Source organism: Alnus glutinosa, chromosome 6 (assembly GCF_958979055.1).
Source record: "Alnus glutinosa chromosome 6, dhAlnGlut1.1, whole genome shotgun sequence".
NCBI classification, from domain to species: Eukaryota; Viridiplantae; Streptophyta; class Magnoliopsida; order Fagales; family Betulaceae; genus Alnus; species Alnus glutinosa.
Genome location: NC_084891.1, coordinates 18,803,474 through 18,864,421, shown reverse-complemented (window position 1 = coordinate 18,864,421; position 60,948 = coordinate 18,803,474). Strand labels below are relative to the sequence as shown.

The window sequence follows — 60,948 nt, the reverse complement described above, 5'->3', positions numbered from 1 at the left end:
TGCTTTCACAGGGATGCCGTATATTTGAGAGTCTTCAGATATTCAGAGTTTATTTCTCTGATGTGGAAAGAGCCGTATTATGACAAGTTGCAAGTGTCACAAGCTTCATGAAGGTTATTTTAGTGTTCAACGAAGATTCTGTGCAGATTCAAACTCAGAAAAGTTAGATCCCAAGCAACCGTCCGAACGATGTGGTATTCCCATTCGGATGCTCATCAGTTAGCAACATCCGTCCGGATGATGAGAACTTTCCGTCCGGATGTCATCAGTGTCTAGAAACTTTGAACTATCAAGATTGCATCCGTCCGGACATAATGGCAAATCGTTCGGCCGCTATTAAGAGTTCGAGAAGAATCCAGTGTTTAAGTGCATCCGTTCGAACGACGTGGCAATATCGTTCGGACACCATTCAGTGTTCGACAAGTAATAGAGTTTCTGTCTCAGACACAGATATAGGAAGACAGCTGCAAACCGTCCGGACGATGTGGTGTTCCTGTCCGGATGCTATCCTTGGTAAGGCAAGTCGTGCAACAGAAGTGCAATCGTCCGGACGGGCCTTTGAAGGTGTCTGGACGCCCCTTAGTGTCCAGCAGATAACGATGAAGACTTCTGGACGTCAAAGCAACACCGTCCGGACGCCAGGTCAATCAGTTTTCAACAAGGAGTTGGATTTAAGAAGTCGACACTGTTTGGGAAGTCTCTGCAAGCCGTCCAGACGACGTGGCATCACGTCCGGACAATGTCCAGTATTTCAAAATATTCTAGAGTTCCGTTCGAACGCGGAAATGATTTTAGCGAAGACCGTCTGGACGTGAACCCGATAAAGATAAAATTACGCTGTTTTTGAAAGGATATCACAGAAAACCGTCCGAACGTGGCTAACTTCTGTCCGGACGCTCACCAGCCAGAGTCCGAATCTCAACAGTTTTTGAGGTTTCTTTAAACTTATAAATAAGGGGCTCTAGGTTAGTGTTTTGAAAAGCATTCAGTATCGAAGTCCATAGTGCTTTGAGAGGGTGTTTAGGGAGAATCGAAGATCCGCTAGCTCTTAAGTCGGTGCCAGTGTGTGCTCAAGTGTTCGTGTGAAGTCTATCTTAGGGGTCGACCCTAAGGTAAAGGAATCCATCAAAAACCTCTTCAGGTGGAAGATTTGGTTGGGAAGGGTTCGTGTTGGGTTACACGTCAGAGTTAAATGTATGACTATAGCATATGGTTATGTGAGTACAAGTGTCTTGTAACTAGCTTTGTTTTTGGATAGTGGATTTCCTGGGTTTGGCTGCCCCGAAGTGATTTTTTTCTCTTCATAGAGTTTCCACTTCATAACAAATATCTTGTCTTATTTAAATTCCGCATTTAAAATATTTGTTTGCACACAAAACACACACACTTGGTTTAAATTAGAAGTCAATAAATTATTTTCAAAGTGCAACCGTCCAGACGCTAGGGCAACACTCTCCGGACGCGGCCTTATTAAGGGAAGAATATCAGCGAATTTGGAAAGCCAGTTGCACAATTGTTCGTCCGGACGCCGCCTAGAGAAAACTGAATCAGTGTCGATTTAGGTCATCTGTAGCCTATAAATAGAGACCTCTAGGCATGTAATTTGTAAGAATTCGGTAATGAATTCCATAGTGCTTAGAGAGAATATTTTAGGAGTCATTGTGCTAATTCGCTTACTCTCTAGCCGTTGCCAAGTGCCGTTGCTGTGTTAGTGTGAAGTCTATCTTAGGGAGGAGCCCTAAGGTATAAGATTTTATTGAAGACCCCTTTAAGTATGAGACTTGGTTGGGAGGCTTTTGTGTTGGGTTACACATTAGAGTTCAAGGTACGGCCACTGCATAAGGGTATGTAAGTGCTACTGCTTTATAACTAGCTTTGTCTTCTGAATAGTGGAGGTTTGGCTGTCTTGGAGTGGTTTTTCTCTTAATTGAGTTTCCACTTCGTTAACAAATAATTATGTCATTTAAATTTCGCTTTTATAATATTTTGTTACACGATACGTACACGCACATTAAATTAGAAGTCATCTTAATTTTTCAAAACTATCAACGAAGATCACCTTGAAATTGAAGGAAACACATACCTTGTTAAGGGGACACTTGTAAAAGCGCCTCATATGGTTCCTATCCGTTCTAGAAATGAGGAGTTGCATGGGTCCAGCACCACATGTACAATTCAGCTCAAGCTCGATGACTAATTTACCAATGAGTTCACGCCAAATAAAAATGACATGCATTATAAAATAGGAGTCCAACAAAAGCATAATTATACATACAAAATAGCCATGTAATTGATGCATGCACCATGTGATCCATAGTGAACATGCTAGAATTTAAAAAGGACTCAAGCACAAGTAAATGTGCTATAAAGGCGGTGAACCATAGAAAACAACATTGTCTCACAAAAAAAGTGCATAAAATATATAACAAAACCTAACCATAAATCTCATATGGTAACATCAAGTAGAAGATATCAGATTGTCATTTCCATGCCAAACCACTAGTCAGTTTGGCGGGTGGATACTATCCCACATCAATTGTGCAATCTCGTCCCTCATGTTGGTCATGGCTAGAGTAGCTGCATCACAGAAGTCATAGCGGTGTGTGTAATCACCACCGTTGGGAAGCTCCCCATGAGGGGCATTTTCAAAGAACACATTGTTACAATCAGCCAATCGGATGAAGTTGTGCAAGGTGCAACAAGCGCTAACTATAAGGGGCTAGCGACAAACTTTGTACTTGGGCATACCCTGTAAGACATGGAAATGATTTTTCAACACTCCAAAACAATGTTCAATTACCATTCGTAGAGAGGAATGGCAATGAATAAAAGTTCCTTGAACCCTTGAGGGTCCCAAGCACTACGAAAATCTTGTAAATGATATATTTCCCCCCCGATATGGAGGAAGATAACCCTGTGAGCATGGAAAACCAGAATCAACCAAGTAAAAGTAACATGCATATAATCGAACAAATGAAGTGAGTTATTAGTTAGGTTAATTTATGGGTTAGAATATGTGATTTGGTTGTGAGGAAAAGAAAGTGCACCGTTTAGTGCAGTAAGAAATTCATTTTTGGTCTAGTTACAGCATCATAGAAGATCCGGGAGTCATTTGTTGTGCCCTCCCACCCGGTGTACAGAAAAGTGAACATCATGTCGAAATCACAAGCACATGCCACATTTTGAGAGACAACTGCCTTTCTCCTCCTAAAGGTGTCCTGCTTCTTTGCTGGGACCCAAGCTTGAATATGAGTACTATCAATGGCACCAACACATTTCTACCATACAAATTATGTGTAAATGTAAAACAAATAAGGTACCGTCCAAATTATAAAACCTACTAAATAACCATCGAGAAACGACTGAATATATTGAGAATGTTTCGATTGGTGAGGGTTTCATACTTGAAACCAAGGAAAGTTTTTTGGATTATTTTGAATGTATGGGTGCACATCGCCAACATGCCCTGGCCTTATAATAGTCTTGCCCAGATTGCAAAAAGCCCTTATGACCCTCTTGAAGTGACGACAAATAATCCTGGTAGAGTGTTGGAACCAATCAGCCGCTACTCTCATCCCTTGGCGGTGGCCAACTATTAAACAAAATATGGCTAGTGTTTCCTCTACACTCATGTATCGACTATCTTCTAATTAGTTTTCCCTTAGAGTATTGGTTAGGTCGACAAAGGTATCTCTCTACATGCGAAAGAACTCGTAGCAAGTGCTTGGGTGACCGGTTAACACTTCTTTCACAAATGCGGCATCCTATAGTGTAACGACTTACCCCCAATGATACAATATTTTTCGCTTTTGGCTCACCCGAACTAGACTTCCTAAGAGGTCACCCATCCTGGTACTACTCTCGCATGAGTACACTTAACTGCGGAGTTTTGATAGGTTCATGGTCATCACGACTTTAAAAAGCGTTGTGTCAAGAATGGTGTGTTTATACATATAAGCACATTCCTATTCGCAGGCGATATGGGACGTCACAACCACCCCTTCTTGAGACCCAGCGTCCCCGTTGGCGACCCTCATGGGCTTGTTCACGCTCCCCCCATCTTAGGCTGGGCAATGACTCTGATACCATTTGTAATGACCCACCCCAATGACACAATATTGTCAGCTTTTGGCTCACCCGAACCAAACTTCTCAGGAGGTCACTCATCCTGGTACTACTTTCTCAGAAGCACGCTTAACTGTGAAATTCTGATAGGTTCATGACCATCATGGCTTTAAAACATGTTGTGTCAAAAAGAGTGTGTTTATACATATAAGCAAATCTCCATTCCTAGGCGATGTGTGACGTCGCATGTAGTGCAGATGTGCTTTTGGATAATCTGTCAATTTATTTTGCTCCTTCAAACATTGCCTCAATTTGAAGTAGAAACAGGAACATTCTTCAAACCAATCATCGTCGCCCAACACAGCGTGATTGACACCGTAAAAAACAAAGTTGGAGACATCTGATCCATCCATCCATCCTAATTTACATATAATGTCAAGCAAAGGCATAGAAAAGTTAGAGTGCAAAAAGTGAAGAAATCTAAAAGAATTATATTTAAACCGTTTATAGTAACTGCCCTTTGTTATGTTAACTTGATATGGTTTGAAAATTTATAAACTCACATCATTATTCCTTATTATTGGTGACATAAGTTTTAATTTTTTATTACATATATGGAGAAAGTTTTTTCTTTAAATTTAGTTGGACGAATTGTCTCAATTCAACCTATTAATTGACATCTATTCTTAATTTCTTAGAATATGTGATTATCACATAAAAGTTTTTTCTTTAAATTAAGTTGGACAAATTGTCTCAATTCAACCTATTAACTGACATCTATTCTTAGAGTATGTGATTATCACATACATTTTTATTATAATTGACACACAACGTCTTATTTTCACAGGCATTACTAATGTACTCTAAAAACAAGCGTCAATTTAATTTATGGGATTTGAGGCAATTGGAGGAGGACTTCTCTTACATATATTTTTGGTCCCTTTAATTTGTTCATGTTTTCAATTTGATCAATGCTTATCACATGATTCCATTATAATTGTATTAAACATTGTATTTGTAATGAACAGTTAATCACACATTAGGAATTCTTTTATTTTTGCAAATAACTAGGAAATATGATAATTTACTCCAAATAATGGTTTTCTTGCATCTCTCAAACTAAAAAGCACAATTTCACCTTTTTTTTTTTTTTTTTTTTTTTTTTTTTTGAAGGGTATTAATGTTAAAAACGTCATTTGTAATTGCAGTGATTTTATCTTTTAAGATTTATTTATATCTAACCATGCTTACAAGGTTACAAAGACACTCTTTATTTCTTTTTGCTAATAGCGCTTTCCCATCCCCCATAATTGTGTTATACAACAACCATAAAATCATAGATAATTAAATTCAAAAAAGATTTGAAGAGGTCATTCCATGCATTTTAATGCCAATTATCCATATAAAACTAAGAAATGACCAAGTCAATTTGAGAGAATTTTTAGTTTACAAAAAACATTACCATTATATGAAACTTGACCAAATTTTTGTTTGGTAAGAAATTTGAACAATTTTGAATACAATTAGGTAGAAAAAAAAAAAAAGAAGTCCCACCATTAGATAGGAACCAAAACCATCCAAAAACAACCTACTACAATAATTGCAACATTCTTTATGGTATTACAAGGGGTGCATTTAGCCCCATCAATTAACAACAATTTTTTATAAAGCAACAAGAACTGATAAGTGTTACGATTTGGCCATTCAAATTGCCAATTTGTTAAATTTTGCCCCATCTGTCATTGTTGACTGTTAAGTTTGATGAAAAATCAAATTTGATCAAAAAGTTTCGAAAATACCTTTTTTGACCATTGTAAAACCAAAATTACCCTTCGTCTTTATTGATTAGTAGAAAAGACCATTTTTTTTTTTTAAAAAAAAATAATATTTTTAAAAAATCTAGAGATAAATGCAAAATCAGTTTATGTGGTTGGCCTAAATTTCAAATCGCTCATTACGGTGAAAATAAGGATAAATGCAAAATCAGTAATTGTGGTTGGCATAAATTACAGATCGATCTCCTACGATATAAAAAATAATGAAAAAAATACATTTTACCCTCTGAAGTATCTAACCATTTGCATTTTGGCATTCACTTTCAAAAACGATGACATACCCCACAATTTATCTCACGTTGGCAAAAACTATTATCTATCCATAGTGTCCATCACTTTAGACGAAAATCAAGTCACGTGCACGATACATGACTTTTTTTACCAATACTTTAAAAAATGCAAAGATTTTTTTTATTTTATTTTTTAAAAAAATAAATTTAAAAGCTTAAATACAAAATTTTAAATTTTAAAAACTAAAAATAATTAAAACTTTAAATTTTTTTAAAAAACACTTTTTGAAAAAAAGAAATTAGGGGTAGCTGAGAGCAAAATAGGGGTGGCCGAAACCACCCTTAAGAACCTTGGGGGTTGCTTGGCCACCCCTGTTTGGCCAAACAGTTAGTGATTTTTTCCAAGGTCAGTAGGCAGTTAATAACCACTCACTTTTTCAGCTTAAGCCGTCACTAGGTGAATGGCTCGCTGATCCCACATGATGTATCATAAGGAGCCGTGCCTGTTGTTGGCCGAGGCAGCGACCACCTTGTAGACATCTCAGAGATCGAACTTTTATGGTGGCTTTGGAGATGACTTTGGTTTGGTTTTGGCTTAAGAGATGGAGATGAAGAATTTTGTTTTAGAAGACGTGGAGAGATTTGAAAAGGGAGTAATGCTATCGATGGGACTCATGTCATCCTTTTATCCTAAAAATGATGTGACTTTTAAAATTATCATCGAATTTTGGATGGATCACTCTTGAATTTTGATCAAATGTTAATTTTACAAGTTACATCATCTGTATGGATAAAAAGGGAATATAAGTCTTACTTATATCATTACTCTCGAATGCATAGATAGATCACGTCCTTCTGTGGAGATGTCACATCCGACCAATCTAGGCACTAGAAACACACGCTTTTTGCGATAGGAAAGGCATCATTTCGTAAAGTAATTTTTTTTTTAGTTGAAATCTGATGTGGCACTGTCACATTACTGCAACATCAAAGGTGGTTTAGTGGTCTCAAGGAAACTCTAAAGTAGTTGGACACGTACTAGGATGTCAGTTTGAATCTTACAATGAGAATCCCAACACAAGCTTGATTAGTGTTAATCACTTTGAATCTCACTAATGTTTTGGTGAAACTGGATTAGACTAGTGCTCAACCGAGCTTAAAGGAGCATCTATAGTTTTCCACCAACTAGGTCCCTCGAGTCATTGGTTTCGAATGGATGGGCGCTACGACATGGTAGAATAGTACAGTTGGTCGCCCCTCTAATTTTATTTTATTTTTCTTCAAATTCTCATTAAAAAATAAAAAAGAAAAGAGAAAGGAGTGGGGAACGAGTGTTTAGCGTAGGATCTCTCAATTGGAATTTCTCCCAAAAAAGCTCTCAGTTTGTGGGCTTTAACGGTTTGATATTTAAACCATCTGTAGAGTAGTGGAGTAATAGAAGAAAAACGAAGATGGAGAAGAAAGAGGCGGAGAGAGAGGCATCAGAGAACGGAAACGAAAAACGAGAAGAAGAAGTCCAGGTCGTGAATCCATGGGAAGTGTCAGCCAAAGGAGGCAAGATCGACTACGACAAGCTCGTCGAAAAGTTCGGCTGCCAAAGGCTCCACCAATCCGTCGTTGACCGCGTTGAGCGCCTCACCTCTCGCCGCGCCCACGTGTTCCTCCGCCGCGGCGTCTTCTTCGCCCACCGGTACTGCCCAATCCCCACCCTCCTCTCGATCTATGCAAATATCTGTATTTGTTGAGGGTAAAAGTGGAATGTGATTACAGGGACTTCAATGAGATACTGGACGCGTACGAGAGAGGTGAGAAGTTCTATTTGTACACGGGAAGAGGACCCTCGTCTGAAGCGTTGCACTTGGGGCATTTGATTCCCTTTATGTTTACTCAGTATGTCGATTTTCTTTTCTTCTGCTCTGTTTGTTTCCTGAGAAAGTGCACCAATAGAGAAAGACATAATTTTTTTTTTTTTGTACTGGCGTTAATGGAAAACTTATTAAGTGTGTCGGTTTCTTTTCTAGTGCATAGTTTGGTTGCTCAGCGCAAGTAGAGAAAGGAAATGTACAAGTGATGAAAATTTTACTGCATTGGATATATTTCTTTTGCATAATGAGTTTAGCTTCACACTGTATGATCATATTTCTTACCCATTATGTACTCTAAGATTTGGATCTTTTTTCTTGGTATAGCAATTTGTTTTTGAGCACAGGTTGCTGAGGAAGTGCATGGAAACAATAGACGAAGAAAATTTCGTCATATTTTGTTGGTTTGGTTCTTAGTTTGTTGGAAGTGAAGAAGAAAAAAACGTTGTTTACTGCTCAAATTTTAGTTGGTTAGGTTTAGGTGTTTACCATTATGCACAAAGATGAGTTTGTTTCTTATGCTCTGTTTGGTTTGCTTTGAAAAACTAGTGAAATTGAGAAAAGAAATAAAATGAAAAGGAAACAAAAGCACTGTGTTAGTTATGGTTATTTTGGTTCCTGTGCTTGCAATGGCTATTTTGCTGGATTTGATTTTGGTAGAAAAGGATACATGTGGTAAATCTCGATTAATTGAAGAGAATCCGTGGCCAAGCCAATTTAATTGGGATTAAGACTAAGCTGAATTGAGTTTTTTCTTGGTTTTGTTTCTGAGAAAGAGCGTAAAACGAAATGGAAAAGAACACTTTATTTTATTGCATCAAACAAAAAGAACTCTGCCTCTACTACAGTTTGGTTATCAATAATTGAAGTGTGTACAATGTTGCAAAAATATGGGTTTGTTATATCTTTTAGAACCAAACAACCATATTAGAATATTTTTGTTGTTAAGCGTATTAAGAAGTTTATGTCTGTGGGTGTGACTTTGGCTGCAGATATCTGCAAGAAGCCTTTAAGGTTCCTCTTGTTATACAACTTACTGATGATGAGAAGTTCCTCTGGAAAAATTTGTCAGTGGAGGAGAGCAGGAGATTAGCTAGGGAGAACGCTAAGGACATCATTGCTTGTGGCTTTGACATCAGGAGAACCTTCATTTTCTCTGATTTTGATTATGTTGGAGGGTGAGTAATACATAATTGTAAGTTTGACACTGAAATGAAATGACAAACTAGTATGTAATCATTAGACCAGACATGACAGATCTCATAACACAGTGGATACTTCTTGTTGTTGTCCTTTTTACAAAGGTTTTTGCCGTAAGTGCTCGCCAAAGTCAAAAGTGTTCTTTGAAACCTTTGAAATAAATTTGGGAGGTGCCTTAGGGTTTGAGGAACTGGTTCTCTTCTTGATGTTCTTAATATGTCTCCAGGAGGGGATATTTCAAAAGTCAAATATAAATCATAATTTTAATTTATATTAGTTCTGTGTTTGTTATATCTGCTCCTCAAAGCTTAAGCATACGTTTCAAACTTAGTGAGGGAAAGTGTTTTTCATTGAAATTTTACATGCATGGTTAGAATCCTTGTGCTGATTTCTGAGAATTTTCTTTGCAGTGCATTCTACAGGAACATGGTGAAAATTTCAAAATGTGTAACACGTAATCAGGTTGTGGGTATATTTGGTTTCACTGGTGAAGATCATATTGGAAAATATAGCTTTCCACCTGTACAGGTATAGACCTTTGCTGCGTTATTTTCATTATACGTGAGAATGGCATGTGCATGGTTTTATGTATCTTATCAAATGTTTTTGGACTATTATATCTTGCGTCATTACTTTGTTGTGAGTTCCAGAAACAGTTCAGAGTTTGAATCTATGTTAACTGACTGTATTAGTTTTCTCAACTGAACATGTGTGTGTGTACTTTATGACAAAATAACCATGTGCAAGTTATGTTGAGCCCCTGAAATGTATTTGCTATAGGTTATAGTTGAATAGCTGTCCATTTGCCATATAATGCCTTTGCTTGGTTAATGCTATAAATATGTTACATCAACCAAAAAAAGAAAAAGGACTTCTGCTCAGGCTGAATTTGGAAGCATCAACAGTCACTTCTGCTGTCTTTATCTTGTTGCTATTTCCACACAAGCAAATATATGAGGATAATAATGGATGCAGATTTTTTTTCTTTTGCTACAAGTACCTGCGTTTGTTGTTAGATCCCTGTTTGAAACCATGATGCTTGGTCAAGAAACTATTTGAATATCCATGGAGGTATCACAATGTGCTCTATTTTTTGTTATTGCAGGCAGCTCCCTCATTTCCCAGTTCATTTCCACACCTATTTTCTGGCAAAGATAATCTTCGTTGCTTGATTCCTTGTGCAATTGACCAGGTTGACTCTCTCATAGTTTCTTGTTTTTCTTCACCGGTTTAAATTTGCATTTGTTTATATTTTTTTTTGATAATTAAGAATGCAACTTTAATAAAAAAAGTAAGGTGCCCCTACATATACAAACAATATACAATAGAGTTCTTACAAACCCAGAACCCAAAAACAGCAAAGAACCCATACCACCCAAAACCCACGTGAAACCCAAATCCCAAAAAACAGTTGAAGCCACCGTTGAACACCCAATCCTGCCCCGAAAGCACCCCAACCCAAAAAAGCACCCGTTGAATACCCAAACCTGGCCCGAAAGCACCCCAACCCAACAAAGCCCCCAAAACCCACTAGAAACCTTGAACAGCCCTCCCAAAAAAACACCAACAAACCCAAAACCCGAGCCGACGGAATCCGAAATAAAAAGCAAACCCAAAATACAAAGGAAATGCCAGAGATACAGGGGAAAAAAAAACTGCAAAGACGGTGGCGGGACGCGGAACTAGCCGAAGAAACGGAGCAACGCGGAAATTGCCGGACAGGCGCGTGTGCGGTGAAGAGGTCCTAAACACCGTATATCTAACTCCCAAGCTTCAGAAACTCCCTTGGCCACACGTGCCAGAATGGTGTGTGGTGGCCACTTGCAGCTGCGCCGACAGGGGGTAGAGCCGGAACACGAAAAAGAGTTCCCTGGTGAGGCACGTGCATGGAGAGGAGGTCCCAAACACCGTAGATCTACATCCCAAGATGCAAAAGAACCAATTAGCCACGCACAACAGTGCGGCAACCATCCACAGAATCGACGTTGATGCTTATGAAAGATTTTGTGCTTCATATGTGAGATATTTCTTTTGAGAAGTAATAAAATTTATAAAATAAACGTAAAGGCGTCCTTAAGTACACATGTAGTATACAAGGGAGCAACCAAACCAGCCCAAAAAGAAAGAGACCCAACAAACCTGTGGGACCCTAAAAACCCAAAAATCCAAAAGACTTAAGATCCACAAGAGGCACTTAACCCTACATCATGTGAGCCTTGCTTTTCCGACGCCGGGTGGTTGCATAATCATTGCCATAATTAATGGAGCTTTTCAAATTCAATACCTCCCTCCTACCTTTAGTCTTTTGGCGCGCAACCATTGATTCCAGATGAAACTCCTCTTCGCTTATGCTGGCATCCAGGATAACCAAAAGCAGAACCTCATCCTCTTCACCATCCCCCGCCCAATCCAAATGCATATCGGGCAGATAAACACCCAAAGGGAAAGGGGATACTTCATCCTCCCCATCCCAGATCTCATCGCCCTGAGAAAAGCCCTCCGTAAGAAACCCCTCACCGAAGGAATTTGCTTAATAACAACTTTCACAGTAGCTGCCTCGTCAAGAAGGGGTGGCACCCGTGAGCTTTGCACTAGCTTAGACTCCAAAAGGAACAAGGCTACCCTCGGCTTTGACTCAGGAGTGGACCTGAGAGAGGAACAGGTATCCCACCAGCAAAATCTAACCTCATCGCCACAACAGAATCGGAAAATAATTGCTCATCCATTTTCACAGCTCGACCTTCCCTAGCCTTCCTATAATAATTTTGGAACGACTTTGAGATCGACGCCATTGGACGAGAAAGACGTAGCCTCTCTCCCACCTCAGCAGCCCTTGGGGAAGAACCACCGGAGAAGAGGTGAACCGGAGCTGGAGAAGACCCCTCAGGCTTGAGAGAAGCTTTCAAAGACGCTGTAATTGATTCTTGCGCAAGCAGAGATGCCGAAAGAGTAGGACCAGAGCTCATAGGGACAAGCCCATCTCGAGCAGTGGAAACCAAAACCACATTACCCAACTGGTGATCTTTCGAGGACATCTCAGACCCAACCTTCGGCAACCCCAGCACCGAGCCTGCCATCGAGTCAAACCTAAAACCTTCCTTTGTCAAGATCTTCGGCGAAGAGATCTCATCGGAAGCTCTACGAGTTCCTGCCAGAACCGAAGGTCCAAGCCCAGTGTCTTTGGGCTTAAGAGAAGACTTGAAAAAGAGCTTAAAACCTTGACCCGAAGACTTGTAAACCGGTTTGAGGTGGATAATGGCATTCTTGCTAACAGTCTTATGCTTGAAACCATTGGCTTTAAACCCAAACCAACTAACCGACCCAGATATCCTCTGACCCTAACCATCACTAATCGAGAAAACCCTAGAAACATCTTCAAACACTAAATGACGAAACTGCCCTTTGTCTCTTTCGTCTTCTTCGTTGTAATGCTGGATAGAATCGCTGACGACCCAGAGACCCTTAAATCAAACTCGTAGCAGTTCACAGCCGTTCGCACCATTCGCCAACACCGAAGGAAGCAGATCGAGAGGAGTCATGGACACCAACTTCAACCCCACAGTCTTCTCATCATCTCTGTCCATCGAGTGTAGCATTGCCGTGTCGGAGCGACCGGACAAAATACCCCCCTTCTGTTTCCCCTCTGAGTAAGGCACATGAGAAACTAGCTGCCACTCCTTTGCTTCGAGGAAATCTAGCATCTGCCGCAGCTCACCCTCAACCCCGAGGCCAACCCCAACCTTCACGGCCTTCAGGGAGCCAAATAGTCCCTTTTCGACCACCCTTAGCGGAGGCTACCGCCTCTAGGTAGTGGCCGGCCTTGTTACCACCCCCTTGGACCATCAAGGCTTTCACATCCTTCCAGAAATACTTGACGAAGTCCTTCTTCACTGGAGCCTTCAATGCCTCCTCAACAGTGGCCATCAACCACGGTAAAGCTTGGAGACCCAAGAAAATGAACCCACAAAACCCCTTCCTCCTCTCCTCCAAGTGAAGTTTAGATGCTCTTGCCTTTGCCGAAGTAGAGAAACCTTTAGCTTCCACATAGAAGCAACGCTCTATCTCTGCTTAGTTTGAAGAGTTACAAGAAGAAACACCATGGAGACATACCCACGAAACAACCCCTCAGCACCACCAGCCAAAAACCAGCACCAAGTGAGCTTAGAAAAGGAGAAATCAGAGAAACTAGTCTGTTGTACCCAGCAAAAATGAACCAGAACCAAGCTCTAGCGGGATGCACCTACATGTGCAACCGCTAGCAGGGGGAGGAAAAAGAGAGCGGGGGAGATGAGGAGAGAGAACAGAGAAAATAAATATGTTTTTCGTACAGTGTTAGCAAAGTAATTAACTCTGGAAATCTCCCATATGTGAGATATTAATTGAAAAAAAAAGTAGCTGAATATTTTCAGTTGGTAGTAGAGGTTCTTTTTTATTTGTTAGAGAGAAAGTGACAAGTGTCCCTATCTAGAAGGTGGTTAGGTGGGAGAAGAATGGCATTTCTCCCTCAGGAATCCCGTCTTTATACCCTTGCGTGACACGTGGTGATCCATGGTATGTCGAACGGGACACGTCACATTTGTACTAGAAAAATCTTAGTCACCAAGGAAAAATTTTAGCGCCCAACTTTTCCACTGATACATGGAAATCTAGTCACTTTTGAACAAACCTCTTTTCATTCGAATGAATTTTTTCCCGTTCGATCGAAATGCACCCTTTCCGAATTCTTTTAAGCTTTTAATTATTTATCTCGTCTTCTATTTTCCTTTAGCTTTTATTTATCCTGGGTATTACAATCATGATTCCTAGAATCCCCTTTTCCAGTGCAATGAGATGCGGTAACCAAGGCAGATTGTTCTTGGGAAGGAGTGCGATACTCCACCTCGACGACTCTCCTCATTTTGAACATAGGCATATGCCTCTCAAAGGGATGGAAGGGGCTCATTTCCAAGATCTAAACTCAAATTTGATCATACTCAGAATTCAAACCTCAAATAATCACAGACACGGCCTTCTTCCACTATTTTCTGAATTTTCATAGCATCAATTGCACATGTAGTCTTAAAGTTTTGATAGTGATCTCGTTCTTGTCACAATGCACGAAGGTGATGAAAGTAGGTTGTGACAGACCACTCACCTTGAGTCGTTCCATGAATCCAACGTTTTAGTTCGTAGATCTGTGCTGCATTTCCCCATTTTGAATAGGTTTGAGCTGTTGCATCCCAAAATTTTCTTTTGCCGTACTGAGAAACTAGTACCCCTGGCGAATCTCTGGATGCATTGAATGTAACAAACATGACATAACAATGGAGTTTTTTGCTTCCTCTTTGTCATAAGCAGGGTTGTCTAATTTTGGTACTTGAATTCTACTGTTCAAACATCTTAGTTTCTCTCTACTCTTAATATGCAAAATAGCGGACTATGACCAATCAAAATAGTTGAGCCCGTCCATTTTCACAGTTGTGATTTGGAGTTTTTTTGCCTGCTCTAAATGACTTGTCGTTTAGGGAAAGTTACTTACCATTTCCCTCCGGTTGAACGACTTATCGTTTTATTTTAGACTATACGACGTTGCGTTTTCTCCATTAGTGTATGATCTGTCATTTTTTTTCCTTCATACTAAACATTTTGTTTTGTCGATCCTCCACCGCTGTCATACACGGCCATTGGAATAATCATTGCAGCACTAGAACTTCACGATCAGACTGCTTATCTTCCTCGTGCTCATACGATCGACACCCAGCAATAACACTGATAAAAAAATGAAGAAATTCGATCAGCATAGATGCGAACGAAAAGTCTTCAGATTTACAAGAAGATTTTTGAATATGAATCTTATATAGTGGGTGATAAGCACAGATCCTAGCGTTAACAAGGATTGAGCCTGTTAGCCTCTGTACAGACAGCGTTCCTTCCTCCTTTCCCTTCTTTTTTAGGAACCAAACGCTATGATACTAAGTTGAAAGAAGAGGAGAGGAAGAAGCTGTCTTATTCCTTTATGCATATGCCACTCAGCATCTACATTTTTTTAAATAGAAAAATCATTCAAGTTATTATGGAATTATAATTAATGTATATTACAATAGTAATGAGAATAAGATGAGAGAATAACGACAGATTAATATCAGATCAGAATCGGCTATGTTTCCTTCTTCAACACAAATATCTGAAGTGAACATGCTTGTTTTGTTCTTTGAATTTTATGGTAAGGCTGGATTTTATAGTTAAGATAATTCTATATATTCATATATGTTGGTGTGGGATCCCTTTTTTGTTCTTATGGTACTCTCTCTTTTTTGAGTTGTTCAGGATCCTTATTTTAGAATGACTAGAGATGTTGCTCCACGAATTGGATATCAAAAGCCTGCATTGATTGAATCGTTATTTTTCCCTGCCCTACAGGTATTCTTATGATTTGGTATAGGATCAGTTTTAAAGATTATAGGGGTGACTTATAATTTGGTTGTGTATATATTTATTTAGATGATTTCAGTGCTGAACTGGTATTTTACTGATGTTGATGGATGTGTTGAGATTCTATCACAAAGACATGCACCATATATTTTTTTTTGGTATCTTCTTTTTTCTCTTCTTGTTAATTAACTCATGCACCCAACACAAATATTTGAGATTGTTGTGTAAAAAGCATGTATTGTGTTCGTAGAATGGAATTGTAGAGAACTATAGAAGATGTTGTAAACAACTTGAATAGTGATGCATGTAAACGATATCTCTGCCACCTCATCTAATACACGTGCAGAGTCATCATGTCCAGATTCATCATCACGTCCAGATTCAGTTGAAGACTCATTCAAACAATCTCTAACTAATGGATAACATCTAGAGATAGGATTCTGTATTTTTGAATTTGAATTTAGATAGATTAGAATTCTGTTTTTGTAATTCAAACTTTAGATAGGATTACATTTAATCTAGTCCTCTATTTATATCATTCTATACATCAATGAAAATTATTGAAGTTCAAAATCTTTCAATGCATAAATGGTTTTCATTACGTTGATATACATACATACATATGTGTGTGTATATTTATTTATATACACACCCCTTATAGTTCATTGATTCCTTACCCTGGTTGGATTATGATAAAATTTTGGGAATTTGCAATAAACTTTTTCTTTATTTATATTGTAAGACAAAATGTCAAAAACGAGATGATAAAAAGTAGTAAAAAGGGAGATTATCTAAAAGTAGGACTTCCTTGATCTATTGAAAGTTGTGCCCACCTCTATAGTGAAGGACATTTTAGGAAGATTACCATATTTATTCCTTTTCCTTAATACTTGTGGCATTTAGAACCAAGATATAAAAAATTACAAGCATGAAACCGCTATCCGTTACATCTAGGTTATCAACCTTGCAAGCTACCAAGCTGCCCTACCCCTTGACGAAGAGAAGAACTAAGGACTAGTAGAGAAAGAATGATTGAGTACCACGCTCCACCATATTAGTACAAATAGACTAGCCTATTTATATAGAATGATCATTGCTCCTATATGATCGATGACTATATAAATGAATAGAAAAAATGTAGTGATAAAGAGATTTTTGTTTTTAACCCTGCTTCACCTTAATTAGTATTTGAACAAGTTATGTCTTGGTCTTAGTGGGTATAACTTTCTCTTCACTAACAATTAGTAAGCCCTCTGCTGAGCAAAGCAGAAGAGAAAATATCGAGTTCTACTCCCACCCCCATGTGAGTGGTGCGCGGTGGGTTCGTTCTCCTTCAGGGTTATGGAGAACTGGTTCTATGTGGAGACTAAATCGTTTCTATTCTCGGTGGGGCTTGGGTCTACAAAGCTTGGGGTAGTGGAGAAGAGGAAAGCTTTCGTAGGGGTGGTCCTTTTGGGATCACGATGCATCGCGTGGCTGTTGTCAATGCTGGAAGAGGCTGTGCATAATCCTAGTTATAAAGATTTCGTCAAGTCTTTTAGGGAGGGGTCAAAGGTGACCATTGTGCGGAGTGGTGAAAATAGTTCCGGCCATTTCTTGGAGGTGGTGGTCTATGACGTGGGTGGCCGGAAAGGGTTGGTCCTGTTTCCTGAAGGCCGTGATGGGTGGGGCTGGAGTTGTATCTCAGGCGAATTGTCAAAAGTCTCGTCATTTATCGAAGATGATGGGACGGCGTTGGGTAAGGTAACTGGGTCTCTGTTGGTCGTGGAGGGGGTGCGTTTGGTGGCTCCCGTCTCTGTTAAAAGCATCGAGAAGCAGCGAGGTGTCAAGCACGTTGTGCCAAAGATAGAAGCGCAGCAGGCAATGGCTTGGGGTGAGTTGGAGCAGCATCTTCTGTTGGATCTGGAGTGCTCAGTGGTGCAACGGCAGCCGGTGGATTGTTATGCTTTGGAGCAACATCCACTTTGTCCTATAGGTAATACCCTTTGGGCTTCTGATGGATCCAGGTGTGCTTTGGCGTGTTGTAGGGTTTTTGAGGATGATGGTGACCTTTCAGAGAAGGAGAAGGCAAGTGTTTTCAGGAAGTTTCTCGTGCTTTTTGGGGATTGGATTGACTGGGCTAACAAGCTTTCACGTAGTTTGGGTCTCAAGCGTTTTGGGCTTAAACACAAGGTGAGTTGCCCAGCAGGGGGCTGGATGTTTAAGAGGGCTAAGGCAGTTTTTAGTAGGGCACAGTCTCGGGTTGGTTCCAGGTGTTTGGGCTCCAAGGCCTCTTCTAAGCTTTCTGACCCAACTCCCGGGTCAGTTGGAGATTCAGGTTTTGTGTCTTTGATGCTTGTTTGCGAGGGTGTTCTGGGTTCCTTAGGTCTGTCTGTTGTCTTGCCGATGGCTTTGTCCTCTCCGTCTCTCGCTGGTGTGGTTCTGCATTTCTCATCGGCGGTGGTTCTGCTTCAGGTTCGATGGTGGTTTCCTATACTCCAGGTCTGGATCTCGTCATCTCTACTTCGCCGACGTATTCTGATCTCGTATTTGGTGGGTCCATTCTGGTTGCCTCTGCCTCGGTGAAGCCTGTCGGTGGGGGTCAGCCTCCTTTGCTGTTTGCGTTTGTGGCCAGCTCCGGGCTGTTGGAGTTGGGTGCTGTCTGGAAGTTCATCGGAGCTGGCCAGCCTGCCCAGTTTGCCTTGTCGGAGGTGGCTCCATCTTTGGCTCTCGTTGGGAGTGGTCCAACGTTCTTGGATGTTTCCGGTGACTGCTCGTCAGGTGCGGATGTGTTAGGTGAAAGGCTTCGTTGTTCTTTCCTTGTGATGTTGGAGTCGGGAGCGCCTATTTATCCTTCGGAATCCAAGTCAGTGCATAGATACTCTCGGAAGCCTAAGGTTGGCAGGATGGATGAGCTCTTGCTTGCCGAGGCCTTGGCGGCAATCAGTGCTCCCTTGCTCTTATGCCATCGTTTGGGGCTGTAGCAAGCCCTTGGCAGCACCCCGTGAGGGATGGGGTAGTGTCTTTGCCTGTGCCTTTTCGAGACAAGGTATGTTAGCCTCTTCTTTGGCGTGGCTTCCTTCTCCCATGCAGCGCATTTCTTTCTTTGTTTGAAGTGGGTGGGTCTCCTTTCTCTTCGGTCTATTCTGTGTTTGGGTGCCCTCCTTTGTTGTCTTCTTTTCAGAGGTGGGTGAAGCCTTGAGGGGAGGTGTTTCTGAAGGGTTTGATGGTTCTCTCGGGGTAGCCTTTGACCATAGCTTATGTTTTCACAATCTGGGGTCTCCTACGAGGGGAATGTGGATGACTTTTTAGACTTAATGGCTCCAGTTGATGCAGAGCAGCGCCTAGAGGCTTCAATCTTCACTTCTAAGTCTAAGGGGAGTCGTGAGGTGAAGAACTTAGAGTGCATGATCAATTATGATGCCAGGGGTTCTAGTTCTAGTCGGGGCAAGGCAAGGGGGCACTTGCTGTGATATAATAGTCCCTAGGTTCTGTGGGCTGGTTTTGTTGGGTTATTTGGGTTTCTTCTTGTTTTTGGGTTTTGTGGGTGTTTTTCCTCTCTTTCATCTTTTTCCTCTTTTGGTGTCCTTTTTGTATACTTCTTGTATGCTTAAGGGCGCCTTTACGCTTTTTATAAACTTTTTGCTTACCTATAAAAGAAAAACTCTTTTCTACATGTCAATATATACATGTGTGTGTGTGCGTGTGTGTACGTACGTGCGTGCAAGGTTATTTTTGCACTGCTTTTAGATTATATAGTAAAATACAAAATTAAGGAAAAAAATATTGTCACCTGTGATTTACACTAATGTGTACATAAACGCATTCATACATATATCTGTTTGTGTCTATGTGTGAGAATTTAAATGTAAAAACAGTAGATATTAATATTGTAGTAATATATATTTATATGTATATTGGTAATATTATCAGTATAGCTTTTCTTACCTATCAAAAAAAAAAAAATATTATTAGTATAGGCCAATGATGTCGGAAGTATCAACAATGTATTGACAGAAGTTTGGTACGTTGATGGACATTCTGATAATTGAAGCATTAATTGAATGTTATTGATGGTAATTAGTATCTGTCTAGTTGCTCAGGAAGAAAAATAAAAACAAAACTAGTATTTGCCTAGTTTGCTGCTGCCTTGACCTCTTTGTGATCTGTCTTACACAAGGAGTTGGAATGTTGTTTATGAACAGGTTTGTTGGTAAAGTGCTTATTGTTTGCCAAATATCCTAAATCTGCAATTGGTAGCCTTTCTTCTTCTTCTTCCTTTTTTTTTTTTTTTTTTTTCTAAGTTACATGCACGCAGTCTTGAACCAATGACTTCACCCATTATGAGAGGGGAGTAGGTGCCCTTTGAGCTTTTGAGCTCACTTGTGTGTTGGCTCAAAAGGCGTCTTTACTTGATCAACAAGCATTTATAATTGATAGGATGCTAGTTAAGTGGACCTGAAGAAAAGGAATGTAAAACTTGAAGAAGTAGGTTTGATCAACTTGGAGTTTATGCAGGGTTAAATTTGTTCTCCATGAGAGAACAACATTTGATTTTTGTGAAAATTTATGATCATATGATCCTTTAGTATGGGTTTTCTTGGTTTCCTTTTCTAGTATGCGTGTTCAAAACTATTAGCCTACTAGGTATTTTTTTTTCTTCTTTTCACTAAACTTTATTAACTTCAAGTATCAATGCCATGCAACACTTGAAGATCAGAAGACTGATCTCAATCGGTATATTTATTGTTAGGATCTTCTTTATTACATCCAATTGTGGTTTCAATTTCACTTTGGTGAAGGTCTCTGCCTCTATCTCTGCTTCATATTGCTTATGATTGATTTCTCACAAAGAAGTCATAACTCATTTCAATACTGGAAACTGGATACTTGCAGGGTGAGACAGGAAAAATGTCAGCTAGTGATCCAAATTCTGCCATATATGTGACTGATTCTGAGAAAGAAATAAAGAATAAGGTTTGCCTCTGAAATTCCTCATTGGCTAGTTTACATGATGGACATTGAGTGATAGACCGATACATGAACATACCATGATGGAGATTGAATATTTCTGCCACTTTCTTATCTGTAACTGGATGTTCAAGAAAAAAAAAAATGGAGAAGAGAATTTTTTTCTTCTAATTCTGGGTAGTTAAACGTGTGTGCTTTTTAGCAATATCCCTGTTATTGAGCATCTGACTGTATATTGATGTTGAAACATGGTGTTTTGGACAAATTCTTGATGCAGATTTTTTTTTTTTTTTTTTTTTTTATACGGAATATGAATACTTCTAGAATTGCTAACGTAGATAAGGATAATGCCTGCCCATATTAACTGTTATGCACCTGGTAAGGTATATATATCTTTAATGTACTCATGTATTAAGGAGTGTAAGGAAAACATAGTACTTTTGGTACTCATAGAAACTGTACATGCAGTGGACATTTATGAGATTTGGTGTCCCATTATTTCTTTGAATATACAGTACTGGAAATTATTCAGCTCATCTCCACCCTCTTTTCTATTGTGCAGCTTTAACATAATCTTTTGTTGGTCGGCTTTTGTCCATTTTCTTTTCTTCCCCCCCTCCCCCTCTTCGGAATAGGATCCTCTCAATTTCAAGTGAAATGGAAATGATCCATTTTACGGTCAAGATTTTGTTCTGTTGCAAGTAACTGTATACATGGTGTGACGTCATTTAAAATTTAAAAATTTTAAATGACGTGATAACATATTCACCTTGTGGCAACATAGATTTGATAAATCTAATCTGGACCATGATATGGATCCTCTCCTTTCACTTGAAATGGAGAGGATCCTGATCCCCCTCTTTCACTTTTGTTAAGTTATGCAGGATGGATTTTGGCTATCTTTCTGTGCCATTGTGGCAGATAAGTTTATTTTATTGCTTATCTGGTGATGGTATTGTGCCTTCAATAATATGTATGTGGCTCGGAAGAAAGGGAAACGAGATTGATGAACTTTGAATTACTTCATTCAATATGATGTTAGTCATATTCCATTGCCGCATAATATGCATGGTTGCAAACTACCTGGACTGTACTTCTAGCTGGCTCAGTCTTGGCTTGTTGAAATTTACAATGGCTTGACCTCAGCTGGAGATTCAAGCCTTAAGAATGATGCTTGAGCTCGGCTGCATGGTGCATGATAGAGCTTATGAGTTTGTCAACAGAAGTGACTCTGGACAATTTCCCTTTAAAATTTTGACATAATGGAAGTGATGAAATCAGGTTGTGCACAAAAGCCTATATTGAGACGAACTTCGTCTGGAAGATAAGCCCTAATAGGCTTGCTTCTAATGGACAATGAAACATGTCAGATGAAGTTATTAGGGCCTGCTTCTAATGGACAATCAAACATGTCAGATGAAGTCTAAACAAGAGTGTAGGACTGAATATATAGAGGGTCTGTGCTCTTCCTTCGCAAGCTTTATCAATTGTAGGATTGTATTAGTTAGAATTGTACTCTTCACGACCCACATATGTGCTATCACTTTAAAAAGACTAGTCAAGTTATAATTTGAGCTCCTTACAAAGCTAAGTCTCACCTAATAAGGAACTAATGTGAAATTTAGTACCTATAAACACCTTTATAATTCACCCCACTCAATATGGAAAACGTGAGACTAACTCTCTGAGGTTTCACAATAGGCATGCATCTAATGGACAGTCAAACATGTTAGATGAAGTCTAAACAAGACGCTCTACATCAGAATGCCACTTGTGTTTTGTTGTGAGGATTATGGTCAATAGTTCTTGCATTATTTGGAGACCGTTGGACAATGACAAAGACAAAGAAGGTCATTGAAGTGTTTCTCTAGATGGAAAGGAATGTTGGGGTGACACACACAAATAGTTTTATGTGGAATACATTTGTCTCATGTGGGTTATTTGGAGAGAAAAGGAATAATTGGATATTTACTGGCGGAGCTTTCTAGGATTGACTAAAGTCCTTTTTTTTTTTGCTAAATTTTATGGTTAGATGGCTGCTTTTGGAAACAACCCCAACCCCCCCCCCCCCCCCCCCCCCCCCCCCAAAACCCCCAGATTTATTGATCTATTGAATGTTAGGTTGTCATTCTTTGGTGAATCTCATGTATATCCTGTGTACATGAGGAGATACCTTATTATTTAACCAAACAACTAAAAAAGATAAATGTTGATCGATTTGGACATATGTCATTTGTTTGTTTTCTGTATGTATCCATTTTCTTTCTACTGACATGTGTCCATATCTACAGGTAAACAGATATGCATTCTCTGGTGGCCAAGATTCGATCGAGGAACAGCGCCTACATGGAGCAAATCTTGAGGTACTTAGTTTCTTTTTCATCCCTTTTGCTAACATATATGAAGGAGATTCTCTTGTGAGATCATGGAAAGTTGCAAACCATATGCTTCATATAATCATATATAGGTTCCAAAAGATTTCTCCCCAATAGTTTGCATGATTAGATGCTGTAAATGTTCTGTTCTTACCCTTGTCCAAATTATAAAAAATTTGGGAATTTTTATCATTTATTATACCTGTGAATTAATCCATTCTTTTTCTTCATTAAATTTTTGAATAGTTTTATTATCAACAATTGGTGATATAATGTTGTGATATTTTAATTGTACTCGCAAGCGCACGAACCGTATCGAAGTATAGCTTTGCAAGCACGAGGTTGAACCCACAGGGACTTGTGTAATCGTAGGAAAACTAACCAAATCTAACTAAATTAATCCTGATCTAGTTTAATAAAAATATTGTTGTTCAGAAATGAAAATAAAATTAAACATGCAACTAATCTAAACAAAATAAATTATAAAAGCAATAATCTATCATGATAAAAAGAATCAAAGGTAAACTAAATTAATAAAAGTGAGATTTGAAGAAATTAATGGAAAACACTAAGGTTTTAGGGATTCACCTAGCAATCTATTACAATACATTTTTTTTTTCTCATCTAGTAGATAATTAACTCTTCTTTTGATAGGTAAGCAAAAGTTTATAAAAAACGTAAAGGCGCCCCTAAGCATATAAGAAGTATACAAAAAGGACACCCAAATAAGAAAAAAGAGAGAAGAAAGGAAAAATACCTTCAAAACCCAAATATAGGGGGAAACACAAACACCCCAACATAACTAGCTCACAAAACCCATAGACCCATTACATTACATTAGGGGCCTTCTTGCCTTGCCCCGGCTAGAATCAAAATCCATGGCATCATAATTAATCTAGCACTCTAAATTCTTCACCTCACGACTCCCTTTAAACTTAGAATTAGAGACTGGAGCCTCTAGACGCTGCTCCTCATCAACTTGGGGCATTAAGTCCAAAAAGCCCTTTACATTCCCCTCGTGGGAGACCCCTACTGTTTGGAAATAGAAACTAACATTAATCGTTGCCCCGAGAGAACACCAACCCCTTCAAAATCACCTTCCCTCGAAAATTCACTCACCTCTGAGGAAGACAACAGAGCGGGGCACCCAAACATAGGCTGGACCGCAGAGAGAGGAGACCTACCCACTTTTGATGGAGGAAGGACTGCACCGCTTGGGAGAAGAAAGACATGCCGAAGAAGAGACTGACTGACCTTAGGCGCATGCGTAGACACTACCCCATCCCTTGCAGATGCCAACAAGGGCTTGGCAACTGCCCCAATCAACCGCATAGAAGGAGCTAGGGGAGCACTGATTGCCGCCAAAGTCTTGGCAAGCAAATGCTGACCCAATCTGTCAACCTTAGGTTTCCGAGAGTATCTAAACACCCACTTGGATTCCAACGGATAAATATGCGCCCCAGACCCTGACATCACAAGGAGAGAACAATGTAGCCTTTCACCTAATGCATCGGCACCAGAAGAACAATCACCGGAAACATCTAGGAATACTGGACCACTCCCAATGAGAGCCGGAGACGGAGACAGTTCCGGCAAGGCAAATTGGCCAGGCTTCCAAACAGAACCAGATCTGGCAACCCGGTACCGACCTCTGAAGCAGATGGCAAAGAAGGCTGATCCCCACCAGCAAATCTCACCGAAGAGGACCTAAGCTGCCGATCGAACAAAAGAGCCTCAGAAACAGACAAGGCAGAGGCAGCTATCACTGCTGAAACCAGCTCAGGCCTACCAATGGCACGGTTTGAACACGCCGGAGAAGACTCAAGATGCCAAACATCAAACCCAAGTAGTCGGAAGATAAAATAATTAAGCTCAAGGAAAAATAAAATATAGATTGAACATGGGTTGATATAAATTAAGCATTCAATATATAGGTAGAAAGTGGAAGTGACAAGGGTAGGTTTCTTCATGGAGAGGTGGTGTTGCGTGGAGGCCAAGACTTTTGTGTTCACGGTGGTAGAAGGAGCCTCGGTAGTGAGATTGGAAGAAAGGAGGAAGTTTTTTTCTGGGCTGGTTGTTCTGAGTGCTCAATGCATAGGGTGGTTGGCGTCGACAATGGAGAACTTGCAGTGGTTTCCGGGGGAGGACTTTATCAAGTCCTTCAGGGAGGGGTCTAAGGTACTCATCGTTAGACGAGGTGGAAATGCAGTTGGAAGGTTTCTTGAAGTGGCAGTTTATGGTGCTGGCGGTCGGAGAGGAATTATTTTCATTCCAGAAGGTCGAGATGGGAGGGGTTGGAGGAGTTTTGTCCTTGAGTTGGATAAGGTCAGTGCATTCCTTAAAGTCCCGCTTAGGCTTGGAGTGGTATGTCCTGCAACAGTTCGAGAGAAGACAAGGAGGAAGGGAGATGGCGACTTTTTCAGCAAAGATGGTGCGCCTTCCTTCGCAGATGTTTTGCGTTCGGGTCCTAGCCGTTTGGAGGTGGAGAGGATGCTGTCTCAACAAACGGTTTCTTTGGCTAAGGATCGTGGTGAACGCCTGGAGGAGCAGAAGCTGCCGATTGTGTTAACATGTGGTTCAGAAAATTTGAATTCTCAAGTGAATCCGTTGGGTAAGGAACATTGTTACCGTTGTGGCTCAGATTTTGTGAAGGCCGAGACGGTTTCTGCTACTCAAGACAAGACAGGTTGCTTCTATGGTGATAATTCTGCAGGAAATCAGCTGACAGGGGTGATGAACACGTATTCCTCTCTCTTGATTTGGAAAAGCCAGCTGGAGAAGTTGAAGGCTGAAGTGGACCAAGCTCTTAGCAGGGTTTGTGAAGGGCTTCTTGAGATTGGGCCTGGCCTTAAGCCCATTGCTACTGGGCGAAAGAGAAAGAAAAATCTTAAGAAAAAGAGAAGGCTTCGTTGGGTTAAGAAAGATCCGAAGCCCAACGCTCTTGTCCTGAAAGATCGGGTAGTGCTTCTTGTGGAGGGCCTCTTGCCGGCGAAGGGCAGTGGAGGTTCAGATAAGTCTCCGGCTTCTCCAGAGATCTTCGGTGGGTTGGGTTCCCCGTCGTTCGGTACCCTTGTTCCGGGGAGCCAGCGTGACGTATGCTCTGCTAGTTCCGAGCTAGGTTCACGGCTAGATTTTGACGAAGTACTTTTGGAGGAAGAAGTGGGTCCGTTTGAGAAGATGGGCCTGTCTTCAAAGCTGCCAGAGGTCGGCGGAGGTCCATCTTTCGCCCTTGAAGTCCTTGTTCCTTTAAACGTTTCTTCTTCTTCAGTTATGAGTTCTAGGCCAGTTCCGCCCATCCTTGTTCCGGAGGTTTCTCCCTTAGACCCGGTTGATTCTGCCTTAGTTTCGAGGGGCTCAGGGGATGAGCTGACTGTTTGGGCTGGTTTGGGTCGATCGGACTCCTTGGTTCCTTCGGGTCTTCCTTCGTCTGATTCTACGTTGACCCACATCCCCTCTTCTGGTTCGGGACTTAGAAATGGGATGGAACTTGCTTTAATGCCAGTGGAAGAGCTTGAACCTTTGTCTCTTTTTGACAAGGTTAGGGGATGTTCTGGTGAGAAGTCTTCAAGGGGTTTTTTGAAGGCGGTTCTAGTGTATAGCCATTCGGTGGGGATTACGTGCGATGGCTATGAAAGTCAACTTTCGGCTGTGTTTGAGGCTATCATCAACAACAATGATAAGAAGGTAGCAGGTTCTAGCTCAAGTATGAGCATCAAAGGTACGGGGGAATTAAACAGATTAGCTTGTTCTGTTAATTATGACGCGCATAGTGGTAGCACCTCTCGTGGTAGGTGCAAAGGTAGGGCTTTTGGTGGTTTATTATGAAGCCCAAAATCCTTTCTTGGAATGTTAGAGGGTTAAATGAGGATGACAAGCGGTTGAAAGTCAGAAATTTAATTAGACATTGGAAGGCAGATATTATTTGCTTGCAAGAAACCAAACTGGATTTTATTTCTAATAGCTTAGTGAGGAGTTTGTGGGGTTGTCACTTTGTTGATTGGTGCTACTTAGCCTCTCGTGGGGCCTCTGGTGGTATCTTGATTATGTGGGATAGAAGGATTGTAGAGAAGATGGATGTGTATGTGGGTGAGTTTGTTGCCTGTTCTTTCAGAAGCGTTGCTGATGACTTCTCTTGGGCCTTTGCTGGGGTCTACGGTCCCAACGTTGACTCTATTAGAAGTTTTCTCTGAGATGAGTTGGCTGGCCTTTCTTCTTGGTGGGAGTTGCCTTGGTGCATCGGGGGTGATTTCAATGTCACTCGCTTTCCTGCTGAAAGATCTTGAGATGTTCGTCTTAATGCTGCTATGATGGAGTTTTCGGACTTTATTTTCGAGCATGATCTTATGGATCTTCCTCTTGCAGGAGGGCCATTTACGTGGTTTAATAATCACTCTTGGTCTCGTCTTGATAGATTTCTTGTTTCTCCAGATTGGGAAGTCAAGTTTCCAGGTTCTTTACAGAAAAGGCTTCTAAGACTGTGTTCTTATCATTTTCCTATTCTTCTTGATTGTGGTGGTGTTCATTGGGGTCCTAGACCGTTCAAGTTCGAGAATATGTGGTTAAAGGCTGAAGGGTTTATGGATAGGGTGCGTATTTGGTGGGAGTCTTATCGATTTCAAGGTTCACCCAGCTTCATCTTCTCTCAAAAGCTTAAGGCTTTAAAGAATGATCTCAAAAGATGGAACGAACAGGAGTTTGGTAATGTGGAGCTCCGCAAAAAAATGCATTTGGAAGAATTGTGTGCTCTTGATAGTTTGGAGGAACAACGTGGGTTAACTCCCGAAGAAAAGGAGAAGAAATGTGGGGTCATCAGATATCTGGAGAATTCTATTTTACAGGAGGAGATTAGTTGGAGATAGAAGTCTAGGGTTCTTTGGCTTAAAGAGGGTGATAAATGCACTAAATTCTTTCATTGGGTAGCCAACTCGAATAGGAGGTCCAATTCCATAAAGTCACTCTTAGTCAATGGCTCTACTTCTTCAGATCAGCAGGTTATTAGGGATCATGCTACTCAGTTTTACAAGTCTCTTTTTGCAGAACCCTTCTCTTGGAGGCCTAGGATGGATAACCTTGCTTTTGACACTTTGGATGTGGGTGAGGCCTCTTCCTTAGAACTTCCTTTTGAGTAAAGGGAGGTCCTAGAGGTGGTAAAAGGGTTGAATCGTGATAAGGCTCTAGGCCCTGATGGGTTCACTCCTGCATTCTTCCAAGACTGTTGGGATGTGATCAAGACGGATCTCATGGGGTTTTTCTAGGACTTCCACACTCATAGAAAGTTTGTCAAAAACATTAATGCCACTTTTTTAGCCTTAATTCCGAAGAAGCCTGGGGCTGTGGATCTTAAAGATTTTCGACCTATCAGTCTTGTAAGTAGCGTTTACAAGATCATTGCTAAAGTCCTTGCTATTAGACTGAGAAGGGTTGTGGAGAAGATTATCTCGAATCCACAAAATGCTTTTGTGAAAGGAAGGTAAATTCTTGATTCTGTTCTTATAGCTAATGAGTGTCTGGATAGTCGCATCAAGTCAGGTGTACTAGGGTTACTTTGTAAACTGGATATTGAGAAGGCTTATGATCATGTTAACTGGGATTTCTTATTGTATATGTTGAGAAAATTTGGCTTCGAGGAGAGATGATGTTCTTGGATAGCGCATTGTATCTCTTCGGTGCGTTTCTCGGTCTTGGTGAATGGCACCCCTTCTGGTTTCTTCAGCAACTCTCGTGGTCTTAGACAGGGTGATCCTCTGTCGCCTCTATTGTTTGTCATTGTGATGGAGGCCCTCAGTAAGTTATTCTATATTACTGTTCAAAGGGGCTTCCTCTCTGGCTTCTCTGTGGGCTCTGACAGCAATGGAGTGATTAACATTTCTCATCTGTTATTCGCAGACGATACTTTCGTGTTCTGCGGGGCTAATTCTGACCATCTCCTCTATCTTCATATGTTATTATTGTCCTTTGAAGCTGTTTCAGGTTTGAAGATTAATTTGGATAAGTCAGTGTTGGTTCTTGTGGGTCATGTGGATAATATGGATGATTTGGCTGGCATCTTGGGCTGTGGAGTTTCTTCTCTTCCTTTAAAGTACCTTGGACTTCTGTTGGGGGCCCCTTTTAAGGCTAAGTCTAGCTGGGATGAGGTAGTTGGTAAGATTGAGAGGCGGCTGGCTATCTGGAAGCGGTTGTATTTGTCAAAGGGTGGTAGAGTTACCCTTATAAAAAGCACTCTCTCTAACCTTCCTACGTACTTTCTTTCTCTATTTCCTATTCTCTCCAGTGTTGCTAATCGTATAGAGAAGTTGCATCGAGATTTCTTGTGGAGTGGCATAGGTGAAGAATTTAAATTTCATCTGGTTAATTGGTCCAAGGTTTGTTCTCCTATTTCAAATGGCAGATTGGGCATTTTGAAATCTAAGGATTTTCAATAAGGCTCTTTTAGGGAAGTGGTTGTGGCGTTATGCCCATGAGAGAGGAGCTTGGTGGAAATCTGTTGTGGGTGCAAAGTACGGTTCTACTTGGGCTGGTTGGTGTTCTTTACACCCCCTTGGGTCACACAGAGTGGGGCTTTGGAAGAATATTAGGAAGGGATGGAGTTTGCTTTGCAGCCATACCAGACTTATTCTGGGAAATGGATCTAGGATTCGCTTTTGGGACGATGTGTGGTGTGGTGAGGTGCCCCTTAAGGAAGCTTTTCCAGTTTTGTATGACATAGCGCGTGATAAGGATGCACATGTTGCAGACCATTTGGTTGTGGTGAGCGGGTCTTATCAATGGGATGTTAGCTTCTTTCGAGCGGCCCATGACTGTGAGGTGGATGTATTGGCTTCTTTTTTCTCTCTGCTGTACTCTACTAGAGTGGATTGTGATGGGGATGACCAACTCTGGTGGTCTCCTTCCCATAAAGGGATATTTGATGTTAGATCTTTCTATAATACTCTTGCTTGCAAAGAGGCTATTCATTTTCCTTGGAAAAGTATTTGGCGGACCAAGGGTTCCTTTGAAAGTGGCTTTCTTTGGTTGGACGGCAGCGCAAGGGAAGATCCTCACCTTGGACAATCTCAGAAAGAAGGGTGTTGTTGTGATTGATAGATGTTGTATGTGCAAATTGAATGGGGAGTCGGTGGACCACCTTTTTCTTCATTGCAAGGTTGCATGTGCTCTATGGAATGCCATTTTTAGTCGCTTCAGTTTGTCTTGGGTTATGCCTCTTCGGGTGGTAGATTTATTCGCTTGCTGGTGGACGGGTGGTCGCTCTAGGAGTGCGATCGTGTGGAAGATGGTCCCTTGTTGCCTTTTGTGGTGTTTGTGGAGGGAATGCAATGATAGACAGTTCGAGGACAAAGAAAGAACTATTGAGGAACTCATTTCCTTTTTCTTTTATTCTTTGTACTCTTGGTCGGCTGCGTACCTCGCACCTTTAGTGTTTAGTTTTAATGATTTCCTTGTTATGTTTTCTTCTTCCTCTTGATGCCCTTCTTGTATACTTCCTATGTACTTGATTGCGTTCTGCGCTTTTTAATGATATATCTCTTACTTATCAAAAAAAAAAAAAAAAAAAATTCGAATCATAACAAATCAAATAAAGTAAGCATTTGATATAAAGAAAAATCATAAGGAATCAAAATAAACTTTTCTCATGAAATTACTTTCAAATAAAATTCATCCCAAATATTTAATCATTGATCTACGAAGAATGACAAAATAAAAGTCTCAAGAACATAGAAAAAAAAAATAGGCTTCACCCCTAGTCCTAGCTAGAGATTTAGCCACTCATAGTATTAAAATACATGACAAAGTACAAATAAAAATACATAAAAAAGAAAAAACTTGAATATTAGGGACAAATCCCCTGCATAAGAGCCATCTGCTCTCTCTTACTGTTTTAATTTGCTAGCAAGGATAAAACAGGGGGTGCCATAAAAACGATAAGAATCCCACCACTGTTTAGCGAGCTCTGCAAACCCTTAAGCTTTCAGCCACATATTCTCAAACTTAAATGAACCCGAGCCCTTACTCACACCACCACAATCAAGCAAGATGGGGAAATGATCTAACAAAGGACGAGGCAAACGGCGCTGGAGCAGATTTGAAAAATGTTCTTCCCAAAGAGGAGAAACTAAAAATCTGTCAATCCTGGACATGGAGGGAGGGACTTGATTGTTGGACCAAGTAAAAGAGACTCTAGTCAAAGGGAGATCCAGCAAACCAAGCTCAGAAATGAAGTTTGAAAATTCCCCCATAGCAGTCGTGGAACGAGGAACACCAGCGCGCTCATACATGTAGCGGGCAACATTAAAGTCTCCTCCAATGCACCATGGAATATCCCACAAATGTGAAATCCCAGATAATTCTTCCCAAAGCAGAATTCTCTCAGAATTATCATTAGGGCCGTATACCCCTGAGAAAGCCCAAACAAATTGGTCCAAAACTGACTTAAACTTGCAAGATAGCGAGAACGTGCCTATTGCCTCATCAATACATTCCACAGCACGTTTGTCCCACATCAAGAGAATACCACCAGAGGTTCCAAAAGCTGGAAGAACCATAAACTCCGAATAGTACCCATAGAAATAGATTCCATCTTCGTTTCTTGTAAACAAACCACATATGGCTTTCAACTTTAAGAAGATTGCTAATACTAGATCTCTTCCCTGCATCATTAATACCTCTAACATTCCAACTAACAATTTTTAAATTCATAACAGTGAGGAGGCCTTACCACGAGAGCGGGGTTTGGAACGTTTACCGCTAGAATCGTAGTTTACTAAGCAAATCAGATTGTTGAGTTCTCTAATACCTTTAGAACTGCTACCAAAAGGTTTAATCGGAGAAATCAGAGGGCTGGGAATGATGTGTTTCTTCCGTCTGGAGTTGATTCCAGAGAAAAGAATTTCAGTCTCTTGGTGGTGCTTGTGGAGGGAACGTAACGGTAGACATTTCGAGGATAAAGAAAGAACCATTGAGGAGCTCATTTCCCTTCTCTTTTATTCTTTTTACTCTTGGACGGATGTGTTCTTCTCCCTTTAGTGCTTAGTTTTAATGTTTTCCTTGTATTGTTTTCTTCTTTTTAGCCGCCTATCTTGTATACTCTCTATGTATTTGATTGGGGCTTTGTGTTTTTTAATGATATTAAAAAAAAAAAAAAAAAAAAAAAGAATTTCAGCCTCCTGTTCTGAAGCAGAATCAAATGAAATACCTAGAAATTTCTCTAGATTATACATAGGCCGAGCACTCCATACAGAAGATACTGACACTGATTTGAGAGGGGGCCCAATCTATGAAATATTCTTCAAACTCTGAGAGTCAACCAGACACGAAGAAGTGAGCTTCTCCATCAAGCTGGAGCTAGCTGAATGATAACGAACAGACTCATGAGAAGAGATCACCGGAATGTTCTGAATGGTAGCTGAACAAAGAGGTGCAGACTTCTCCATCATCCCAAAGCTAACTGAGAAATGAAGAGCTAACATTGGCAGTCTGCTCAATGGTGTATTCTGAGGAGAGTTCAGCAGAGTCGGCTCAATGTTTACCAACAACCCATTGATCGCCGGAGAAATCATAACCAAGCAATTCATTGCACGTTGACCCGCATCCAGGCTCGTCACCGCACGTTGAAGCGCTTCCAAGCTCGCAGGGGCGGGATTCTCCCCCATAACATGGCTCACCGGAGACGATGCTGGGAGGATCGCTGTAAACAAATTAGTCGGTTTTGTCCTCGACCCAGTTATCGTTAAGGAGGAGTCCGAAATCAGGAGAGGCTGGGATTCTTGGACTTGCGGCCAGCGTCACTAGGAGGAGGGGCCTGTTCCAGGATGGAAGGAGAGCTCTGATGTGGGAAAGACTCAGGAAAAAAGCCCAAAGCAGAAGGCTGGCCCAAGGAAGAAGAGCCTGGTCTAAAATCAGGGGGAACCCAAAGGTCTGCCTGACCCATAGAGAGGCCACGGTTTGTTCCAGAAGAAACCTCCGAATCCCTCTTATCAAACCCATGCGCCTTTTTTCTCCAAATTTGGGTTACAAGTGGTGTTTTCCAGCTCACGTGTCTCACACCTTGCCCATCCACAATGATGCGTAAATTACTACCCAGGAGAGGCCGACAGCTGTCCTTAAGGGACTTGAGGATCTTCCAAGCAGGAAAAAAGACTGCCCCAGCCTTTTTGCTACCTCCCCATTTGCCTACCTCTTTTGTCTCTATGCTGACGCTGCTTCCAGCAGATGTGTGATGTGGGCGAGAATGAGAATCTGAACGGTAAGCCACGTCCTTCTTGCTTGTACCAAAATGTGTACGTTGATTTGTCCTCATGTCAAGTGCTGGTTTTGTCCTGTTCTGGCCATCCGCCATTGACGCTGCATTTGAGCTTGACATCGCTCCAGAACTAGTAGCCGGAGGGAACTGAGTTCCGGTGCTGAGAGTTTGCACGACTGCTACTATTTTAGACTCGGAAAGCTTTCCAACCGCCATAGACGTCGTATCTGAGCTTGATGTAGCACCAAGGGCAGAAGTGCATGTGGTTTTAACCGCCAGAACTGTCTGAGAGACTGACTTGCCAATGCAGGGATCTCCATGAAACGTCGGAGGAAGCTGTTTCACGGTGAGATATGGTGCCAACAGGAAACAAAGCACCTTCCCAAAGCCACACCAACCCCACTTCTCTTTGCCTTCAAGGAGTACAATAATCCCCTGCCTACCTCCATTGAACTCTTCGGTAGCCAAGTAAGTCCCATAGACATTGAAGCTTCTTTGACAGAGGATGATGCTGCATGCGGTCCTGATTTTCTGAAAGAAGCCCTTGCTATTAGCTAAGCTTGCCACCTCCTCTATCGTTGACAAAAGCCAGAAAATCCCTTCATGACCCAAACGGACAGAACGGACAGAGCCCAGACCCTACTCGATAATCTTGAGACATAAAGATTTACCCCCTGAATCTAAAACAAATTGAAATGACTTCGATTCAACACAAAAAATTCTGCCCATGGTGTGGACTAACACTGGATAGTCATGTTGAGAGACCGGAAAAGAAAGACAACTGGAAACTAGCCGGAGAAGAGAGAGAGAGAGAGAGTTGCTCCCCCCTTTCGACAAATATAGACTCTTCCAGCTTGCCAAATGCCTAGGTGCAAAAATTATTAATTGACAATTACTTGTAGGGTAAAGCATTGTGGCCATGTATATAATGTTTACCAGGTAACATTCTCTTATAATTTCTGCATTAATATATCATTTAAACTTAAGATTAATGGTTTAACAATATTTCACAATTAAATGTAAAATGCAAGAATTAAAATAGGACAGAATATGATAATGCTTATTTTAATAGAGAAAATAGGCACTTTTAGGCTATATTATCATATAACTCTCGCAAGTTACCTAGGCTAATATACATGACGAATCTGCAAATATTTTAGTGCACTTGCATGATATTTTACGTGGCAATGCTGAATTTATTTCTTATGTTGGGACTCCTTTATGAGTGTTTACCTTTTAACATGTAAATCATTGAGGAATATTTATTTCTTTCGGCCATTGTTCAGGTTGATATACCAATTAAATATCTAAGTTTTTTCCTAGACGATGATGCTGAGATTGAACACACAAAGAAGGTCAGTTTGCTCTCTCTTGTTGATTTAATTACTATTCCGGTGATTTGTTTTTTGGCTGTTTCATACAACAAGCTGCATGTTTCTTAATTATTTCTGGAGGACACCAATAATTGCCTGCTCTGGTTCTTTTTGAAGAATACTTATGTTGTCCTTCTACAGGAATATGCTGCGGGGCGCATGCTTACAGGTGAGGTGAAGCAGCGTCTAATTGAAGTTTTGACTAAACTGGTAGAAAGACATCGTAGGGCTCGAGCTGCTGTGACTGATGAAGTAAGCTTCCCCAATTGCTTGATAAATTGACTCTTAGTTGTTGTTAGTGTTTAATATAAATGTTCTAGTTAGATTGTCAGGCTACAAGGTGGTGGACTGATATATACGTTTGCACCACGAAATATCTAATGTGGCATGTTTTCTTAGTTGTTCTCAAATGAATAAGGTTACAATAACTGCTGAATTCGAAGGGCCATTGGAATGGCAAAATGAAGTGAAGTTTATAGAAAGGCTCTCTGATTTTAAGGCTGAGCAGCTTGGAAATTCTCTATAACATTCTACAGCAATTAAGACTCCTAGTGCTAAGGGGAAATTAGAGTGTTTGTTCAGTATTTTGTGTTTACAATGCCATTGTGCCATGATCGGACATTATTTAGATATTGTAATTTATTGGCAAGGGTTCTATTGGATCGCCCTATTACTAGGAAACGTATGGAAGAATGGGAAGAGGAAAAGGAACTCATATGGGTTAGGTTGCCTGTGTTTCTACATTACATATCCCATTTGATGGATGGTGTGAATTTCTCAAATGCTTGATGAGCCACTACTCACCCATTTCTAGGTAGATGGAGGAGTTTGTCCCGCACTTACTTTGCTTCACCGGTACCAAATAACAAGAATTCTATAGAAAGAAAGTATGTTGGTGGGCTGCTAAGCTCCCCAGGCCGACAGTGGAAAGGTAAGCAGCTATAGCTTCATTGCTAATCTTCACTAGTGGATTAGTGACCTCCACCCACCAGTGCAGGTTTTTTGACTTGGCCATACATGGTCCTCAAGTTTGGTTGGAAGTGGTCTATGTAAGTCTTGTAATCTTTATGGGGAAAAGAGGGGGAAAAAATGCATCCCTCTCTAGGTTGTGATGCCTAGGATTTCTCTATTGCGTGTTTCTTATTCTTCTTGATTTCTAGTAGCACAGAGATTTAGAGAAACACTTGATTTACAAAATCCATTTTCACCTCTTCTCAATTTGTTGAAACCCCTAGCCCTAATTTTCACTAACTATAGATTTTTCTGTTCCATTATGGTCCTACATCAGTGACCTAGAAGCAATAATATAATAATGTGCTTGGAAGTTTAGAGAAGAGTTTAGTCCCAAAATGCATCATCTAAATAGTATTCATTTCCATTGTTGTAATAAGAGATCACGTCGGTGCGATGTGTATTTATTTATTTCCTCTACATTATATGGTTCAAAAGTATCTTCTAAATGGGTTAAAAGAAACTCTAATGTTACATTAGGTACACGGAATGTCTATTCCTTTTAAAAAAAATGAATATCTTTTATTAGGAATGGAAGAAGGTGGAATAGAAGAGCCTTGATATATGATAAGCATTTAACGCTTGGAATAGCCATTCTCATTGCCCATGAGGGAATGGAAATATCCTTTCCCTCATGGGCAATGAAAATGGCTATTCCGAGATTATTTCATTCCACATTATTGTATTTTCAATAACAATTATTCATTTTCATAATGGAGTAATTATTCCACGTACAAATGTAACCTAAATCGTCTTTTATGGTATGAGAAATTTTGTTGGGTGTGAAACATAAATTTTTTATTCTTAAGCAAACAATAGAAAGAACCCAAACCTTGTACTCTGTGTGCTGGATGAGCTTCCCCACACCTACTGTAATTTATGCCCTTGGTGCTATGATCCCCCGACTTCTTTCTGATACTCTTTCCGCTTATACTTTTATGACTAGATGCTGTCTTTGAATTTAAATTCCTAGCAAAATAGTTTACTTCAAATTAGTATAGCTGCTTCAGTGTCTACACTCTTATTAGCTAATTTCACAGCTAGTGTGGAATCACAAAGGTTATTTGTAATTCATAGAATTATTTTGATTATTAGTAAAGTCATCTGATCGTTCTTGCTGTGTTTGTTCATTTTATTTTTGGTAGTCTTGCTGAAAATTAAGACAAAGTTATGAATCTATTTTGTCATTTTTATAGGAGAAATTCTTTTAATAAAGTTACTTCACCTGGTGCTATATGTTATGTACCAGAATAGTGACTTTGGACTACCCTGGCTCTAAACTCTATATCCAATGAATTTATTTATTATTAGCATAAACTGTAGTTGTCATTCTTTTTTCCCCTGTCCTGTAATTTGTTGGCATTAATTAAGAGTAATGCTAATTAGTAAGCTGGTATATAACTGTCATATAACTAGGATGACGTGATAGTGAAAATCAGCCATTGGATCAGCACTTGTAAAAAGAATAAAATAAAAAAATAAAGGTTGATTTTCACTGTCATGTCATCTTTTTGTGTGACAGTCATATATCAGTCCACCAAATAACATTTTAATTCTTCTCGAAATTGAAAATTCAAGACTCTGTATTAGTGATTGTGAATATATTTGTACTCATAAGAAACTGTAGTTATATATATATGCCTTTCATTTTTTTCTTGTGTAATTTCTTGGTACTTCCCAAAATTGAAAAATAAAGAATGCAAATAATCTTCTTTCAGATGGTGGATGCGTTTATGGCAGTGAGGCCCCTTCCCAATATGTTCAACTAATGTTGAACGTTCATATGATCTCTCCAAGATTTTGTCCCAAGACTTCATATTTTCTTGGATGCCATTCCTTACTCAACTTGGATACTTCACTTTCATTCTTACCAGTGCTGCAATTTTTGGGGTAACTGGGATTTGTTATTCTGGACTCTGGTTTGCAATAGTAAATGTGGCTTGTTTCTTCCACAAGGGCATCTATGAGAGATTGCTGGAGCATATTTAAGTTTAGTTTATCTTGTAGATTGTGGCTCTCAAATGCCAATTATTAGTTCAGCATCGTTTTGTTTATTTATTTATTGAAATTTGATTTTAGTCAGCAAATGTGGCAGAGACATGGGTTTTGGTTCGTAGTGTAAGTGGGAAAATAACCAAATAATGAAGAAAACTTGAATAAACATGGCACTTAACTTTTTTTGTTTTTATTTTTTTTATTTTCTAAGCAAATGACAATAACAAACGTTTGGGCAAATCGCTTATAGGAACAACTAGGGGAGAGACAAAGTGGGAATGCTTCCACTAAGACCAGTACAAGTGGCCCATCTGGCTAGATTATGCCCAGATCAGTTGGCACTACAATGACCTTTTAAGAAAGAAGACACAAAAATAAGTTTGAGGAGATAGTGAGCTTTAGAAATGAAGGGGTCTAGTTGCTAGTTCAGCGGAACCTCAAGATTGAAGAAGGTAGAAGATAACAATTGCTAGTCCCCCGCTATAATTATATTTAGGGCTGAAAAAGCGGACGATTATTAATCGCCTGCTAACAGCCTCTAAAAGTGGTTGGAAAAAACCGCTAACCGCTTAGGGATCACCGCATTGAAATCAATCTTGAGAAAATTATCATGAGGCGACCAATCTTTCGGTTTCAAGCTCGAAATTCGAATGAAATTTTAGTCTCTAAAATGTTCATTGTAAAGTCTGGTTGCTTGCTCGTCCAGTTTAATAGTATTGGGGGATGCTCACTTTGTTCCTCTAAAACAAAATAACATCAAAAGCGATCATTGCAAATAAAAAGGAAGGAGTGAGAATTAGTAGAATTAAGATTAAGCCTAATATTTTGGGAATAACATAATTTTAATAACTCAACTATATTACTAGATGAAAAAGATTTAATATTGAGCGGCCAAAGTGAATCTTTATAGAGAACCATCGGAAAATGTCATTGAAGAAACATACGCTCCAATGTAAAGGGCAAAGAAACTCCTCCTCCTTGAGCTATAAAACTTCTCCCAATATATCCCATTTCGCAACTATTCACAAGATTTGGAATAAACATAATCATTCTAGGAGGATTGTCTTGGGTGAGGAGATTATAGGTTGATTTGTTGTGGGACTTCATGTAACTATGTAAGATTATCTTATTGCCATGGTCGCAAAGTACTTTATACTCTATATCTTCATTAAAAAGCGCAACAATTTGTGATGTTTTATTATCGCCAGTATGAGTCATCATGAATTTATTTAAATATCACAGGAGTATACATTTGTGCTGCCCACTTCAACAAAGGAGAATTCATTAACCCCAATGTAGGCAATTTTTTCCAAGCATTAGATTCAGCCTTCAATTCCTTATGTCGCTTTTAGTCTACAACACGTTCAAAATGTTGAAAAAATTTCATTATACCCAAATATGATTTTAAGTAAGTTTTTAAGTCCCCATTTAAGCTTTTACTGAGTTGAGTACTTCGTACTCCCAAAGTAAATTCATTTTTCATGTGACACTTGACCCATTTGTCTTCAATTTGTATATGTTGTCCAAACAACTAACCGACTCACCGATATACTCTTGAATCATTTTTTTTCAAACATTTTCAAATTCAGTCTCATTCTCATAATCGAACATATAAGATTTAAAGTCTTGTCGAAAATGAGAACCATCCTTCATCCTTAATATTTTGAAAATATTATTAAATTTTTCATTTTCTATCCACTTAAACTTTCAAGACAATTAGTGGTTTAATAAATATACAGTACTTTTATCAAGGGGACAAAATGCCTTGAACACAATGGTGGGCTAGGGCTTACATGGTTGGCCCAATTATAAAATTGCCTTGGAGAAGTAGGGTGGGCAGTTTTCTTTACAAATGTTGTATTTTTGGCATTGAATGACGGAATTAACCCTGCTGACATGTGAGGCGGGCCATGCCAACTGAAAACAGAAGAGATCGAACCCGCCATTTTCTATTCACAGAAATGAATCAAACAAAAGGAAATGATTAGCCTCGGACAACAACAAAAACTACCAAAACGCCACAATTCCATTCGTTGCGCACATTTTGGAGAGACACAGAGAGAGAGAGAGAGAGAGAGAGAGAGAGAGAGAGAGAGAGAGTCGTTGGTTGTTCGTTGTTGGCACGACACGGTTACGACGAACAACATCCATCTCTTCCTTCTCTCTCTCTCTCTCTCTCTCTCTCTCTCTCTCTCTCTCTCTCTCTCTCTCTTTCTTCTCCTCTCCTCCGATCACAAACAAAATTTTTCCATCCCGCAATGGGGACGTTCGACACCTTCAGGAAAGCCTATGGAGCTCTCAAGGACTCCACCAAGGTTGGACTCGCCAAGGTCAACAGCGAATTCAAGGTACCCCCACATGGAGACATACAGCATTGATAGATTCCGGGTTTTTTTTTTGTTTTTTGTTTTTTTCAATTCTATACATTGATAGCAATTGGTTTTCTCTGTTGGTAGGATTTGGACATTGCCATCGTGAAGGCCACCAATCACGTCGAGTGCCCTCCCAAGGAGCGTCACGTTCGAAGTGAGCCTTTTTCTTTTGTTTTTAGAATGTTTATGTAAGAATTCGATAGCATTGAAAATTTGGATCTGTATAGAACAATGCTCAAAATAACAATATGGGTTCTGTTTTTTTTTTTTTTTTTTTTCTTTGTACAATTGTTGCCACGATTTCATGATTCAAATGCTTTGGTTTCGCCTTTTGTTTTCTGGGTTGATGTTAATTTTTTTTTCTTTTCATTGTAGGAATTTATTCGGCGACATCAGTGGTACGTCCAAGGGCCGATGTGGCCTACTGCATACACGCACTTGCAAAGAGATTGTCCAAGACCAGAAATTGGATTGTAATGCCTCTTCTTCTTTGAATTCATTCTTTTCTCATTTTTTTTTTTCTTTTTTTTCTTGTATACACTATTTTTGGTTTCCTTATTGCTTGTTTCTGGAACACATTGATCGGATTTTGTATTGTTGGGAAGTTCGAATTTGACAATATTTCCTAATTTATGCTTTTTCTAGAGCACTATGTAACATGGAGTCAAGGGGTTTCTAGTTATAGAAAAGTGCTGAAGAGATGTTTTATGACATCCATATGTTGATGTCTGATGCAGAAATTACTGTTAGGAGTGTTCTTATTCTATAGCTACAAACATGGTAAATTCAATAATTTACCAAAATGCAGTAATTTTTAATAGGAATAATGCTTTCTAAAATCTTGTCTTTTCTACCAAATCATGGCCTACAGGTTGCTATAAAGACATTGATAGTCATTCACAGGACATTGAGAGAGGGTGATCCTACGTTCAGAGAGGAGCTTCTGAATTACTCATACAGAGGACACATCCTCCAAATATCCAACTTCAAAGATGATTCAAGCCCTCTTGGTAAATTACATCTGCCCAGTGATTAGATTTTTATTAGTTTATTCAGTACAGTAGCATCTCCTTCTTAGACCAAATTTCTCTTTGCAGCATGGGATTGTTCGGCATGGGTTCGGACTTATGCACTCTTTCTAGAGGAACGGCTTGAGTGTTTTAGAGTCTTGAAATATGATATTGAGTCAGAGCGTTTGACAAAGTCATCTCCAGCAGCAAGCAAGGTGTGTGCTTTGCATAAATTTGGTATCAGAATCTTCTGAGTCATATATATATATATATATGGATCAAGATCCCCTACTTGACATTGTATATTCTCAAATTACGGAATTTAAGTCATTTCTTTAGATCGAAATGATTGGAAAATGCTACCTATTAAAAAGATGGCATGTTATAGTTGTTGAGAATTTAGTATATTTTTATCATGTTCTTACTCTTTATATTGTAAGAAAGCTTTGAGCAAAATGTTGTCTTTTAATTTTCTGAAGAAGAAACGTCTCTGCAAAAGTAAAGAAGAAGCCTTTTTCGAAGGAAAATTCTTTTTGGCTGCTTCGATGACATGCCATAATTTTAATAGGTGGCATTTTTCAAGTGCATAGATGTATGGAAACGGCCTAAATTCTGTAATTTGAGAGCCTACAATTTCTTTAAAATTGTAGGAGAACCTAATCCTCATATATTTCAGGATTAAAATACAATTGATATCATTAATTGTAGGTACATAGTAGAACCCGGATGTTGGCTTGTGATGAGCTGTTGGAGCAGCTACCTGCATTACAGCAGCTGCTTTACCGCCTTATAGGTTGCCAGGTAACATTTAATATGGGTTAACCGATTTGGTTGGTCATTTGAATGCCAAATACTCATAACTTTGGACAAGGATCCTCTCAATTTCAAATGGAATTGACGGTATTCATTTTATAGTCAAGATTTAAAATTTGTGCATAAAACAGTGTATATGATTTCACACTATTTAAAGTTTAAAAAAAACGTGCTAACATCGACTTCATATATACCAATTTGGTTGGTCATTTTAATGCCAAATACTCGTACAACTTTAGCCTTTGACATCTTCCCACTGAATTAGTTGCCACTTTGATGTCCTAGGATGGCCTTTCTAATATTCTCTGAGTTTTGCAGCCTGAAGGAACAGCTTATAGCAATTATCTCATACAGTACGCCTTGGCCCTGGTATGCATGATATGCATTTATATATTCCAAGTAGTGCTTTCTGCACTATAGCTGAGCAAAGTTTTTTGCAATGGAATTTTCCTTTTTTAGCAGAAATATGTGCAGATCTGCATGTTTGTGGATACATGTAATTTTTTTTTAAACAGTTTTTGAACTAAATCTTAAAATATTTTAAAATTTGGTTTGCTAAATCTTGTTCCTTTTTATATGATTCCTTCAACTTTAGTCAGTGCGTTCATTTATAATTTTGAGATCCTGTTGCCTTAGAGAGTAGTTAAATGATAGTTTCTTTTGGATACCGATGCTTGTTTGGTACTTTGGGTGTAATTGTCTAGAAAGATACTTCCATCGGCATAATGAAGAGATAACTAAACAAGAATGTCTTTCTCATTTTTCTTTTTTCACCAATGCCGTTTGGTGCTTTAGAAGTACTAATTTTTCACAGTTGTTATTATGGCTGTTTGTAACTTTCGAGTTTCAACAACATTGTTCATGTAGGTGTTGAAAGAGAGCTTTAAGGTATACTGCGCCGTCAATGATGGGATTATAAATCTGGTGGACATGGTAGGAATTTACTATGATTATTGTTGTTTGAACTACATCACTTGTATTATGTACTTTTTAGCTCCTTATAATACAACATTTACCCCACACATTCCTGCAGTTCTTTGATATGTCAAGACATGATGCTGTTAAAGCTCTCAATATTTACCAAAGAGCTGGCCAGCAGGTTTAACAATGTTCTTTGGAATTTTTTCTTGACAGTATTGATTGCGGTGAATTGCTTCCTATATTCAATGAGGATCTACTTCATAGATATTCTTTTGAACTGAAACCTTTGAGTTTTCTTGTTATACAGGCAGAAAATCTTGCTGATTTATATGATTATTGCAAGGGTTTGGATCTTGCTAGGAACTTTCAGTTTCCTACATTGAGACAGGTTCCTTTTTTGCCTCAAAAAGATGCATCTAATTTGGTGCTAAATGAACGTTATTTTCACAAGCTCTCTTTTTTGCCCTGAGCAGCCGCCTCCATCATTCCTTGCAACAATGGAGGAGTATATAAAAGAAGCACCTCAGACAGGTTCTGTAAATAAGAGACTGGTGAGAAAATAGGTCCATATGATTAGGGCTTTCTGACATATGTATATGCACAAGTCCATGTGTATGCTTTTGGTTTTGTGGACATGTATCTGTGCGTTATATGTATATGTTTATACATTGGTCTATTATCCCACCGCAGAGAAGCAGCAATATGAAAGCCTTCTCTACTGTCCAAATTTTAGCACGATGAAAGCCTTCTCTACTGTCCAAAAGAAGATACAAAGTTCCTAATCAAGCTAGGCATTTAGTCACAAATATGAGACTGAAAAAAGTGCTTTCCTTCACTGATCACCCGGATTTGGTTACTGTACAAGAGTAAAGCTGAACATAAATTGCCTTAAAATCTATTTCTGTAAAATATGGTCATGCAGTTCTGCAATTTGTGTCCTTTACACATGTTTTGAGATGATGTACTTTGGATCATCAATATTTCTACGACTTTGCATTGGTTGTTTTTGGCTTTCTTCTATGGCAAACATTTAATACCTGGCAAGTTTTCCGTAAGTCTCAATAACTTCTATACATTCAAACATCAACATAATAAAATATTGGTCCATTTGGATTCATTTCAGTCAGACTAATATATACAGCAATCATGTATGAGAGGAGCCTATTTTAGTGTTCCTGGAGACCATTGATATTGCTCTCCCGTAGGAAAGGACTGCATTTATAAAGGGGAAAATAAAAAATAAAAAATAAAAATTGAAGGAAACAGATACCATTCACATTGCTCTTTTTACCTTCTTCCTTCCAAGTGCTTGTAATCGGTTGCAATTTGATGTTTGTAAGCCCTTTCTTCCTCAGGCCTTGCATAAAATGACTTGATGATTTGACTATTATCTATATGGAAATAGATTAAAGCTGCATTATCTGATCTGGTTGCTCACATGTTTAGTATTCTCTTTATACTCTTAATAATAACTTTTTTTAGCATTCTTGTCTTTACTTTTTTAGCTAGGGTGCTTAGGTAATCCATTTGGGCAACCCTCCATATCTTCTTGAACAGTCACATCTGGACTTCATATCTTACTATCATCTTTACTTTTCATCATGTGATGACTTTTTATTCTCCTTAAGTCCTTGCCCTGGCAAGGACCGGGCTAGTCACCATTTCCACAATTCTTTGGGAAAAAAGAATCCGGAAATGTAATTCCTAGTTTGACCCATCACTGAGTTCCTATCTTTTAGTATGTTTTCTTTTCATTTTATAAATATGATATCGTAACTTGTGTTCCTGAAAACTTATGTATCAAGTTGGCCCATAATGATGTTATAACCTACCTCATGTTGCCCATTAGATATTTGAGACCCTTCTTCCATTTGAGGATCCTGGGACAGTCTTTGAACAAGGTATTTGACAGGTCTATAGGTTTGAGCATGCATGCTTGATAATGGAGAAATTTTTAGGTCGAATAGAATACCTTTTTACCATCCTGGGGTTTGCAATGCATTGGTTATGCAATGGATAGGGCAGATCATTGGATGGTGCTAGATGTTTTACATGATATATTGCTTTTGTCTGTGTTTCATTTTGTGTTTGACTATGCTCAAGTTTTGCACACGGATTTTGGACTTGTTCCTATTACAAACTTCAGTCTGAATATCAACAACCTAAGCAATTTGTAGCTTTTAGTTACTTGGTCCATTTTTCCAAGATTTTACTCAAGTCTCCACTTTTCAGTCTAATAAATGCATAAGAAAAAGTTCTAGAGCCGCTGAGTTTTCCAAATTCTTTCTCAAAATTCCTGTTCTTTGTTGGAATTCTGAAAAGAAAAAGGAAAGTTGTTTTTAGCCTAGTTATCCTCCATTCATTTTGACCTTGTCCAAATTGATTTAATATCAAATATAGTGTGGCATACGGAATTGTCTATATTTGGTTTCTAATATATGTATTTTTGTAACATCAGGAGTATCAGGAGACGGAACAGTTGTCTGTGAAAGTTGATGACCCTGAAGAACCTTCTGAAGGTGAAAAACAAGAGGAAAAACCACTTGTAGTTACAGAGGAACCTAAGGAAGAGGAGGTGGAACCTCCACCATTGATATCAACTGAAGACAATAGGGATCTGCTGGTGAGTTGTTTGTATATGTACGTCATGTTTTTGTTTTTGTTGATTTGGAAAGTTTTATTTATTTATTCAATTTTTTGCAGGGTCTAAATGAAATTAATCCAAAAGCTGCAGAACTTGAGGAAAGCAATGCTTTGGCTCTCGCAATAGTTCCACCTGGTAGGTTGCGTGGTTTCTGAAACTTGAGATATTTGGCGCACATAGTGTGACAGTTTGTTAAGGCACTCACTGTGGGCTTGAGGGCTCATTTTGTGGTTCAAACGCTCTAAAATCACTCTGCTTGAATGAATATTGCCCATTTTCCTTTTAAGCACAAAGCTGATGGACAAACATGGTAAATTGCTTTAAAGGAATTACACTGATCATTTTGATCTGACTGAATTAGTAAAAGAGATCTCTAACGGCAAACCTTTAGCATGGTCCTTTTTCTAATTCAGATATATTGATACCATCTTTATCACTTATTAAATGAAGACTAGATCCTTATAAAAAATTCAAATCTTCTTCTTCTTTTTTTAATCTTTTCCTATCACTCCCACAATTCAACTTTATTAGGCATGTTTGTTTGATAATCGATAATTTGAAATATGTAGGGAATGATTCTTCATTTAATAGTAGTTTGAGAGATATCGGTGGGACTGCGGGTTGGGAGCTAGCTCTGGTTACCACACCAAGCAACAACCCTAGCCAGTTGGTGGAAAGCAAATTGGTTCGTATTCTTTGCTTGAAACAAAATTTTAATACTTTTTATTTATGAGTAATGCTACTCTTCATACCTAATTATCACACTCATTTCACACCGGATGATATGACGTATCTGATCAACAAATTTGGTTAGTGAGATAGCTTTCATGCTCAACTCATATGTGGTCTTGGGCATCCACTGGACCTGTCCATACATGTACAACATTATTATTTGTATTCAAAATCATGAGTAAAATTTGGTTTTTGATTAAGGCTGGCGGGTTTGACAAGCTATTACTGGATAGCTTGTATGAAGATGAAGCTGCCAGGAGACAGATACAACTGCAGGATGCAGGGTATGGATATGGGGGGATGACGGTGCAAAATCCGTTCGATCAACGACAGGATCCGTTTTTAATGTCCAACAGCATAGCACCCCCAACCAATGTCCAGATGGAAATGATGGCTAAGCAACAACAGCAAAACCAAAACCAGCAAATGATGTTTCAACAGCAGCAACTCAACACCATGATGGTACCTTTCCAGTATCAATCCCAATATCCTCAACAATCTCAATATCCTCTACAACAGTTCCAACATATGGCCTCTTCTAATCCCTTTGGAGATCCATTCCTTAGCCACCCACAAAGTTCAATGCCACAGCAGGGAAATCCCAACCTGATTTAGAGGTTTAGTGTTTTTTTTTTTATTTTTTTGTTTTTTTTTTCTCTTAATTTGATTATATTCTTTAATTTTAGGAGTAGGGAATCCTTTTATTTGTTTTGGAGTTTGATAATCTCATTCTTTGTTTGCTCGGAAAATTGTGAAATGCACGATTTTCTGTATCGAAGAACTATTTGATATTGAATCTAGGCAAAATGGATGTATTATTTTGATCGTTTATCATGTTTGCATAATTGCTTCTTGAGTTGCATTCCTGCTCAAAAGAGTTCTGATCTCAGCATACTTTTGCATCTTGGAGTCTTTGAAATGTTCGTTGATAGGTTACTTTTTTCTTGCTTTTACCAAGCTCAGGAGATATCCAGTTAGGGTGAGAAACAATTAAACCATTCATAAACAGTTTGGATTCAATTATGAAAAGAACTTTCTTATGTTCCTTTTTTTAATGAGAAATGTTATTCTTCACACTATAATCATACTATGATGATGTGGCATGGGCAAGTAACCCTTGGATCTTTATTTTTTTTTTAAAAAAAAATCGAGAGCTACTAGCCCATCCCATGTCAGCATAGTGTGATTGTGGTGTGAAGTATGTCATTACTCATATTTAATAACTTAGTCAAGCTCAAGTCCATTTTCACTCTACAAAAATGCTCAAACTCCAAAAGAAATAATATTTCCATGAATGAGCAAGGAACTTGACTTGTATACATAATGTAATATAAAGCTGAGATTCATTCATCTTAATTTTTGAATAAGATTATTAAAAATATCAAATTTATGACTTTTACTTGGTCACTTGGTTATATAAATGGTATAAATTGTTAAAACAGTTTCCAGTACGGTGTGAATGGCACATTCTTCGATTTTTTCACACTCCCGCAATCACTATAAAACAACTAAAATTAAGAGACCCTGCTGGGGGTCTCACTCCGATGCCTAAGTTAGTCTCTGAGATAAAAGTATGCTCAATGTATAAAATAATTAGTCTATTGTTCATGTCTGGCTAAGAGGTGGAGTTAAACTTGAATTAGGTTTTCTACTTCAACTTCACCTAGGAGCGTCGTTAGAGTCTGATTGGACTTGGATTCCTTACCAGTAGGGGTGTACAAATGGAGCGGTTATAACCGCTCCGCAACCACTAACCGTATAACCGTTTTTAAAAGCGATTATAGGGGTTATGGAAAGCGGTTAATAACCACTAACCACCTATATATATATATATATATATATATATATATATATATATATATATATATATATATATATATATATATATATATATATATATATATATATATATATATATAATTAAAAAAAAAACAAAACAAAAAAAACTATGTTTACAACTTCAAGGCGTAACAGACTAACATTCCTGTTTACACGATTTTTAAAAATTTAGTATTATGACTTGATTGTTTGAGTAATGCTACATATCACCCTCTTGTCCTCCTTTTGTCACCCCAAAATTGATGTAGCTTTTAAAATTACCATTGGATCAAAATTCAATAGTGATCTATCATAATTTTAATGGTAATTTTAAGAGCCACATCAATTTTGGAGGAATAAGAGGGTGATATGTAGCATTACTCTGATTGTTTTGGTCTTGAGTTGTCATTTGGATTTGCAGAATGAGGTCAATTTGTTATGCAAAATTCAACATCCAAATATAATTTCTCTACTGGGTTACAGCGTTTATGGCGAGACAAGGTTTATTGTTTACAAACTGATACAAAATGGGTGTTTGGAAACTCAATTGCACGGTAAAAACATATTAATCTCATTCTTCTTTCTCATTAAAAAACCTGGAAAATGTAAGGTAAAAAAAAAATGGTGCAATTAAATAAAGCTAATATCTTTATTTTCAAAATCTCTTGCTGATATATAGGACCTTGTTGCCCAAAAATTAAATATAAAAAATAAAATGTCCAAAAATTATTAAATTCTTTTTTGAAAACAATTAAAACATGCACAAAAACCTGCTCAAAACAGGTCCAAAGCCCAAATTAAAAAGCGGTTTTAAAACTACCAGTTATAAACACAATAACCGTTATCCGGCAGTTATAAAAATAACCGCCTCCGCCAAGGCGATTAGCGGTTACGGTTGATAAAATGCAATAACTGCCTTAGGCGGTTGCGGTTAGTGGTTTTAGCCAATAACCGCTGGTTATAACCGCTTGTACACCCCTACTTACCAGCCCTGGATTGGTATCCCAATTTGTCTTGTAATAAGATTCAATTCCGAATCTTTATAGATTAGATTTGGACCGAGAGTCCTATCCCAATTCAATGAGTCCTAATTGGACCCGAATGTTATTTACATATATTACTAATACACAATCATATTAATATGTTAATTAATTAATTAGTTACATTATTAACATATGTTACATAATATGTTATGCCATATTATAGATAAGTCGTGAACTTACACTTGTATCTTTTCCACCTATCAAACATGTGTTGTTTCATAGTTGAACCACCTTTAGATATTGGATTCAAGATGGACCTCGTAGCAGTTGCGACAGTTTGGCATAGTATATCGATCCAATTACGCTTGAGGACTGATTGCAGGATTCTGAAGATCACTCATGGTAATTAGTACTTTTAGGTGATGTTGTAGGCTTAGCATTTGAGGCTCGATTGTGTATTAAGGATTTAGTTTGGACCTTTTTATATTGATGATTTGTATAGCATGATTTCAATCAATGTAATGACTATTAGTAGATGCTCTGGTTTTAGCTAATGTTGATAAAACATTTTTATGTTTTCGCTGATTAGTATTCTCTTTTTAATGAGTATAGATCTCTGAGTCTTATTCCTTGTGGAATGAGACTAGAAGATGAACCGTGAAGTTAATTACCAGTTAATTAATTTCTCAGGGCGTTACATTTTCTCCCTTGTTTTCTTTGCAAGGTTGTCTCCCTAGATTTGCCTTAGGGTTTTCTCCTTGTCTCTCGGGGTGGCTCCATGCCTCCTTGTTTTTCTTTAGGGTTTTCTCCCTGCCTCATTCCTATAAAAGAAACGGCATCAACAGGTGCCCAGTCTCTAGATCGGGGACACTTCAATGCTTAAGTCAGCTTTATTTTTTTATTCAGAATATCTATACTCCCAAAACGTTTATCATGACTTCATTTATCTTAAGTATATTGTTCTTGAATCTAGACTGTTAAAATTTTAACAGGAGATCTCCTGTTTTTTTTTTTTTTACATGATGGAAACAAGATCCTTTATAGCCACCATGTTTAGCTACATGAAGTACATATTGTTAGGGGTCTTTTTGGATTTGGGCCCGAATTCATTTGTGACCTTCTAAGTGTGTTAGTTCATATAAGGCATGATTAGCATAGGCAGCTGTTGGTTAGGGTGCATTTTGAGTAGGGAGAGTCAATCCCAACATTCATGCCAATTTGGTGAATCGATGACTACTGAGGCACTATGACTTGCAATAAAACCAATTAACGCATGATTCTCACAAGAAAGTATAAGAGGACCTACACGAGCAATCGATAGCAACATTAACAATAGTTTTGTTAACGAGGACAATGCAATTCAGCAATGATATGGTTCAATAATAATGTGGCTCAATAATGTTATAGTTTTAACGGTGATGCGAGGGAAATACAACATAAACTTCATCAAATATTATAGTGTTCAAGAAGATGAGTATATATATGGAATGTGAAAAGTAATAAGTGAATAAGGACGAGAGGATGTGACCCAGTAGTTGTAGAGTATGACAATTCTTCCTTGGTTCAGCTATAGAATGACCAATTACCCAACAGTCATATGGATAACTCTTGAAGAGCATTGTTTTGGATTTTGGTTAATGTAATACCTGGAAAAAATAATAAACAAACAAAAAAGCATAAAACTTAGAAATAAGGGTAAATTCAGACTTAGGATGCTTGATAAGCGAGGTACAAACTAACATGGGTTAGCTGGGGTGTCAGGATAGGATAAAGATCGAAAACTAGAAGTTCAAACTTAGAACAACTCAAGAATTTGATGTCTCGACCAAACATGTGAAGTACACCATCCAGAAGGGAAATCATCGACTATTGTCTGGACGGATTCAGTAATGTGTCTGGACAAGATTAGTTAAACGACTAGGATCATCATGCACACGGGGATTGAATGGATGAGATTGATAATTAATCCAAGATATCTATTATAGTTTGGACCAGAAATGTTGTTCATCCATACGAGACTGGATCCTCACGTGATGACTGGGGATTGGAGCAACGGGACGTTGATGGGAGCTAAATTAAATGTTTCATATGTCCTTACGTCCGAACAATCCTAATAACACGTTAGGACAAGCTCGCAAAATGGGCATAAAGTTGCCTATTTAAACAAATATGGCTTAAGGGAAAACATTTTGTTTTGCTTTTTCCATCCGTTTCGGACACAAAAAAGTGAGGGGAGAGTATTGAGAAGGGGGATTGAGTGTGTGAGAGGGAAAGATTGCATTCTTGAAGGATTTTGGAGCATGAGTAGGTGTTGGAAGTTAAACGAGAAGGAAAAAATCACAAAGGTAAGCAATTTTCTTACCCCTATATTTCATGTTGTTTTTAGTGTTGTAAGTGGTTAGTTTGCTGGCAAATGTTGATGGTGGTAGAATGCTAAAGAAGGTTAGTAGTATGTTTTAGAAAATGGAGAAAAACTAGGTTTTCTTAGGAAAAAAAGAAAGAAAGAATGATTTTTACATATGACTGTTGAAGCATTTGGTGTGCATGTGATGGAGTGTGAGTGGTGTGTTGTGTTGTGAAAAGAAGTTTTGGACGGGTGTGAATCATATTTTGAAGTGATTTTCGAGTGTTCATTCGAACGATTATAGTCTCGTCCGGACGAGCGTGTGAAAGTAACACAAAAAAGGGAGAACCCATGGTAGCCGTTTGGCACCGTTCGGAAGAGGCCTCATATCGGGAAAATCTGAGAGACTCACTTGGTAACCATCTAGATGAGTCTCGGACAAAACAACTCGTTGGGTGTTTCATTCGGATCCTGTCCAAACAATTATATCCCAAATTGGGACCTAAGGTTTCCAATAAAAGTTTGGGGATTATCTAAGTCCAATAAGGCCTTAGAGCTATAGAATTCAAATAGAACATAATGCCAACATGGTATACTGCAAACTAGTTTGGGAATGAGATCATAGCACTTAACTAGCGAAGGACTCAAGCAAGATTTGTAAGTAGAGCTTCCACTCAACTGTTAATTAAATTAAATGATTTACATGACATGTGTTTTATTGATTGAATGCCTTAATGCTCAATGTTTTAAATATGTACAACATGTATGGATTTATAGTGAATAAACCCCTCTTTACAATGTTGATGTATGATGATATTATGTTCACAAGGCATTTGATGTGAAAACCCGAGTTCAATTCTCGGAATGCCCCACGACCACGTTACAAATTGTAATTTTACCTATAAAAAAAAAGGCATTTGATGTGAATGATTTAAATAAAGAAATTTAAAGAAAATTTCATGTGCATGACATGTGATGAATTAAAGACTAAAGGAATAACAAAAAGAAAAGATAAGTAAAAAACATCATATGAGACGCGCCAACCTCCATTGTACGAGTATGAAAGTATGAAGTCATGGTGAAGGGGGAAAGTTATATAGTTATAATGCTTTTTATGTTAAAGTGATATGATATCTTATGTTAAACAAAATATAATGTTTCGTGGTAAAAAATATGATGCTTTATGTTAAAGAAATATATTATGTTTTATGTTAAAGGGATGCAATGTTTTATTTTAAGAGTTATGAAGTTTTTAAATAGTATGATGATTATGTTAAGAATTATGATGTTCTATATTAAATAGCATAATAGTTTATGTCAAAAGAGACACAATGTTTGAATTAAAAGAGATATGATTATTTACGTGCATTATGGTATGAAAGGGTGTTTACGAAGGTTGCATTTACTAAAGATATGTTTATGAAAGTATGCTTATGAAAGTAGATTTATGAAATGTACATTTACGAAAGATATGTTTATGAAAGCTAGGTTTACAAAGGGTATATTTACGAAAGTTATGTTTATGAAAGTTACGTTCACGAAATATATGTTTACGAAACCTAGGTTTACAAAGGGTTGTTTACAAAATTTATGCTTATGAAAGTTATGTTTACGAAAGCTAGGTTATGAAGACTATGTTTATGAATGGTATGTTTACAAAAGTATGACTACAAAGGTTATGCTGACAAATAGTATATTTACTAAAGAAATGTTTTACAGCGAACCTTTGTATTTTAGTAAATGATTATGATGTTTACAGAGAGTGTTTTTTAGGTATCCATGTTTTCAAGTTTTAACCTAGGCTCATCTCATATGTTTCTTGCGAAAAAATGTTTACTCATTGAGCCGTGAACTCACTTTCATCTGTAAAATATGCAAGGGAAGAGCAGCCATATTAGGTGATAGATATGATTTCCAAAAGAATTATGATTGTATAGCTTTTGGAATAGTCTTACAGATAATATGTTATGTAATAATGACAGTGTGATGGATATTGATAGACTTTGGTATGTAAGTAAGGTGTGATTGGGACTTTTGATGTATAATATAGACAAGTACAATGATGATTACGGTATAGAGCTATGGTAATTTTTGTTGATTATGTTTATAGTTTACAAAAAAAAAAAAAAAAATAGAAATTCTGCTATATATGTGTTGGGAATTGGTTTGCAAAAATATGTTTACGCAGTGGAAAATAAAATTCCCAAGCTAAGATCAAACTTTAATAAGAACATGTGAAGAACTATGCTATTTTAAAATAAATTGCAAAACATAAAGTACTTACTTGAAGAATTCAGCCACTACTTGGCTTTATGGGCAAGATTTTGCTCCTTACTTCTCAACGAAGAACTTAAACTAATGAATAATGAGACATTTAGATCTTCTCACCAATGACTAATGATATCTAAGAGAGTGGGCTCTCAACTTACTGTTCAGAACTTAAACTTATTATTGAGAGTTAACTCAAGAATATTAGTTCTTAGTAAAAACTAAAGAACTGTTGTAGTTGCTTATATTTTTTGAATAGTTACAGGCATATCTATTTATAGGCTCTGAATACTAGCAGAGCGAGAGAGTTAAGCAATCTGAGACCTTTAGATCTTCTCACCAATGACTAATGATATCTAAGAGAGTGGGCTTTCAACTTGCTGTTCAGAACTTAAACTTATTATCGAGAGTTAACTCAAGAATATTAGTTCCTAGTAAAAACTAAAGAACTGTTGTAGTTGCTTATATTTTTTTGAATAGCTACAGGCATATCTATTTATAAGCTCTGAATACTAGGAGAGTGAGAGATTTAAGCAATATGGAACAAGTTGTAGCAAAAGTTCTAGTTGAACTAGAACTTCCCTAGGGGTGGACGACTAGGGTTTGGAAAACCTTAACTTTCCATCTCATGGAGTTGACGCATGGGGCCAAGGAAAAATTCTCTGGCCCATGCGTCAACTGCAGTCCCTTTGGGCTTGGGTTTTATCCCAAAGCCCAATCTCCCTTCTTACATCTCATGTGCAGTTTATCTCTAACCCATGTTTTTAATGAATAAAAACAAACAGCCCATCAAATAAAAAGCCTGATATGGTTAAATTAAATCAGTTTAGTGAGAGACCTAAAGGAAAATAAAAACTAGTCAAAATAGTTCCGACTTATCAAGTCACTATTTAATTACAATTGATTTCACTAAACAATAGTAATTACACTCTGATTTATATTTTTTATTAAACCAATTAATCCTTTAAACTTATTTAATATTGACTTTTTATTCCTCTATGAAATCTTCCATAGCAAAATTTAAGCCAAGATACTGCAATTTAATTCTCTACCTCTTTTTCCTTGAGTCACTAATTTTATTTATTATTCTCGTACTCGTGAAAGACTTATCACATTTACATTATATTTTGGTATCTTATACCAAAATGATATGGCCAGAGACTGAGAATAATCAAATCCACAAAATCTATCTCAAGGGAAAATTTCTTATCATTTTAATAAAGGACTTAAATTCCTTCTTGAGAAAAACTTTCTCACAGTGTTAATTGCAATCACCCAACGCACGAAGAATGTTGACCATCAATTTAGTCTTACCCATAAATGTATCAAAGCGATCTATACTTCACATCTGAGTACACAATCCTTTCAGGATTTAGAATCAGTATCATAAGTAATCTTGGGAGTATGAGTTTTTCCCATCGACAGTATTTTAGTGAAAAAACAACTCTCATGGTCCGTTCAGTGCATAACACCTACACATCAACCTGAAGCCTCCAACTTCGTCTGATCAAGATAAATCACAAAGATTCGATGTGTAACAGTCTTCACAAATGGAATGTCCAATTCCATTACTGACTACAAACTATACAAAGTTTAAGACTACAAGGATTATGGACTAAGACCTTGTGTGATAACCCTGTTACTCATACCATAGACCATATTCAATATAATACAAGGGTCTTTCACATGCAATATATACATTATCAATATTAAGCATATAAAATATCATGTATTATGCTTAAAATAGATCAATGAATAACAACTTAAGAACTTTATTCATAACAAAATTATATGTCAATAGTACATTGTGATTTAGGGCATAAACCCCAACAATATGATCTCAAAGTATAGTGTTAGCACTCCTAGGTAATTTATAAATCGCATAAATATTGGGGGTGTTACATTGAGGTTGGCTCAAACCAACCCCTTAGGACTGTCTTGACCACCCCTAGAATCCCTCTAGGTGCCTTGAGCCACCACCAAATTCCCAATAGTGGGGCCAAGCCTAACCCCAAAGGACTTTAGGGGTTGTTCGGTGTGATACCCCAATTATTATATAAGGTTAATTGAGCTTCGAAATGGTTAATGGCTTTGATTAGGTTCGTTAGGGATTGTTGGAAGTAAGAATGTTGACTTCTGTTCATGGCCGAACGTTCGAAGTGGGATAGCCGAATGTTCGAGTCAAACCCTGATGCCAAAAGTTGGAAGTCCAAACGTTTGCCTGTAACCCTAATGTCGAATGTTCGATGTTGGATGCCCAAACATTTGAATATTTGTCATATGCTACAGTCAACCGTATATCAAAAAGTATCGCCCGTGTGTCTGGTATGTATGTTAGCAAGTACACCGAACGTTCAACTAGGGACCACAGAACATTCAACAAAACCTAAAACCGTTGGATAAAACAATGCATCAAATGTTTGAAAAAAGTGACCAAACGTTCAACAGAAATGTGTAAGAACAACTCATTCTTATCTTTAGACACCCCATGCCTATAAATACCCCATCCCTCGCCCCTTTCACCTCATTTCCTGCCTTTCCTTAAGTGTGATCCTAAAGTGTGAGTGAGAAAGTGTTTTGCAGAGAGAGAATGAGCTCTCTTGGTTCTTGTTCTTCTAAGGATGAAACATTCCAAGCCCAACTCTTTTCTTAAGTTGTTATAATATTTGGTTAGTTTTCATGCCCTAGCTTTAGTTTTGTATCTCTTGTTTGTTCTTGGTTTTAATACTATATTAATGTTTCATTAGTGGTTTGATGAGGTTTAACATACCAAGTTTTGCATGAAGATGTTATTGAGGCTTAAAACTCTTTTAGAGATCATATTAACACCTTAGGACTAGCTTAGAAATGGTTTTGTGGCTTTTAGGTTTGGAAATGGGATTCTGCCCCACCATCAAACACCTTCATTGGACGAACATTTGATGTCAAGGCCGAATGTTTGACCCTTCTGTCCAAACGTTCAACCAACGAACAAAAAGCCTATTTTGAGCTTATTTAGGATTTAGGGCTTGTTTAGCTCGGAATTAGGATTGATGACAGGTCTTCTCTTAGATTTGGAGTTGGAGAGCATCCAGAAGATTACTCGGTGGAAACATATGATTCAAGTGAGTAAAAACTCACACGATACTAACAAGTATATTTTTCCCACATAGCATGATTTGTGTACCAAACCTGCGTGTTTACAATTCACATGAAAATACATTTTTTTTTAATATTGTGAACTCTATTATGTGAAAATGAGTGATGAATAATAAGATAATAAAAATGATGAGTTTATAAAAGCATGTATGTAAAAAGATGGTGAATATTAAATTGCATCGTATGACATGCGGAATAACGACCATGGCTTACTATACAGGTTAACTCTATTGTCAAAGGTTTATTTATTTTTATGTTTGGCATTTAGATCCAATGGTTGTTTTGTGATCAGCGCACCATGTTTGAATGAGGGTCGGTTACAAACATTATCAGCAGCGTGGGCAACCCGAGGTCAAACTCGGTCGGGCTGCTAATGATGGACGATGGCGTACATATCCAAGACACTAGTGTTATATTACAGGTCCCTCAAAACAGTGGCAGCCCTACCAGGAAGGGGTTAATATCCTTGGTCAGTGGCAGACCCAAGTAATTGACATTGGAGGGGCCAATAAATATAATTTAAAATAGAAATTGAAGAATTTGTCACACAATGTGTATCACAAAAGTACATTATAAATATGTGCCAAAATTAATATATTAGCAACAAAAACATGTTGGCACTAGTACAAAAAGACAGAAATATAAAGTGTTCAAAAATCTAATTTACGTCCTTTTAGAGAAACAAAATCATCAAGTATCGAATCTAAATTGAAGCTCTCACCAATTTCCCTTTCAATATATACAACTAAACTATTTGCAAGAAATTCATCATCTATTTTGTTGCGAAGTCTTGTTTTAACAATTTTCATACCTGAAAAGGCTCGTTCGATAGTCGCTGTAGACATTGGAAGAGTCAAAACAAGACGAATCAATCTATCAATAAGATAGTATGTCTTTGATTTTCCTGTCTCTGCCAATCCTTGACATAATTCTGCAACGGAAGACAAATTTTGCAACTTCAAATCATTTTGCACATCAAGTTCAAAATACTTCAACCAGAGTCCCAAATTAATTTTCTTCTGCTCAGAAAAATCAAGAGGATAATATACCTTCGTAAGACTACATATATCATCAATTTTAAATGATTTATAACCATCCTTTGGATCCAAAGCTGAGCTAAGTGTCAAAAGTTTGACTGCCCTTTCACCAAATCTACAATTAAGCTCTTGCAGTTGAAAGTCTATGGCAGTATTGAATATGTCAAAATGATAATGATGCTCCACTGTAATGTGATTCTGTTCATTACGACCTCGACCTTCAATATAACGAGCACTCAAGTTTGGGATGTCAATTTCAAATTTTTTGGAGAAAAAGGCAACACTCTCAAGCAATTTCTCCCAATCATCATCTCTCGGCTTTTGGATAAGTATTTTTGCAGCAGAAACTGAATTAATAGCATTCAAAATGTCTTAAGATTTTTGCTGCAAAGCTTGACAAAGAACATCACAAATACCCATGATTTCACTCATCAAATGTAAAATAAAAATAAATTCGAAGGATGTAACCATTTTATAAGCAGCATTAGCATCTCCCCGTTGAGAGTAATTAGCTCCTTCTCTTCTAATTATTTCAAGCATTGAACAGGTAGCATCAAACATACTTATTAGGCTACAAATAGAATTTTAATGAGAACCCCAACGAGTATTACTAGCTCGTTTCAAAGTGCCAATTTGGTTAGCTCCTTTTCCAGTTTCAAGATCACCAATAGCTCACATATGTGCAATTTTTTCTGCTTGAGCAGCTTGTAATTGATCGTGACGTTTACATAAAGCACCAACCATATTGATAATGAAATTCAAATTTGTGAAGAACTCATGAACATAAATCACTTCTCTAGATGCAGCAACTAATGCTAATTGCAATTGGCGAGCAAAACCATGAACATAGTATGCATAAGGACAATCATTAAGAAATAATGCCTGCAATCCTTTCCATTTACCATGCATATTACTAGCACCATCATATCCTTGTCCACGAATATTTTGAATGTCAAGTCCATGATGAGAAAGAACATCAGATATTTTATTCTTGAGAGTCAATGCCGATATATCTTTAACATAAACAAGATCAAAGAAGCGTTTTTGTATAAAACCATATTTGTCAACAAATCTCAAAACAATAGCCATTTGTTCTCTTTTAGACTCATCTCGTGCGTCATCAACAATAATGCAAAATTTAGAGTCTCCAATATCTTCACGAATTTTATCTCGCACTTTACTTGCCATGACTTGCAAAATCTCCTTTTGAATTCTATGTGAAGTATACTTTGCAGATTTAGGAGCATTTTCCAAAACAACTGTTGCAACTTTTTCAATATATGATGCCAAAATTTTAATCATCTCAAGAAAATTTCCTCGATTTTTTGAATCAAGAGTCTCATCATGACCTCTAAAAGCACATCCTTGAAATGCAAGCCACCGAACAACATCAATAGAAGTTTTTATACGTAGTCGATTATTTTGAATTTGTTTAGTACTTTGTGCATTCAATAATTTATCCATATGCTGTGATTGTTGTTTTAAATCCTCACAAGATTTCACAGCATTATTATGGGGTGAACAAAGATCCTCTCCAATATGAGTCAAAAAAGCACATTTCTTTCCATCGTGAACCTTTTTCTAATTTCTAAATCCCTTGGTGATAAATACATCCCATCCAAGACGTCCAACTGGTTTCATTGTAAAAAGATAACATGGTAGACAATATGCGGCGTCTGTAGTAGGAGAATACTCAAGCCAAGATGAAAATTGTGTGAACCATGAAGCTTGAAAACGACGGGGATGATTTTTTGGTCCAGAAAGTGGATAATCTGGACGAAAAATTTGATATGGACGCACTTTCAAATAAGCCATTCTTATTTCATCACGTCGATTGACTGGATAGCCCACATCGGAGGACGTTTTCCTGGATCCCGTTCTATAGAAAAAGCATCAACTTCGTTAACATTAAGCGCGGAGGATTTAAAAAGGAATCTCTTAAGCTTCCACAATTAGAGATTCATAAGGACGTTCTTCAACTTCAACCATTTGAGATTTGAAGTTTCAGCACTAAAATTCAATGGTGGATTACTTTCTGGAACATCAACTTCTTTTCTTTTGAAGAATGACTCGATAGTTTTAAACTTTGACATGCTTGATGAACGTAAATTTTCCAAATTAAATTACAACCCCATAAGACACAATCAAAGTTTTTTTTTAAAAAAATAAAAATAAAAATAAAAAAATCAGAGTCTAACAATCATACAATCTAAAAAAAACAAGAGTCTATATAACCCTAAACTAGAAAGAGAAAAAAAAAAAAAAAAAAAAAAAAAAAAAAAAAAAAAAAAAAAATTGAAAAACTAAAAATTTCAAAACTAACATCATTCATAATTTCATATATAACCCAAAACTAAAAAAAAAAAAAATCTGAAAATTTGAATATAGAGATTACCTTGTAGACAAGAGTCACAAGATCAGCACAAGTATAATGGAGAAGCAATGCCAAAAAATGGTGAAAACCCTCTTGTCCTCTTCCTTCTTCTCCTCTTCAAGACTTCAACACCTGCAAACCTCAAAACTAACATTTCTTTTTAAGAGAGAGAGAGAGAGAGAGAGAGAAAGTTTCTCATACTCATAGAACACGCAAAAAAATACCTCAAGAAAATGCCAGCTTCCACACTCCACAGTTTTTGAGTTTCACTTCAAGACTTCTTATCCCAAACTTCTTTTTCCACCACAGCCACAAGCACCATTCACCAGTCACCAGCAGTGCAGCACCCTCGGCCTCACAAGTCACGGCCGCACCATTTTGTTTTGGTGTAAGTTTTTTTTTCTTTTTTTTTTTCGTTTGTTCTTTCATTTCTTTGTCTTAAGCTTTTATAGGTTTTTTTTTCTTCCATCATGTCATTTCTCTTGACTGTCATCATTTCTTGAGTCAGGCATGCGTTGAGGTGCTGCATGTGAGATGGACTGATGGAATGTCCTAGTAGACCGCTAATAGAGGGCTAGAGGCAGAGGCTAATGAGTAATGGACGGAATTAGAAGCAATGAAGCATGCTGTGGGCCCCTAAAAAAAAAGGCTATAGGATATTGGGAACAATGGGAATGACTCATGGACGAAGTTAAACTTCCAAGTAATACTGTAATAGGCTATTGGCTAGTAATGGTGGGGCCAAACTTGGGAATTCCAAGTTTGAAGACCAAAAGGTAGTATACTAATTTTTATTCTTTTTCAGGAGCCAGCAAGGGTCGTGGCCCCTGCTGGCCCTAATACTAGTCTGCCCCTGTCCTTGGTGGACTATATGGTGTTCAGTTATGACTTGATTCTTTTATTATAACATATATTATATCTAGATTGCATTCATGATAACATTGTCAAAT

At 38.2% G+C, this 60,948-nt stretch overlaps 3 protein-coding genes across 5 annotated transcripts; 2 read left to right on the top strand and 1 right to left on the bottom strand.

Annotated features, from left to right (window-relative positions):
• Window positions 1-7,426: 7,426 nt before the first annotated feature.
• LOC133870527 (tryptophan--tRNA ligase, cytoplasmic) lies at window positions 7,427-37,603 on the top strand. The gene is made up of 11 exons (XM_062307688.1): window positions 7,427-7,820; window positions 7,901-8,020; window positions 8,985-9,170; window positions 9,603-9,720; window positions 10,298-10,384; window positions 15,499-15,591; window positions 20,479-20,559; window positions 22,845-22,916; window positions 34,452-34,520; window positions 34,680-34,790; window positions 37,268-37,603. Exons 1-11 carry the CDS (start codon window positions 7,582-7,584, stop codon window positions 37,316-37,318), a joined length of 1,227 nt encoding a protein of 408 aa, XP_062163672.1. The 5' UTR covers window positions 7,427-7,581; the 3' UTR covers window positions 37,319-37,603.
• A 2,091-nt stretch (window positions 37,604-39,694) lies between these two features.
• On the top strand, window positions 39,695-46,865 carry LOC133871073 (putative clathrin assembly protein At5g57200). Of its 3 annotated transcripts, none has more exons than XM_062308427.1 (15): window positions 39,696-39,892; window positions 40,001-40,070; window positions 40,292-40,389; window positions 40,788-40,926; window positions 41,014-41,141; window positions 41,635-41,727; window positions 42,058-42,108; window positions 42,607-42,672; window positions 42,773-42,838; window positions 42,968-43,048; window positions 43,134-43,211; window positions 45,119-45,283; window positions 45,364-45,439; window positions 45,874-45,989; window positions 46,238-46,865. In XM_062308427.1, the coding sequence occupies exons 1-15, from the start codon at window positions 39,803-39,805 to the stop codon at window positions 46,649-46,651; spliced, it is 1,731 nt and encodes a 576-aa protein (XP_062164411.1). In that variant the 5' UTR covers window positions 39,696-39,802; the 3' UTR covers window positions 46,652-46,865. The 3 variants fall into 3 exon arrangements, with proteins under 3 accessions (XP_062164412.1, XP_062164411.1, XP_062164413.1); XM_062308429.1 differs by lacking the exon at window positions 39,696-39,892 and adding an exon at window positions 40,562-40,696 and having other exon boundaries at window positions 40,054-40,070; XM_062308428.1 differs by lacking the exon at window positions 42,058-42,108 and having other exon boundaries at window positions 39,695-39,892.
• Window positions 46,866-57,237: 10,372 nt separating this feature from the next.
• On the bottom strand, window positions 57,238-59,088 carry LOC133871587 (uncharacterized). The gene is made up of 2 exons (XM_062309014.1): window positions 58,353-59,088; window positions 57,238-57,971 (listed from the first exon to the last, which is right to left on the bottom strand). The coding sequence occupies exons 1-2, from the start codon at window positions 59,086-59,088 to the stop codon at window positions 57,238-57,240; spliced, it is 1,470 nt and encodes a 489-aa protein (XP_062164998.1).
• Between the last annotated feature and the right edge of the window lie 1,860 nt (window positions 59,089-60,948).

Coding starts and splice junctions, on each gene's coding strand:
- LOC133870527 (XM_062307688.1), top strand. CDS start 7,582: ATGGAGAAGAAAGAGGCGGAGAGAGAGGCATCAGAGAACGGAAACGAA. Junction 20,560..22,844: donor AGAAAGAAATAAAGAATAAG/GTTTGCCTCTGA, acceptor CCATATCTACAG/GTAAACAGATATGCATTCTC. Junction 34,521..34,679: donor AGATTGAACACACAAAGAAG/GTCAGTTTGCTC, acceptor GTCCTTCTACAG/GAATATGCTGCGGGGCGCAT.
- LOC133871073 (XM_062308427.1), top strand. CDS start 39,803: ATGGGGACGTTCGACACCTTCAGGAAAGCCTATGGAGCTCTCAAGGAC. Junction 42,673..42,772: donor TTATAAATCTGGTGGACATG/GTAGGAATTTAC, acceptor ACATTCCTGCAG/TTCTTTGATATGTCAAGACA. Junction 45,440..45,873: donor TCTCGCAATAGTTCCACCTG/GTAGGTTGCGTG, acceptor TGAAATATGTAG/GGAATGATTCTTCATTTAAT.
- LOC133871587 (XM_062309014.1), bottom strand. CDS start 59,088: ATGGATAAATTATTGAATGCACAAAGTACTAAACAAATTCAAAATAAT. Junction 57,972..58,352: donor CAATATGGTTGGTGCTTTAT/GTAAACGTCACG, acceptor CTATTAATTCAG/TTTCTGCTGCAAAAATACTT.